We start from the raw sequence: 51,634 nt of genomic DNA, 5'->3' as shown, positions 1-51,634 counted from the left end.
GAATTGTCAGATAATATGAATATACCCCTTAAGAATATAATAAAGAAAGATAATCAGTGTTTTATCTGGACTTTTTGCTCATTGTTGAAGGTCATACAATGACCAACATGTAAATAAAAACCAGGAAATATGGAAAGATTTGCAAAGAATCAACTATTCATCAGAGACCAAGGACGAGGATGGTATCAACTATATGGCGCTTGTATCATGGTCAATATTAATGACATTTGTAATGATTCGATTTTATCCTGTTATGAACCCTGAATCCTTATGTGTGTTTCTATAAAAAAATACTTTTATATTATATATTCTGGTTATGATTAAGTGCATTTTTCTTCAGAGAAAAGACTTTTATATTATACAAACTGGTTATAATTAAATCCATTTTTCTACAGAAAAAAGACTTTTATATCATACTTACTGGTTACAATCAAACAGTTCTGTCCATTAAAATTGATAACAACTTGCCCTCTCCCAACAAGCAAATCTTCAGTCGAATCGGGTATTAAGCATGATGATATGCAAATTTCAGATCATCCCAGGATACACTCGTCTGCATCGGAAAAAGCTACAAGTAAAGTATCTACAAAACTACTTTTTAATATTCCCTAACATAACACAGAAGGTACCCAGAAGTGTCTTGTAGATACCGATTTAGTAGGCAAGGCTCCCAGTTTGTATATTACTAGGTGGAGAAATGTATTCAAAAGCCAGCACTCTAAAATGATCTGGGATTATAACAGAGTAGACAATTGAGATTCTAAAGAACAAAAAAAAGTATGATAGAGGAAATGTCGATATGAGAGGAAAATTTATTTACCACCGAAATCATACAACTGATATAGAAGTATATGAGAAAAACCTGTATTTACTACCAAATTTATACATGTGATAACCAAGTATATAAGAGGAACCAGTATTTATCACCGAAACTACTGTATATATGTGTTAAATAATTACGTAAGAGGAACCTGTATTTATCACCGAAACTACACATGTGTTAAACAATTATATGAGAGGAACCTGTATTTATCACCGAAACTATACATGTGTTAAACAATTACATAAGAGGAACCTGTATTTATCACCGAAACTATACATATGTTAAACAATTACATAAGAGGAACCTGTATTTATCACCGAAACTACTGTATATATGTGTTAAACAATTATTTGAGAGGAATCTTATTTATCACCGCAACTATACATGTGTTAAACAATTATTTGAGAGGAACCTGTATTTATCATCGAAACTATACATGTGTTAAACAATTATTTGAGAGGAACCTGTATTTATCAACGAAACTATACATGTTTTAAACAATTACATAAGAGGAACCTATATTTATCACCGAACCTATACATGTGTCAAACAATTATATGAGAGGAACCTGTATTTACCATGGACCGAAACTATACATGTGTTATATAACTTTATGAGAGGAACTTGTACTTACCACCGAAACCAAACATGTTTTAAACAATTTTATGAGAGGAACTTGTACTTACCACCGAAACCAAACATGTTTTAAACAATTTTATGAGAGGAACTTGTACTTACCACCGAAACCAAACATGTTTTAAACAATTTTATGAGAGGAACTTGTACTTGCCGCCGAAACCAAACATGTGTTTTACAAAATATGAGAGGAGTTTGTGTTTGCCATCGAATCTATACACATGTTATACAAGTATCGAAACCAAACATGTGTTATCTAAGTTTATGAAATCAATTTCTAGTTACCTCCGAAGCCATACTTGTGTTATTCGTAGTAATCAGTTCTTTTACTGTTTAAGTTAAAGTTAAGTTATTTAGATGGTATGCACGTAAATCTAAATAACGTAACCTGAAGCAAGTTGTTTCACCAACTAATCATTAACTGGAATATCCATCAATCATGATATGAATAGCTCTAGATAAAATTTAAACTGGAATCAGAAGTTGTCGGAAAAAAATATAGAGCATGTAATAGTAATCTGAGACAACAGACACAAATTTGTGTAAGATTAACATGATAACAGAAACAAATCAAAGAAACTACCTGTAGTCTACGATTAACATGATAACAGAAACAACTTGATGGAACTACATGTAGTCTTAGATTAACATGATAACAGAAACAGCCTTATGGAAATACCTGTAGTCTACGATTAACGTGATAACACAAACAAATTGATGGAAATACCTGTAGTCTAACATAAACGTGATAACACAAACAACTTGATGAATCTACATGTAGTCTACGATTAACGTAATAAAACAAACAACTAGATGGAACTACCTGTAGTCTACGATTAACATGATAACAGAAACAACTTGATGGAACTACCTGTAGTCTACGATTAACATGATAACAGAAAGAACTAGATGGAACTACCTGTAGTCTAAGATTAACATGATAACAGAAACAAATCAAAGGAACTACCTGTAGTCTAAGATTAACATGATAACAGAAACAACTTGATAGAACTACCTGTAGTCTACGATTAGCGTGATAACACAAACAACTTGATGGAACTACCAGAAGTCTACGATTAACATGTTAACACAAACAACTAGATGGAACTACCTGTAGTCTTAGATTAACGTGATAACAGAAACAACTAGATGGAACTACCTGTAGTCTACGATTAACATTATAACAGAAACAACTAGATGGAACTACCTGTAGTCTAAGATTAACATGATAACAGAAACAAATCAAAGGAACTACCTGTAGTCTACGATTAACATGATAAATGAAACAACTAGATGGAACTACCTGTAGTCTACGATTAACATGATAAATGAAACAACTTGATGGAACTACCAAAAGTCTACGATTAACATGATAACAGAAACAACTACATGGAACTACCTGTAGTCTACGATTAACGTGATAACACAAACAACTAGATGAAACTACCTGTAGTCTAAGATTAACATGATAACAGAAACAAATCGAAGAAATTACCTGTAGTCTAATATTAACATGATAACAGAAACAACTTGATGGACCTACATGTAGTCTACGATTAACATGATAACAGAACTAACTGTAGTCTTCGATTAACATGATAACAGAAACAACTTGATGGAACTACCAGTAGTCTACGATTAACATGATAACAGAAACAACTAGATCGAACTACCTGTAGTCTAAGATTAACCTGACGAAAGACACAACATTTTATAACTGCATATGTTCTAAAATAGACGTGATAAAAGACAAAACAATTTATAACTACATATGTTCTAAGATTAACCTGATAACAGTTTTCTAAAGTATAGCAAGGAAAGCATTGTAATCAATGGACAAATTAATTGGTCGTGACACTATAGAAGGAAGCGCTACTCTAAATGGATAACCATTATTTTCTGTGCTAATCTAATTTAAAGCCTTCTAAAGAACGTTTGAATGACCTATTCGCCGTTCTGTTATGACGATAAATATACATTGACTAATATGGGTTGTTAAGAAAATAGATAGTACTGAATAATTAGTCAAAGAGATATGCTGACTGAAGAACAATTTATGAAAAAAACCAAGGACATAAAATCCATTATAGATCAGTTTTATAGTATATCGCGCCAACATGCAAAATATATAAAAGCGATACTAGCTGTGGGAACAATAAAACTCAATGCTGGGAATAGTATACTGACATTGACTGTCAATATAATCATTATGTCCCAGCTCATTGTTTAAATTAAATAAGTAAATAATAGAAAACAATACTTTGATTATTAAATGAAATATACTGAAAGAAATACACAAATGTCTATAAAACATCTATTGCGTGTCTGAGTAAAATCAGATGAACGTTTGTAGAAGTGCACGCACAGTTAAATGCGACAGAATATAGAACCACTAAAGAATCTGACCAATAAATAAAACACATATGTATAAACACGATGTCACTTCATGGATCCATAGAATATAAATAAATATATCTATGAGACGTAGTTTTCCTACACGTATATCCTAGTGTCACAATTTACACAGAATTATATACAATCGCTCCTTCGAGGGAATCCATGATTGATCGTGAGCATGTTGTCGGTTTTCGATTAACATTGTGCGTACTTCAAGCTTCTGCACGTGATTCATTACACTTTCCTCGGGCCAATGGAACGCATGGTGTTTAATTTTAGTACTTAAAGGTAGTTTGGGCAATAATTAAAATCAATAGAATTTTTTAATAATTTGCTAATAGATCTATACAATTGTTTACTGCGATTTCTACTATCTAAGATGGAGGAGGACATCCGATACCTTAATCCGACTGTGCGAGACCCTCATGGGTAGTCCATGTCGTTAAACACCCCCGTTGTTAGTTAAATACCTTAGAAATATCAATTCAGCCAGACATAGATCACATTTATTGAATTCTCCAAGCTGATCCTAAGTGAAAATGTAATTGGTTTTCTGCGTTATGAACATATAGCTGCTGTTAAGAGGCAGACTTCATATAGAAGTTTTCTAGGCTCAATGAAAAAAAGATACCGTTATCCTTTATCTTCACTTATCGCTATCCACATGATGTCCTCTCACTAAATAGTTCAAAACTTTGTGACTATGTTGAAGATACAAAAAGGACATGTGTACGTATAAAGTCACTTTGTTTTTTTCATTGAACACATTTATCCATCGAACTTTAAATAAAGGGTACCACAGATACAGTTACGTCTTCCGCATATTTTGACTTGCATCTGGAAATTATCGATGAGGGTTGGTTGAGAATATATTTTAAACATATGTTATACTTGTGTTTATTTTCCCTTTTTCCCCAAAGTAATACTTAATTTTGGTTACTTCATAGTTTTTTTTATTTATAAACTTGTCTAATCTAATAAATTATAATTTCTAATTCGGTAGGTCATATTCAAGAAAAAGAAGACTATAGATTGTAGTTACGATAATTTGAACATATCCGCCGTCTTAAAGTTTGAACTCTTTGTGCTTTAAATAATGCCTAAAGAGCTGTAGTTTAATGGTGAAATCTTTCAGAGGAAGAACGTTTTTGGTTATAGACAAGTAAACCAGACGTTTATGTTGTAATGTAACACTACTGTTTCAGGTTAGGGTGAAGGTTGGAGCCTGTTATAACGTTTAAACCCGCTGCATTTCGAGCACCTGTCCTAAGTCAGGAGCCTGTTGTTCAGTGGTTGTCGTTTGTTGGTGTGGTTCATAAGTGTTTCTCCTTTCTCGTTTTTTATATAGATTATACCGTTGGTTTTCCTGTTTGAATTATTTTACACAGTCATTTTGGGGCCCTTTATAGCTTGATGTTCGATGTGAGCCAAGGCTCCGTGTTGAAAGCCGTACTTTGACCTATAATTGTTTACTCTTTACACATTGTGACTTGGATGGAGAGTTGTCTCATTGGCACTCATACCACAATTTCTTATTTATAGTTAGCCAACATCCCAAGTAAATTAATATTTTCTATTTGGATGGAAATGCTCTGATAAAACGAGACATAGTGGAGTAATTTTTCCAAGTACCGCAACCGCAGTTCAATTTGCCGTTTCAGAATCTAATGAATTCTGGGTAATATTTTCACAAGCGTACACCAAAACACTTACAACGTCCTAAATGATGGGAATTCAAGCAATGACGTGACGCAATTTTCATTTTGGTGTACGAACAATGAAAATATTGATAAACATTTAAATTAAAGGAATCACTCAAATCCCCGTTTTTTTTAAGTTTCAAGCAATGCAAAATTACTGAATCAATATGTTTTTCTGTTACCAATATATGAACACTTGTTTTTATTGATACTTAAAAATGTTGTGTTTTTTTCATCTTTTATAGCAATGTGTCGATACCACTACTGGTGGACTATTATTCCCGATGATATCATCAGCTTAGTAGTCAGTGCTTCGTAACTTACATGATTTATAACAAACATTTATTGAATTATCCGTTCATAATTTATAAATTATCAAGCTAAAGCACTAGTGGCGGATCCAGAAATTTTCATAAGGGGGGCCCACTGACTGCCGAAGAGGGGACCCGCTCCAGTCATGCCTCAGTGATTCCCTATATAATCAAATAAATTTTTCCTACAAAAGGGGGGTCTGGGCACGCTGCCCCTCCCCCTAAATCCGCCTCTTTAAAGTTCATATCAAGCAAAGTTGACCTTGGATGGATTTTGCTATTATTCTTATGTCCCTTTTGGTCATATAGAACTCCACTTCTTTCGGTACTTATATATCATTGGCTTTCAAATATTTGGCTTTGAGCGTTCCTGATGAAAGTAAATCCAGAAAAGCGTTTTGGATACATAAAATTTACATAGTGTTATTTTCTGAATCATATGGATAAATGAGAGGCAAGTGCTGCAAGATAGGATTTTTCATTGAAAGGACACCATCAATATATAAGAATATAAAACTAAAGATTTTTGCGTGGTGTTTTTTCAAGTTTTACTCGAACAAGTTTCAAAAACGTGAATAAAGAAGAAATCTAAAACATAAACATCCCCATAAAAAGCAGAGATATTCTCTGTCAGTCATACGTGCATGATTTGACGTCATACATTTAAATTTGGTTTCACTTGGGGATTGTTTATAGTAACAATATCTTTAATTATTCTATATATATTTAGTTCTGTCTCTTTACTGTTAATAGTAAGTTATATAAATTAGCAAAAGAGCGGACAAGGGGCGGATGTTCAACAGACAATAATTACACAAAAAGTAGAAAATAACACTACATCATATGACCAAGGCTTTTATTGATATGTCTCATCGCTAGTCACCAGTTTGTCATATTTGTTTTCAGTTATGGTATTTTGTACAGAATTTATAACAAATAAAAAAGCATGGCGGAAGTAAGGCTCATGAAATCTCCATTCAACATTATGGTTTTATTTCATTGAATCTAAATATGAACATTGCTTTAGAAACAGAAATTAATGTCACAAGAGACAAATGTTGTGCAGTTATATTTATATGTTTGGCGATTTTCGTGATTCAATTTTTTTTAAATTTAGTTTATGTCATCTTGTGTGACAAAGGTTAATGATGTTTCTCTTGAATACGCTTTAAATAATTTGAGTAAGTTTGAACAGTATTATATTGATTGTAAATGTTTTAAGACTATATAAGGACATACTGAATGTTTATATGTCAATACCTAATGAATTTGTCATTGGTCTAATCTTTATGTCAATAATGTAAAACCATGTAATGAATATGGACTATGGAAGGGCTTATTTGACTGCCATTCTATCTAACTTATAATGAATATATGACTTCAATCTACGATCAGTCAAATCCCTGTGTCTTTATGGTTTCTGGTTCTATTATCTTTGGTTTATAAGTGTCCTTCTAATAAATACATATTAAAAGGTTCATGGATTATTGTAAAAAGAATAAGATGAAAAAAGACTGAAATCCCCTCATGAAGGAGCGATGGAAACGTAAACAGTAAATATATAAGCTGCTTTATTTTTTCAGTATCGTATAAAGTGTCAAAAAGTAGAGCAAAAGGTTGAAGGTGGGTGAACGTTCATTTTAATTTAATGCCATACTCGGGAATATAAGTACAATAACTAGATTCTTGCCCCAAAAAATCATTCATATTTTATACAATATTAAAAATAAAAAGGGTCAACCCTGCATAGAAAGAAACACGAGGTATACGACAAAGAGATCACAACCTAATAACACAAAACACATTTATATATCTGGTGGCTGGTTAAATAAGGAAATTTTAGATCTATATGGGTTTGTACCCTACTTCTTACAAATAATCAGCTTCATATTTGCTAGGGTAGGCTGAAAGTAATTATGAGGTTTCATGTTTACTGGAAGACCTTAAACGGAGCACGATGCTTCATATCTGTTGTAGGGCTGCATATCGAACATGAGGCTTTATATTTGGCTCATGAGGCTTAACACAGGGAATGATGATTCATTCCTGCTGGGGGCTTAACACGAATCCATAGGATATCATTTCTGCTAGAATTAACATAAAGTATTATGATTCATATCTGCAGTTTGCAGGACTAAAAACAGATCATGGGTCTTCATATCTGCCTTGGGCTAAACGGAGCATGAGGCTTTATATCAGCTAATTGGATGAACAATCACACCACATCTCCTTATTTTTATACTGAACAAGTGGTTTCAAATCAGCTGAGAGGACTGAACCGAACGTGAGGCCTAGTGTCTACTCAAAGGGCTGAAAGCAGGAGCATAAAACGTCATATCTGCTGGGAGTTGTGAAAACGGACCAATCAACTATTTTTTCCTTGATAATGTCTATCTCCAAGGGTCATAGTCATGTCTGAAGTCTGGCAAATGCAATAATAATAAAGAAGGAAATTAGCCTTTTAAATACTTGTAATGCGATTCACTTACTTAGTAATCTAAATACTCCATATCAGCACAATATGCTGATAATTAAGATAATAATGTTTGCACTCAATAAATAATGGCCGTATCAAGGTCAAAAGCGCCTTGCACCTTCTAAACTCCTATATGAAAGACGTTTCATCCCAGAGGATATCACGAGCCCAGTAGTTGTCACCCGTGTTTTTACATGAAATATCATTGACATGGTCATGTTTATATATCAACTATTTACAAAACTTTTAAATGTTCAAATTGGTAAGGATTTTCTACCCCAGGAATAAAGAACTAGTACTGGTACTTGATTATTTCATCTCTCTAATTGTCAACTCTCCATTTCTCAGCAGAAACATACCATCTGCTCCTTTGTATGCCGTTTACATATCTCGGTTAATATACGCTTTTGTATTTTCAAGCTATACAGAATTCATTAACAGGGTGTGGTCCTTACACATAAACTGCTCCAACGGAGTTATGAGAAAGAACGACTGAAATCGACACTACATACGTTATATGGCCACCATCACGAATTGGTTGACCGAATCGATGTGTTAGTGTCTAAACTCACTTGCGACATGTTTTCGCGGTCTTAGATCTTTAGATACCGGTATAGCCGTTTGAGCTGCAATTTTTACTGGTTGTGTCGTATTCCCGATTGTGACATTTTGACTAAGTTTGTGATATTTTGACCGAGTTTGGATTCGCATGACGGGTAATGCATACATAGCAGGAGACGCATGCATTGTAGATACATCCGTCACGCTCCTTTGGAGTTCATGCATTGTAGATACATCCGTCACGCTCCATTGGGAGTTCATGCATTGTAGATACATCCGTCACGTTCCTTTGGAGTTCATGCATTGTAGATACATCCGTCACGCTCCTTTGGAGTTCATGCATTGTAGATACATCCGTCACGCTCCTTTGGAGTTCATGCATTGTAGATACATCCGTCACGCTCCGTTGGAGTTCATGCATTGTAGATACATCCGTCTCGCTCCTTTGTAGTTCATGAGCTTCCCTCGGTTTTTGTTTGTTATCTTAATTTGTCTCTTCCTAATCGATTTACGAGATTTGAACATCGGTAAACTTATGTCGCCTTAATTTACTAATTTGGTAAAACATACCACAAATTTGAATTCTCAATGCTCGTCATCTTCGAACTTTAATTGTTTAACTTTTTTGGTTCGAACGTCACTAATGAGTCCTTTGTAGACGAAAGCGAATCTAGCGTAATAAAATCATAAGCCTGGTATCTTTGATGAGATTGTTTACTAGTCATTGTTAAATTATCAAAACACTTAAGTTTCCTTACCCAGGATGTCTTTAGTCTTATTTTGGTACAACTTTTGGAAATGTTTGGTGTTGAACGCGCTTCAATTTCGTAAATGATTTTGCTTTTGGGATGTTTAATTCGAGCGAAACTGGCGTGTTATGTCGACAAAATGCTCGTCTCTCTTACTTTATCAGAGTCCTGTTATTGTTTATGACCTTTTACAACCACTGGGTGGATACAACTGCTGGTGTATGTTTTGTCTCCTAGTGAATCACCAGCCTGCACTCACTATTATTGATACAGTAATTTCCTGTAAATGTACTGTTTATAAATTATCATGCATTGCTTTTTAATCCTTTTCTTTAATATACTAAATCTTATTTGGTGTTTTATATTTGTTCGTCTTTATTGCATTTATTTTCCGCTTGTCTAGACTCGAAGCAATATGGTTTGGCTACTGACTTGTCCCATTGTCCAAGGTCATACCATAACCTCTATACATGTCGGCCTTCTTTTATTTGTTTTGTAAGGTTAAGACACTTCGTTTTATCATTTCAAATTTGACATCCGGTCATAGTTTTGGGTAATGGAATTAACACATGCCAATGGTTTATGAATGTTTAATGTCTAAGGGTTATGAAGCCGAACTAGTGCCGCTTATGCTTGCAGTGAGATGTGGGCAATTGTTCCGTGCTGACAGCCTCACTGTGATTTTGAAATAATGAAGCGCAATTAAAAGTGTCTTTCCTTTGCTTTTGGTTTTGCCAAATGCGTGTAGGGATTTTATGTCATAAATTAATTGCATCATACCCTTTCTTTTCCATTTATTAGATTTTAATGAGTAACATAACGGATGTCACTAGTACGACAGGATCAGTCTTTGGTATTTGAGATCGTCCAATCATCCCACGCAATGTAAACCAGCGGAGTTTCTTTTAATTTGCAAATAACGCATAAATATGTATATATGTAGGACTCAAATCTATGGTGGGTTCCAGATCTATGGCAGATCCCTAATCTATGGCAAATATGACGCCATGCCATCCCAAATCTATGGCATATTTGTTACAATCCTAATCTATGGCAATTTTTGTAATTTCCTAATCTGTGGCGGATTTTTGTTGTTTTCAAATCTATGGCAAATTTTGTGCATATGGAAAACAAGGCAGTATATATACGACCGATGCCTTTTCTTAAACAAGTGAAAATGTATGAAAACGGAAGCATGTTTATAAACATTTTTGAAACAAACATTCCATACCATAATACAGACTTCAGGATTAAAATGATGCGCCCCGGAAAAATAAGCATATCTTATCTGTGCATGGTACCTGTTTAGTCTATTTTTTAAACCAACTAATACAAATGGTAGTCCCGTGACAAAAAAGAAAGCAGTTTTTTATGAAAAGAATCAAACAGTTTAATTTTTCATATAATATTTATTTGAGCGTTAATCAATTTTTTTTTAACTAATGACGATTTAAGTCAAAGTGGTATCCTGTAATTTCATCTCTCACTTTATATACATTGCCAGGCGTAGATGCTAAAATATAAATTATAACTCCTTTCCTAAAATATCCACTACTAAAAACAGCCGTGCCTTTATTCATCGCGGGATTCGGACAGTATAGCACATCTTCCTTTAAACCATCGGCTAATTGTTTTTAGAGGGAGAGTGTTTCTCTGTGTTTTTGTTTGTAAAAATTTGAAATCTGTGAGCCCCGTGTTAAATATTTGTTTTCGGTTTACATCATACAATTAAAAGAAAAAAATTATAAATTGTGTTCAAATCTATGCCGGTTCTGCCAACGTTAGCGCCAGCGACGACGACGTAATTATGGCGTTATTTAATTGTGACGCTATATGTTACTCTTTTCCCCGGAAAATTACGCAATTTCAAGATCTGCCATAGATTTGGAGAAAACCAAAAACTGCCATAGATTTGATTTGTAACGTCATATTTGCCATAGATTAGGAATCTGCCATACATTTGGAACCCACCATAGATTTGAGTCCTACATATATAAAATTGAGAATGGAAACGGGGAATGTGTCAAAGAGACAACAACTCGACCAAAAGGCAGAAAACAGCTCAAGGCCGACAATTGGTCTTCAACACAGCGAGAAAATCCCGCACCCAGATGCGGGTTTTAGCTGGCACATAAACAAAAATGTATACTGGGTCAGAGAAAATGGATGTCACACCAAACACCGAAACATGTAAATGAACTGTACATGCATATAAATATCTCTCCCTCACACATGTTCATGATTTAATATAAAATTCTAAACATTGCTCACTCCTACCAGGTCCGTAGCTAGGGGGTTGTGGGGTCGTAAGAACCCCCCTTCGAAAACAAATAAGCACTATTAAAGTCAATGTCATGTTTACACTGTGACTATTAAAGTTTATTTTGTGATTGTCGCAAGTCGATGGAACCATCCCCCAATGAAAGTTGCTGACTACGGGCCTGCCTACGGCGATACGGTAATCTATACTATAAATATCCACTCCATTTGGACTCTGATGGTTTGTTGTCTTATTTGCAATCATACCACATCTCTTACTGTATATCAAGAAATGAATATTATCATAAATATCATAAGTACATGATGGCTTTTTTCATTATTTTGTTTCTTACGTTTTTGGATTACATTTCGAAATTTCATTACGGCAATATATTTAGTATCATTAAATTAGGATTTATGTCAATTAATTATATTTCCCCCGAAGCGTATGATTCTAACCATATGTCTACAAAGCTTCACAAACAGAGTAAGTAGAAAATGACATTTGTCATAATAAATGAAAACAAAATCCCCGTGGTGACTGAGGTTCTTTTCAGAATGCAAGATGAAGCATGCAGTGAGAATACATGAACATATAGAATATTTCTTTCCGACTTTCTAGTCTTTATTTTATCGGAATATCATACAATACAATTGTCTAGAGCATGTTTTGTAATTTCCTCTCTATATTGATCCCAATGGTTCTTATAATCATTTAGCTTAACATGTGTTTCTGATAGATCACTCACTCTCTCCACTAGTTAGAGTAAAAGAGTGCATATTAACTAATAGTTGTACTAAATTTAACCCATAGCAAAATTATCTGCTTGAAAATCTCATCTACAATAAGGAGAAATTCAATTACAGACACCCATTGTATCTCAATAAATATCTATATGAATAGATTGAGACACGGACATTTGCAATGAGATGAGAGTCCAAACCCTATATATTCAGATATCACCATATATATTTATAAAGACAATATATTCTGTCATGCAGATTAAAGTACCTAAAGCTAGCTTTTGTTGTCAACCTACTGGGGATCACAGCAAACCACTCATACTAATTTTAAATGTCTCTGTCAGTGCAATATATTTAATGTAACTATTTTCAATATTTGTATAAATAAATTACAATGTTTAAGAAATATGACGTCATCGTTTACAAGGATATAATGCTAATAAGAAATAAGACTCACCATTACAGAAGCGGAGTTTGTAATATTAGCTACATTTAGCTATATTTAGTTCCGATTTTAGGATGCCGATATACGACTCTGCATCTTGTATCATGTATTTTGTTTTATGCTACATAATGTAAAAAGTATAACAAAAATACCGACCTTCAAGGAAAATTCAAAAGGGGAGTCCATAAACACTGACAAAATCAAACGTTATCAACCAACGAGAAGAATGATAAATAACTGTCATATTCCTCGCTTAGTATAGGCATTTCCCCGAGGAAAATGCTGTGTTAAACCTGGTTTTAGTCTCTGCTCCGTCGTATGGTGTGTACATATCTCAATTGATACGTTATGCTCGTGCATGTTCACACTATACTGACTTCATATACAGGAGTGTGCTCCTTACGCAGAAACTGCTCCAACAGAGTTATGAGGAGGAAATATTAAAAATGACACTCCGTAAATTTTATGGACACCATCACGAATTGGTTGATCTATACGATGTGTCTGTGTCTAAACTAACTAATGACATTTTTACAACGTCTTAGATTGTGGTATAACATTTATGTCGTCTGTCTGCTAAGTACCGAAAGTGACCTATTCCCGAATATGACTGTTATACCGAGAGTGAATTTACATTGCTATACGACATGTCTCGGTATTTTGTACATCCAACATACTTGTATTTATTTTTGATGTTTTTGTTATGGTTTCTGTTGAATAATGTGTTATGTCGTATCGTTTGTTGTCCAAATAATTATAAAATTGCCTTTCAATACCATCATTGTCATATTCCCGAATATGACTGTTATACTGAATGTGAATTTGCATTGCTGTGCGGCGTGTCTCGGTGTTTTGTACATCCAACATTAATGGATTTATTTTTGATGTTTCTGTTATGGTTTTGGTTGGATAATCTGTTATGTCTTATCGTTATTCCAAATAATTATGAAATTGCCTTTCCATACCATCATTGGCATTTAAATTGTTTGGACGAATATTGTGAAAATAATTGTATAATGTTCGAGATTGCATGTTAGTTACGTAAGCGCGTCACTGTATTTGATGAAATATGTTCGTTGTTGTTCTGTGGTTTGCATGTTGTGTCGACTAATATATTATTTGTCTGTGTGTTTCTGTGTTATGAATGTTCGTGCGTGTGTTTGTGCTGTATTTCTGTCACGTAGTGTTTTAGCGATATTTTTTAACATTGTCATAAAGCAGGAGGTTTGGTAAGCCATGAAACCAGGTTCAATAGTCGATGTGATTCCCTCGGTTTTGGTTTGTGGCCCGGATTTGTTTTCTCTTAATCGATTTATGACTTTTGAACACCGGTATACTACTGTTGCCTTTAATTATAGCTAGCATAACCTCCCATAATATATAGGTTAATGTGAAAATAATTGAGATCCAGCAGCCAAAAACTGTGTAAACATACATCACAGAAATACAACACAACAAAACCATTGTAGATGTTAATAACAAATGAATATAAATCTACTGAATTTGTTTAGCGTGTATTACCAGTGTTTGGGGTTGAACAAAACTGCATCAATATTAGATCAATAGCAATAACATTATTATAGATAATGGAATAGAAAAAAGGTTATGTTTCCCTTCAGGGTTTATGGTAGTCATATCACCACACTACAATCAGGTTTCCCTTCAGGGGTATATTGTAGTCATATCACCACACTACAGTCATGTTTCCAATCAGGGTTTATGGTAGTCATATCAACACACTAATATCATGTTTCCCTTCAGGGTTTATTGCAGTCATATCACCACACTACCATCATGTTTCCCTTCAGGGTTTATGGTAGTCATATCACCATAATACAATCATGTTTCCCTTCACAGTATATTATAGTCATATCACCACACTACAATCATGTTTCCCTTCTGGGTTTATAGTAGTCACATCACCACATTACAATCATGTTTCCCTTCAGGGTTTATGGTAGTCATATCACCACACTACAATCATGTTTACCTTCAGGGTTTATGGTAGTCATATCACCACTACAATCATGTTTGCATTCAGGGTTTATAGTAGTCATATCACCACACTATAATCTTGTTTCCCTTCAGGGTTTATGGTAGTCATATCACCACACTACAATCAGGTTTCCCTTCAGGGGTATATTGTAGTCATATCACCACACTACAGTCATGTTTCCCTTCAGGGTTTAGGGTAGTCATATCAACACACTACAATCATGTTTCCCTTTAGGGTTTATTGTAGTCATATCACCACACTACAATCATGTTTATCTTCAGGGTTTATGGTAGTGATATCATCACACTACAATCAGGTTTCACTTCAGGGTTTATGGTAGTGATATCATCACACTACAATCATGTTTCTCTTCAGGGTTTATGGTAGTGATATCATCACACTACAATCATGTTTCTCTTCAGGGTTTATTGTAGTCAAATCACTACACTACAATCATGTTTGCCTTCAGGGTTTAAGGTAGTGATATCACCACACTACAATTATAATTCCCTTCTGGATTTATTGTAGTCATATCACCACACTACAATCATGTTTCCCTTCAGGGTTTATTATAGTCATATCACCACCACTAGAATCATGTTTCCCTTCAGGATTTTTTGTAGTCATATCACCACACTACAATCGGAGATATGTTCCCTTTCAGGGTTTATGGTAGTCTTATCAACACACTGCAATCATATTTTCCTTTAGGGTTTATTGTAGTCATATCACCACACTACAAGCATGTTTCCCTTCAGGGTTTATGGTAGTCATATCATAACACTACAATCATGTTTGCCTTCAATGTTTATTGTAGTCATATCACTACACCACAATCATGTTTCCCTTCAGGGTTTATTGTAGTCATATCACCACACTACAATCATGTTTGCCTTCAGGGTTTATTGTAGTCATATCACCACACCACAATCATGTTTCCCTTCAGGGTTTATTGAAGTCATATCACCACACTACAATCATGCTTGCCTTCAGGGGTTTATTGTAGTCATATCATCACACTACAATCATGTTTCCCTTCAAGGTTTATGGTAGTCATATCACCACACTACAATCATGTTTCTCTTCAGGGTTTATGGTAGTCATATCACCACACTACAATCATGTTTGCCTTCAAGGTTTATGGTAGTCATATCACAATACGACAATCATGTTTTCCTTCAGGGGTTTATTGTAGTCATATCATCACACTACAATCATGTTTCCTTTCACTGTTTATTGTGGTCATATCACCACACTACAATCATGTTTCCCTTCAGGGTTTATGGATGTCATATTACCACACTACATTCATGTTTCCCTTCAGGGTTTCTGGCAATCATATCAACACACTACAGTCATGTTTCCCTCCAGAGTTTACGGTAGTCATATCACCACACTACAATCATGTTTCTTTTCAGGGTTTATGGTAGTCATGTCATCACACTACAATCAAGTTCCTTGTCAGGGTCCTTCTAGATTTATTGTAGTCATATCACCACACTACAATCATGTTTCCCTTCAGCATTTATTGTAGTCATATCACCACCACTACAATCATGTTTCCCTTCAGGGTTTATTGTAGTCATATCACCATACTACAATCATGTTTCCCTTCACGGTATATTATAGTCATATCACCATACTACAATCATGTTTCTCTTCTGGGTTTATTGTAGTCATATCACCACACTACAATCATGTTTACCTTCAGGGTTTATGGTAGTCATATCACCACCACTACAATCATGTTTGCCTTCAGGGTTTACTGTAGTCATATCACCACACTTCAATCGGAGTTATGTTCCCCTTCATGGTTCATTGTAGTCATATCACCAGACTGCAATCATGTTTCCCTTCAGGGTTTATGGTAGTCATATCACCACACTACAATCATGTTTACCTTCAGGGTCTATGGTAGTCATATCACCACACTTCCACCATGTTTCCCTTCAGGGTTTATGGTAGTCATATCACCATACTATAATCATGTTTCTCTTCATGGTTTATGGTAGTCATATCACCACACTACAATCATGTTTACCTTCAGGGTTTATGGTAGTCATATCACCACCACTACAATCATGTTTGCCTTCAGGGTGTATTGTAGTCATATCACCACACTTCAATCGGAGTTATGTTCCCCTTCAGGGTTCATTGTAGTCATATCACTACACTGCAATCATGTTTCCCTTCAGAGTTTATTGTAGTCATATCACCACACTACAATCATGTTTGCCTTCAGGGTTTATAGTAGTTATATCACCACACTACAATCATGTTTCTCTTCAGGGTTTATTGTAGTCATATCACCACACTACAATCATGTTTACCTTCAGGGTTTATGGTAGTCATATCACCACATTACCATCATGTTTCCCTTCAGGGTTTATGGTAGTCATATGATCACCATACTATAATCATGTTTCTCTTCAGGGTTTATGGTAGTCATATCACCACACTACAATCATGTTTACCTTCAGGGTTTATGGTAGTCATATCACCACCACTACAATCATGTTTGCCTTCAGGGTTTATTGTAGTCATATCACTACACTTCAATCGGAGTTATGTTCCCCTTCAGGGTTCATTGTAGTCATATCACCACACTGCAATCATGTTTCCCTTCAGGGTTTATTGTAGTCATATCATCACACTACAATCATGTTTCCCTTCAGGGTTTATTGTAGTGATATCACCACACTACAATCATGTTTCCCTTCAGGGTTTATTGTAGTCAAATCACCACATTACAATCATGTTTGCCTTCAGGGTTTATGGTAGTCATATCACCATACGACAATCGGAGTATAGCAGATTTTCCAATGGTGATGCTGAGAATACCACAACACAATCGGTGTATAGCAGATTTGCCGATGATGAAGCTGAGAATACCACACTACAATCGGATTATAACAGATTTTCCGATGGTGATACTGAGAATACCATACAATCGTTGTATAGCAGATTTTCCGATGGTGATGCTGAGAATACCAACTGTTTTATCTGATAGATAACATTCATTACAAAACTCATCTACAGTATAATAAGACTAACAAGCTTCTACCTACACTTCAAGTACAAACAAATATTTTTCTTTTATTTAAAACTCACATAATTTTGTACTGATTGCAGCTAAGTTTTTCTGTTAATAGCAGGATGGGGTGGTGTTAAGCGTCATCTGAGAATTCTGTTGAAAATTAAACTTTTAGCCAGAAATTATGTCCTTTCCATTTGAAAATATTTCAGCACAATAATTCAAGAGAACCCCTTTTGCAACTCTTTGATAACAAACGGAAAGGAGTTCCCCAGACCTAAGTATGAAATGCATTTAGGATAAAAACTTGTTAAATATATTAATGCATAAAAACAATCTGAAACTACTCATTACACTATTACTAACAAAAACTAGAGTGCACACGCTGAAATGTCTCGCCTACTATACTTACCATTGATTTTATGTTGATAGTCCTACATATAAAGTTTTACTACAAGTATCACATTAACATTTATGATCCAAGAAAATGAGGTCAAGGTCAGATAAACCAAACCGGAAATACATGTACACCTTTAATACAATCATTCCATACACAGAATATAGATGACCTATTGTTTATAGTATAAAAGAAACAGACCAAACTATGGAAATTCTATATTGACCAATGAACCATGAAAATGAAGTCAAGGTCAGATGAACCCTACCAGACAGACATGTACACCTTCAAATCATTCCATGCATCAAATATAGTTGACCTATTGCTTATAGTATCTAAGAAACAAAGTTTACCAGGAAAACTGAACACTGACCAAGGAACCATGAAAATGAGGTGAAGGTCAAGATGATACCTGCCAGACAGACATATATACCTTACAATCATTACATACACCAAATATAGTTGACCTATTGCTTAAAGTTTAAGAAAACAGACCAAAACACAAAAACTTAACCTTGAGCAATGAACCGTGAAAATGAGGTCAAGGTCAAATAAAACCTCCCAGACTGATATGTACATCGTAAAATATTTCCATACACCAAATATAGTTTACCTACTGCATACAGTATTAGAAAAACAGACCAAAACACAAAAACTGAACATTGATCCATGAACCCTGAAAATGAGGTCAAGGTCAAATAAAACCTGCCAGACTGACATGTACATCGTAAAATATTTCCATACCACAAATATAGTTAACCTATTGCATATAGTATTAGAAAAACAGACCAAACCACAAAAACTAAACTATTACCACTGAACCATGAAAATGAGGCCAAGGTCAGACGACACCTGCCAGTTGGACATGTACACCTTACAAGCATTACATACATCAAATATAGTAGACCTAATGCTTATAGTATCTGAGATATGGACTTGACCACGAAAACTTAACCTTGTTGACTGATCCATGAAATGAGGTAGAGGTCAGATGAAAACTGTCTGACAGACATGAGGACCTTGCAAGGTACGCACATACTAAATATAGTTATCCTATTACTCATAATAAGAGAGAAATTAACATTACGAAAAATCTGAACTTTTTTTTCACTTAGTCACTGAACCATGAAAATGAGGTCATGGACAATGGACATATGACAGATGGAAACTTCACATCATAAGGCATCTATATACAAAGTATGAAGCATCCAGGTCTTCTACCCTCTGAAATAATAAGATTTTAAGAAGTAAGCGAACGCCGCCGCCCCCGGATCACTATCCCTATGTCGAGCTTTCTGCGACAAAAGTCGCAGGCTCGACAATAAACCAGTCTAGTATTTTCTGTGAAGACTGACAATGAAGAAAAAAACAATGTCATATCTTTGGAATCGTCCAAGTACTGGTATTTTTTCAAAGTAGTATACGGGAACAAAACTCAAAATAATGTATGTATTGGATGAATAGCTGTCATATGCCATTTGCCAAAAAAAATGTTGAAACCAAATTTAGAATGTATAGACATGGGGTTTTCCCCAAAATCTGCTTATTTGTAATATTTGTATTTTTCATAACATTCCCTTTAGTCAAATGACTGAAATAAACATAATTAAGTCTGAAGTAGGTCAACAATATGAAAACGTATGTGAATTATGTAGCTTCTTATTATATCATTTTAAATTAAATATTGATCCAATTTCTGCAGAAATAAAGGTATAAACTTAGTGTCATGATATATTTTGAAGTCCAACCCAAAAAATTGTCAACGCTAGGTCAAGCCAAAAACCATTTGCATGTAACTTATTGAATCCTTATTACAATATAAACTCATAATGTAACCTAAAAATACAAGTAAGGCTATAAATGCTACCATTTCTTTGTTTTACCTCTATGTTGTATTTTGAGTGAGAGTGTCCATAGTTGATTCATTTACAGGAAATTCTGACATTAATCTAAATTGAACATCATTAGGATGAGTGTAACCAAGATTGGGTTTCAATTGGCACAGTGGTTTTAAAAGAGACTGTTTCCAAAGTTTATAGGCAAATGAACATAGCTAACAAATGGCAATAACTCTAAATCACTCTTTAAGCCATGTGTGCTAATTGAACAGCCATACAACATCTCCTTATTTTCATATTGATAATTGTCGCATTGGTGATTACACAACATCTCCTTATTTTAATATTGATAATTGTTGCATTGGTGATTACACAACATCTCCTTATTTTAATATTGATAATTGTCGCATTGGTGATTACACAACATCTCCTTATTTTAATATTGATAATTGTTGCATTGGTGATTACACAACATCTCCTTATTTTAATATTGATAATTGTTGCATTGGCGATTACACAACATCTCCTTATTTTCATATTGATAATTGTCGCATTGGCGATTACACAACATCTCCTTATTTTAATATTGATAATTGTCTCATTGGCGATTACACCACATCTCCTTATTTTAATATTGATAATTGTCGCATTGGCGATTACACCACATCTCCTTATTTTAATATTGATAATTGTCGCATTGGCGATTACACAACATCTCCTTATTTTAATATTACTAATTTGTTAATTGTTTAGGGACTCACTGTGACCTACAGTTGTTTACATTCTCATCAATAGGTCTCTGTTGGACAGTTTAGTTTTGGAGGACGTGATTTATTTTTTAGTTGTAACTGACTTTCAACTAGCTTTCAGTAACTGTGAATACTCTTATTTTGGTGATTTAGGTCTATTGTTTTTATGTTAGTTATTTTTGTACCTCCTATGCATACTGATCTCTTGAGTTAAGCCTATTGCAACTGATTTTTACCGTTTGTTCTATTTTGTGCTGTAACACCACTGTTCAAGGTGCTCACAAACATGATTAACTCTGCAACATTCTTTTTGTGCCTGTTTCAAGTCAAGAGTACAGTGGTTGTCATTGGTTAAAGTACGTCTTGTTTGTTTTTTATAAACTATTTTGTTATGAATTAGGCCTTCAGTTTTCTCGTTTGAATTGTTTCACATTTTTCATGTCAGGGGCTTTTTATAGCAGATATGGGTTTTTCACATTGTTGAAGGCTGTAGGGTGCCCTATAATTGCTTACTAACACTTCATTTTAACTCTATTAGATAGTTATTTCATTGGCAATCACACCACTTCTTATTACACTGTACATGTTGGTTGATAATGGAGAACTTGTTAGTTAATAAACATAATGTATTTGATTTTTGTTGTACTGTAGATGTTGGTTGATAATGGGAGAACTTGTTAGTTAATAAACATAGCGGATTTGATTTTTGTTGTACTGTGGATATTGGTTGATAATGGAGAACTTGTTAGATAATAAACAAAACGGATTTGATTTTTGTTGTACTGTGATATTGGTTGATAATGGAGAACTTGTAAGTTAATAAACATAGCCGATTTGATTTTTGTTGTATTGTGGATGTTGGTTGATAATGGAGAACTTGTAAGTTAATAAACATAGCGGATTTGATTTTTGTTGTATTGTGGATGTTGGTTGATAATGGAGAACTTGTTAGTTAATAAACATAGCGGATTTGATTTTTGTTGTATTGTGGATGTTGGTTGATAATGGAGAACTTGTTAGTTAATAAACATAGCGGATTTGATTTTTGTTGTATTGTGGATGTTGGTTGATAATGGAGAACTTGTTAGCTAATAAACATAGCGGATTTGATTTTTGTTGTATTGTGATATTGGTTGATAATGGAGAACTTGTTAGTTAATAAACATAATGTATTTGATTTTTGTTGTACTGTAGATGTTGGTTGATAATGGAGAACTTGTTAGTTAATAAACAAAATGTATTTGATTTTTGTTGTATTGTGGATGTTGGTTGATAATGGAGAACTTGTTAGTTAATAAACAAAATGTATTTGATTTTTGTTGTATTGTGGATGTTGGTTGATAATGGAGAACTTGTTAGTTAATAAACAAAATGTATTTGATTTTTGTTGTATTGTGGATGTTGGTTGATAATGGAGAACTTGTTAGTTAATAAACATAGCGGATTTGATTTTTGTTGTATTGTGGATGTTGGTTGATAATGGAGAACTTATTAATAAACATAATGTATTTGATTTTTGTTGTATTGTGGATGTCAGTGTACTGTGCATTTTGATTGCTCGGTGATAAAACTGATTATTTTGATAACAATCAGCTGTTTCAAAGAGTTTTATTTTAAATATTTTGTTTTCACTTATTGTCATTAGGTTGGCATTAGTGGATCTTAGCTGATTAAGGTGGTACCCAACACCTTGACTAATATCAATTTGGCTCGTTTAATTTTCATAAAATTTTGACAAAATGTTTACTTTGACCCTTTGACAAAAATATAAAAATTTCAAAAAATTTGAACCAACCACTTTATCAGAAAAATTTCGTTGGTTATATAGCAGTTTGACAAACACTAATTTTGATCATTGAGAAGCTTAATATTTCCTTAACAATACAACGTAATTAAAACGTTTAGCTGATTTTTACAGAGTTATCTCCCTGTAGTGTTAGGTACCACCTTAAGACTGTAAGATTGTTCCTTTTAAAAACGGTAGAGCTTGTTCAAAGCAATGCAAACATCTATATTCATTGCTGTTTAGTAGATAGCCGTTTCTTTTGTAATCATTCCACATCTCCTTTTTTTATAACATGATTTTTTTTAGAAAAGAACACACAACATATAATGATACAGTATATGGCCTAAAATGTTATGGGGTTTAAATGCTCATATTAAAAATAAAACTATGAAATACTAAATTATAAAATATCATTTTATTTCTACAATATTTAAGAATATCACAGTCATTTTATGAGTTACTGTAAATCAATTTATTTTCGTGGATACTTTATTTCGAGTTTAACACTGCCTAGTCCACTTTGCGGCTATTTAATTTCATGATTTTATAATTTACTTCATGTAGTTTAATTATGAAAGATCCAAGTTTTACATATTCGCGACATTTATATTCGCGTTATTTTACTACTTGTGAAAGTCACGAAAATAAATCGCTTGAGAAAAATTAGTTGGTTTACAGTATACGTAATGTTCCACAAAACCTTCTTTTTACTTCATCAAAACTTATAAAAATAGTTAAAGACCACTGATCTTAATAATTTGTACTCATGTTTTATAAGATTGAGTTTTTCTTTTACATTATATGTAAGTCAGGTAAAAGCTATTAATTATCATCTGCTAAATTCAACTTCAAGATGTTAAATCATACTATTCATTCTACACACATGTAAACAAAGTACATTTTCATATCTATCTTTATATTTTATACTGGAAAGTTACATATGTATTGTCTACATATCATATATATCTATCAGTACTACACATATATTTCTTACAAATGTCCGTGTCATATGTTACACATAACATTTAATTCTCTATACAAACAACCTGCATTCAAACGTCTCTCAACAAAAGTTATAACATTGAACCCTCTACTTGGAACAGCCATACTTGTCTCTTCTTGGAACAGCCATACTTGTCTCTTCTTGGAACAACCATACTTGTCTCTTCTTGGAACAACCATACTTGTTTATTTGAGACTAATAATGAAATGAACATACCATTGACTTTAGGTTTTTAAAACTATGCAGCCATTTAACTTCACAACGATTTAATCATTAAAAGTTTGAATCTAGGTTGCTGTAGGTGAACAATATATGAATAGTTCCAATATTTTTCTCCATTGTGAATTGACTGCTTGACTCCTTCAATAGTAAACTCCATCTTGTATTTTTTCATCTTATTGTTTTACTTTAATTCACCGTCTCATTTCTGACTTCACCATTTTCATAGCTTCTTTAAAAGTCAATGTCTTTGGTCTGTGTTTCTTTATATACTGAAAATGGACAAAATCAAACATAACATAGAATTGACCTTAATATAATAATATCATGCAAAAAATGAGGTCGTACCAGCATCAGAAATTGGAACACATTTTACTTAAATATTATGTGTGGTGTATCATATCTTTTTTTAGGTATCAGAATATAATGGAGTCATCATTTGATCTTTTTCATTAATTTATAATAAAAATGTGTTTATGATGTTCATATTGAAACTTAGTTTAATTATTTTACTCTTGCAAAGTATCTTTATTAAAGGATATTTATCATTTTTGATTTATCTAGTATTTAATGAATGTATTGAGTAATTTTACTCATACATATTCATAGGGGTTGAAATTGAACTCTTGTTTTGATTGGATACTAGTTATTGGTGGTTAAGTTGAGTTTTCCTTTGTTCTTCTCAGGTAGAATTTACCTGGACACTGGTCTGAAAAAGAGGTCCATTTATATGTCCAGATTGAAATATATAGAAACCCATATATACTTACAGATTATATTTCCATATTTATATGACACAACTACTTTACTGACAACGACTCTGACTTAGATTACTTTTTTGTACTTAGTGCCAAATTCCTTATTGACCAGCGAACTCACTCTTCAAGTGAGTTTATTTTCAACTCTGGTAATGAAACCATCAGAACCTTAGAATGTCTCAGCTATTCTATTCATACTCCAAAGAGACCCCTTTCAAAGTAAAATGTATGACATACGTTCACAAATTGGTCTAGAAAATACACAGAACAAGTAGAAAGGGAGATAACTCTAGATTTTAAAATAATTGCATTGTAAACTAAACTCATTTTAAGAACAGAAGTGTAAACCTATGGTTCATAATATCTTTGAGAATGGATGTAATAATTTAATGCAGCCTTGTAATAAAAAATTAAATCTCTAAATATGTCAGCTAAATGAGTTTATTGATGATAATACTAAGACTAAGAATGATACTTTGCTATAACATACAACACTTAAAAATGCTGTTCTAACCTGTGTGTCAACCTACAACTAATATAGTTAAAATCTGACATTGTGAGTTAATATACCTGTCTCGTATCCTCTAGCGTTGTATATTTATGAGTTGTCTCCATAGAATCTGTGAATGACTTGTATAGATATTTCTGAGACTGTATAAACTGTTTAGTAAGGTCCAATTGTTGTTTTAACATATCATGGAGCGCTAACATAGCTGGACTGTAGGCTGTCATAGCTGAAATAGAAATCAAATATTCTAAATATCTTGATTGTTGGTGTTCTAACAATATATTTTATGACGTAATACAAAGAACACTTAAAAAGTTAGACAGGTTTATCCCCAGACATAGTAGTAATGGCAATTTAACTTGTTTCAGTACGACATATGCTAAATGTACATGCAGACATAAATGGCAGAAAGAATACCATTTACACAGTGTAGATACTATTCTGTACGCTATCTGGAAGTCGCGATTTTTGAAGCGATGATTTCCAACTGGCTAACAGGACGGTTTTGCCTACGGTGACTTTTCTCATCATTTGTTTACTCCTATATCTATAAAGTGCTTTGAACATCTTCAAGGTATGTATAGCATCATAAATATGAGTAACTGTAACAAAAACATGCATAAGAATATAAAATATACGTGTGCATCACACCAACTTGATAGAAAAAAGTGAAATCGATGGACAATTTTGCTCTCGTAGTACAAAGCAAATAATCTTTTAATGCAAATATTTGCATCAGTTTACAGTTAAATATATACTGTTTCAATATTCTTTTCGTATTTAAATAGAATATTCGTATTTCCCATAAAAAGATATGTTTTCCTTGAGGATCCCAAAATAAATTACTGTACGATCAGTCTAGAACTGACTGTATTCTAGAAGCGATTTCAGATTTTTTGACTGTATGACCAGTCGTGATTTTGAAAAAGAAACAACGGCAATTTGAAGGTATATACGTGTCTATGTGATATTATGAACTGTCCAGGGAACTATAACGTGTAATTTCTTTCATCAGACAATACAAATATACTTCTGATGATTTTTGTAGACGGCATGTGTATGGGAACATATATTTGGAATCCCTTTTCTCCTGGATTGGACCCCCTCTCCATTTAAAAATGGCTGGAACCCACAATGTATATTAAGTGGTTTATGAGGAGATGCACTTACAAAACCGACGAAACATATTGTACCGGTCCAACGGAAAGACGGACTTCATTATCACTATAAACCCCCGCTTTACAAAGTGGTGTACAATTGAGTGTCAAAGAGACAGCTCTACATCCAAAACAAAGTGAAGGAACTGTGATCAATTATAGGCTACAGTACAGCCTCGAATGTGTGTAAATACATGCATTTTTATATAACAATTAAATCTGTGTGTTTGTACAATTTTAAGTATAACGGAGGACATTTCTGAAACTTATATATACAACAAACCTTCCTCTTATTTTAGCAACATTTAAACATCCTTATACTTAATGTAGTAAGTCGAGTACACCCCATCAAGCTAAGACATGTTTCATAAGTTTTCAGGATGTGAATTTATTGAAATATATTTGTGTTATTTAGAAAAATGCCACCTTCTAATGAATCGTAAATAACTTTGAAATCACCACTAGAATACAGTGAAATAAAGACTGATCATACAGTTTCAAAATATACAAGCGAGACTGATCGTACAGTGAGAAATTCAAACAAGTGTAATTTTCTTATTTCTGGATTCAAAGATCTGGTTGAAACTTTTACCACCACTTGAAATATACTTCAATTAGTTAATTAGGTCTGGTTTTTACGTTAATTTGTACACTAAGAGGGTAAAAAGATTGTTTTTAGGTTCACCGACTGATTTTCCTTAGTGATGCACTTGAAAATCTCTTGATTAAGGCAAAGATACGAATAATGAATGTGCTGAATTTAATTCTAAACCATTTGAGAATATCGATGTCAGCTGAATTAATCATTAAGCAATGTACAGATGATCAACTTACCGTTTAATTCAGTATATCCATCAAATATAAAATGTGATCCAAAAAGTTTTCGCTTCGAAAATCGTGACTTCCGGATAGCGTACAGAATAGTATCTACATTGTGATTTAGGGACTTAACTTCTATATCACATCAAATTTAACAAGTTTTTGATGCAATATTATATTTTCATTCAGAGTTGTTATTGTTTTTTTTCCAATTTTGCTGATTTCTTTAAATGGATGATAATGATAAATAAACTATATATTATACCTTCTAAAGCATCTGGACTGACCACATGTGTTGCTATAGGTGTAGGGTCCACCATCCCTAGTCCTGTTAGAAAACCAGGTACAGCAAATCCAGAATACTTTGAGTCCCATTGGTATTGTAGTCCCGGTTCTGATGTTTGGACTTCCACTGTGTGGGTTTTCACTCTGTCACGTCTTGGTGCAGGTCTGTCACTGCATGAAAAAACAAATGTAATAATAAATATCCAACCAGTCTATACATTATCAAGTTGTACAATTCATTTCTATATCATCTTCTTTAAAAGTATTTCTTCTTCAATAATCTAACTTCTGTTGTTCATTTACAAAAATGTACAAATAATAATAATGAAAAAGACATAATTCATTGACATTTTAAATAGTAAATGAGATTTAATACAATTACTTAACACTGAGAAACTGTCTCCCCTACAACTGAACAAGTTAATCTTCCTTGAAAATAAAGTGTTTGCAAATACTGTTATTTTCAGCATACTACCAATACTCTTAAAATTAACCACTTAGACCCCAATCACACTAGGACATTTAGATGGATTTAAACTAGATCGGTTCACTTTAGATCGGTCTAAACTAAAACACCAAAAGAGGTAGTTTAGTTTGAATCGTTCTAAAGTGAACCAATCTAACTTTAAATGTGAACGCAGAGATCAGTTTAAACTAGTACGATTGAATCGAAAATAATGTATGCGCATGTATAGTGGCAAAACTACACGTGTAATAACATAACATCCCTCATATTTCTCCGTTAACAGACCTTTGTGTACATGCAAGTAAAAACAAACGTAAAAAGTTGTCTTTGCCGTAGCATAAATTTGCGAAATCTGTGTCTTCTTTTCTTCTGTTGTTTTTGTTTTTTTCTTTTCAGGAACCGCAGCATTTTTTAATTTTGTAACTTTCTTGCTATAGTTTTTAATGAAAACTGGAAGAACACCAGTATCAAAATTTGAACTTGTGATTCAAGAGAAACAATAACTTCATCCATTTTTGTACACATCAGTGTACCAACACATAAATTTGATTAATTATTTCTATTTATACACAATGTTTGCAGTTTTACGGGTAATTAGGTCAGATCGATTGCATTTTTAATTGTAGTGTGAACGCAGTGATGCAGATTAGACCGGTAGAGATCGTTATGATTAAAGATAATGTGATAACTGGTTTTATTTAGATCGATCAAAAAAAAATGCTAGTGTGAACGGGGTCTTACACATGCATGATGAGTACTTCCTCTAACACACTTTTTTCACAACTTTCACATAAAATTCAAAGGAACATAACTGGGAATAAGTTGGACTAAACAATTTCCATGGAAATGAGATGCACCAATTTTAATATAACTGCATACCATAAAGTTAATGACTTGGCATAAATCGTACTTATATGCAGGGCATATTCATAAACTTAAGTTCAATATGTAAAAGTCAGCAGACCATGAAATAGGAGACAAGGGGAAATATTAACACGAAATGAGATCTGCTATATGTACTAAAATTTGCAGCCAAATATTTGTTAGTTAAGCTATCACCTATATGTTTGAGATTAAATGTACCTGTATGTATAAGAATCTGTAATGGTTCTGTCTGAGGTCGGTGTAGCCCTTGATTCTGTCATCAAGGACTCGGAGTCACTACTTAACCGCTCACTTATATCCTCTGTTTCATCCTCATCACTGTACTGAGTCTTTATTTCAGAAACTGATTTCATTTTTGTTTTTTTAACACTTTCACCAATATGTTCTGATATACTACTATCAAAGTCTTCTGAGTATGAGCTATATTTAGGCGTACTTGACCGAGTCTTAATTTCTGATACTATCACTTCTGATCGTGAATCCTTTAATTTATGGCCTCCTAACATTTGATCTGATCTCTCTGTTTTGATTTCCTCTGATTCAGATTGAGTCTTTATCTCAGATACTTCACTTTTAGGTTCATCCAAGTCTTGAATATCACCTAATAATTCTTCTACAGTGTGTAAACCAAGCGCACTAAATATGTCTTCATTCTTTTTTTCCTTTTTCTTCTTCTTCTTTTCTTCTCTTTTGTTTTTATTGACTACTTTTTTCTTTGAAACATTTCTGGATTTCCTTTCGGAGATGTTTGGTTTTGCAATAATTACAGGTTCCAGAGTATCGGCATCCATTAAATTCACTGAAATCATATAAATTAGTACTTTATCATTAATACTTTAACAAAGAAAATAGACCTTAAAATGCATTTAAACAACAAATTTGATTAAAACCCAATATGTTATGATTCTTTGAAAGTTATTACCACTATCTGAAACATACAGCTTGCAGAAAAATCTTTTTTTAACTTGACTTATTTTAGACTGTAAATGTTATTTTGAGCTTGGATAAGGAATAGTTCATTATTTAGGCCTCCTTTTACTGAATCATATTCTTACCTCTGAAAACATCTTCTGAACTGGCACTCAGTGGGTCACTTTCATTTACTTCTTCTATTATATCACTGGCCACAGTATCTTCTGACAGTGACCTTGACCTTCTAAGGCCAGGAGATGGTGACCTTCTTCCTATTTTAGGTGAAGGTGATCTCCTTGGTGTCCTTGAGGATGGAGTTGGTGGTTTAGAATCAGGAGACATAGATCTATGTGGTGACTGGGATCTCTTTCTGAACTCTTGCCTTGTCTGCAAAATATATCACAAATTACATTAGTTTCAATTTCAAATAAACTTTACCTATGAATATGAACATGAATCAATATTGGTGCATAACGGTTTTCTTCAGGTCAATTATATCACAATTTTAAAAGCATAAAGAGTTACACCTGATCTGATATAAATGTACAACTAAGCATGAAATTGTTTGTCAAAATGAAAAATTGCTAGTTTTTTTATTTTTGGAGTAGTACCGATAATTCTCATTATGTGTACCTACAAAGTGCAAACTATAACATTCTGGAAAAATTGTACCGTAATACGGAAAATTATAATAAATATCCATAAACCTGTTATGATGCATACTCATGGTTATCTGTCCAATGTTGAAAAATAACTTACTAGTAGTCACATTGATATATATTAAAATAATATGTAAATAGCAGAAAATAGAAATGCAGAAAACTAAATGTTATATTACACAATGAAATTATAGTCTTAATTTGTAGAAATACGGGTCATCTTTTCCTTAAATTTGCTATAGTTAACACATAAATTAATGATGAATTTCCTAAGTGAACCTGCTAAAGAATTTGATAGGTTCAATAAATAAAGATAAAGGAGATCAATCATAAACAATATAAGTGGTTTTATTTCTGTACGAAGATTTCAAAGTGTGATAATTACAATAGGTTGATGTCAAAATAAAGTTAGTTCTAAAAATTTCCATTTCATCTGAAATTTTTAAATGACAGGTAAGTATTGTGAATTTTACAGAAAGTGATCGTCAAGATTTGAAATATTAACTGAAATAAAATGTGCTGTTATAAAAAGAATAGAAGAGAATAAAGGTGTCAAGTTATTTTTAGTTTTCAGAGAAACTTGAGTCAAGAGATAAGAACAGATTTTAATGACATTAAATGCTACTAATACTTGAATATGTTTTATGATTTTTTTCATCTTTTGATTTCATGAATAAGTGTTTAAATCATTAAATAAAAATGTCACATTAATCAGTATCAGATGTTTTTTTTTACCTTTTTCTATAAAATTGAGAATGGAAATGGGGAATATATCAAAGAGACAACAACCTGACCAAAGAGCAGACAACAGCCGAAGGCCACCAATGGGTCTTCAATGCAGAGAGAAAATCCCGCACCCGGAGGTGGTCCTGTATGAACATTTCATTTAACCAATAACAAAATATTATAACCAAAAACAGATAAAATTCAAAAATTTCATTTGAAATCTCATATAAAAAAATCTCAAAGGGGGCCTGGGATATTTGTATAATTATTACTGCAAAAAAAATAAAGAATGCTTTTCCGGAAACTGAGACTTGACACCTTTGAGACAGATGTATAAAGTAAAGTATATTCTTGAATAATACAGAGCAAACTATAAAGATATTAATGTTTGATAGGAATTGTTACAATGTGCTTAAATTTAACATGAATCTTTTAAAGTGAACGTAATAGAAGATATGTGTACATGTATGCTCTCACCTTACTACCTAATATATTCCTCTGTCAACAAGTTATAAAAAAGTCATCAATGGTTAATATGATAAAGAAATATTAAATTAACAAAGCATTTGTTATATTGTATACTAACAGAAATACATTATGTTACTCTCTATAAATCAGGAAATTAATAAATAAATGTTAAATGTTTTACAAATAAAGTCAACCTGGAAATATTGGACAGAGACTATATGTACTAAGGTTTTATGTGTGCAGTAAATATAACTTATAAATATTAAAGCAAGCACTGTTGAAGTTATTTTAACAGTTACTCTCTGCATCAAATATGCACATACCAAATTCAGTTCAGTTCTGCTCTTTAAATAGGACTCTGTTTCAACATATTGAATTGATTATAATTTGATGAATGTCCAGTGGCAAATATTTCATGTATGATCATGGTGATGAAATACTAGATATTATGTCATAGATGCTGAGGCAATGTTACAAATTGGTTTAACAATCCTTAAAACTAAAAGCTATGTGTGAAAGATGCAGGATTAGTCACTAAGAGATATTTTAATGATTAATGTCGCTAAATAACAAGTTGAACCAAGTTGAGATTTGAGCTATTGCTCACTAATGATACCCCACTATAAGTATTCAGTGAACAGAAAGTTGTTAAACAATTGATGTAATAATTCATCGCATAGTATAACATACTTATTTATAAATTGTGACTTGGATGGAGAGTTGTCTCATTGGCACTCATACCACATCTTCTTATATCTATTATATCAAGGTTGATTCAAAATTTCTAAAAGATTTGTAGTTCCCGAAAAACTTCATACATGACTATTACATGTATGTTAAAGAATACATAAGTATTTGGGAAACAGGAAGTTGATAAGCAGTGAATCTGAGAATGCATCACACAGTATAACATGCTCAAATCAAGCTTGATACCTAATTTAAAGATCCCTGATTTGCACTTCTGGAGAAAAATGCAACCAAAATTGTATGGGATTGAAGGACAGACATAAACCAGTATACTCCCTCTGATACTGACTTAAAGTGAATAGATATAAGAAGATGTGGTATGAGTGCCAATGAGACATATCTCCATCTAAGAAGTTCATTAATGGATTTCCTCCGAGAATATAACTTGTACTTGTCATTTCTCTTAATCATGAGTCCATACTCAAAGCTGCCTCACTACCTTAATGCATCCAAACAGAAAAAGGAAAATCCTACTAGAATTTTATAGTAAATATCTTACAATGGTTCCTCCCTTGACAACCATCCTGCCACTGTCATCACTGCCATCAGCAAAAATAAATTCTTGTAAGCTCTCCTCTCCCGATGATAGTACTACATCTGTTGAATATTTTTGTGAACTTTTTAATTTAAAAGGAGAACCTGAAATAACATTTTTCTACATTTATCAGCTGCGACACAAAATTATTATTCAAACAGTATCTCGTTTAAATGCAAACAAAACAATTAGTTAGTTAAGCTGAAAATGAAAATGGTGTATAAAAGAAGAATCAAATGAAACTAATATGTACACACTCATACTCATGTGCCTGTCCCAAATCAGGAACTGTGTCAGTGGTTCATCTGATTTTTTTTGTTACTTGGAGAATTACTGCTGATTCAGATCTCTGATAGTTTCTGCTTGATTTATTAACAACCTTTATAGACTATAAAAGATTTAGTGCTTTACATTGTAAAGACATTTGTCATCTATTGTTAAAGACTTTATAAACATTTGACTTTTACTGTAGATGTTGATTGGTTTGTTTTTGTTGCTATCTTTATAACATTTATACTTCACATCTCCTTTTATTTATAAGCTGACTTTGTATTCAGTGAAACTACAACTTCACATTTGTGTAGCCTTTTCAATAGTCATCCGGCGCGAAAAGGACGATAATTTAATTTTAGAATTTAATATTTTCGGAGACGGTCAATTTCCGGAATTGCATGCTTTATCATCACGGTTTTTTCTTTGGCCGTCGATGAAGTCACTATTGCTGCATTCTTTGACAATAAGGTATATTTAACAAGACAGTATTATCAATGTGTTATCGTGGTATCAATATATGTTAGCAATGTTAGATATCTGAATTAATTGTTATTTTGGCAAAGGCAATTCATCACTTCCCCTGAAAACATGATTTTGTACAAGTTCACTTATCGGCATCTCCGGGCGGCAAAGCAGATCAATTTCCTGATGATTTTAACTACGGCATTCTGATTTTTATTAATTGCTACATATTACCGTTTTTTTTAAATCAATTTTTGTTTATATTATCAACAAATAAGAGTAACATACTAGGTCGAGTTGTCGTTCGTAGTGTATAGTTTGTTCCAAACCTGTCCAGTGTTCTGGTACAGGTTGGCAGATGTTTATTAACAATAAAGTTGTTGCAACTAAAACACATGTTATCTTCAGTGTGTGTGGTTTTTTTTCTAATTAGTAATTGTTTATAAAAACAAATTGTTTCTAAATACATTTGGCAGATAGGATTATCATGTAATTGTTATTTCCCTTGTTTAAAAATAGAAATTGCGTATTTCTATAGTTAACGATTTACATGACACTTATTCAGTACATATTTGTTAAATTGAATAGATATTGCTATTTTGATTTCATTGTTAAAGATATTTATTAAGGTTCTAAAGTTTAGTATTTGCATCCTTGCTAATCATTTATAACCTTCGTTGAAAGACTTAATCATTTTATATAAGTTGTTTGGAATTACAATTTTGAATTAAATTCTTTATAAACACTAAAAGGCGCTATGCAGGGCTGACTTAGCAAAGGCTATAAAGCCAGTCATGGTGGTTATATATTTCCATCATCATCGACGAATTGTCTGTGGACTGACGTTCAGTCCAACCATTGGAAGCTGTGCTCTTCCAAAATCTTCCTATGTGGTTAGTGCATCTGCCATGTGCGTTCTTAAAACGGAAATTATTGCAGTCATGCAATACTCCATTTCTCTACTTTGGTCTACATGATACAAATTGTACTTATTGAATAAATTATATATTGTTTTCATTGTTTTTTTTTCTTAGTTTTTTTTTTCTTTTATTTAGATAGCGATATTACATTAGGCATCAATCGTCTTCTTATTTATCAGTTCACAAACTAGAAAAAGCTGTGGTCCGCACCCCCTGCAGAATTGCTCCTTCTACATACATGACCCCAACCCCTTTTCTTTTATGACTATCAGTAAGGGGTGGACAAGGAGCATTGATTCCCAGTTCCCTCCCCAAACTCCTACTTCACTCCGTATTCTGTTCCTCTGCACTCCTATTTTTTCGTCAACATGAATTATCCCTGTTTTAACGACCCTTTCCTTGCGGTTAACACCACCCTGACTCCAGCTTTCATCTATCCAATTCCCATTTCCGGCCCTCTCATTCCATAGTTCCCATAATTATGTCCACCCCCTTATCAGTGTCACAATGACTCGCACCCATTAACAACCCATCATTAGGCCACAAAATATATTATACTACCTGATTTGTTTCCTATATGCAAAAATAACGAGTCAGAACTTTTGCTTTAATAATAGCCCTTTTTTTTTAACACATCTCGTTTTTAACTCCCATGCGTATTTTTTACTGTCAACTATATAAATGGCCTCAACGCATACAAGAACAATACAAAATATCTTTTCACAAATGTGTTGTCAAAATAATAAAAATTTACTCTTTCAATAAATATTTTTGCAACAAATTCATAGTCACTTTTAAAATTTTCTATAGAATAAATTGAAAAAAGAATCAGACTTTCATACACTCAATTGAATTTTGAATGTTTGAATGTCTTAAATTGTCATTCTTACCTATTTATTTGATGGCGCCCTTATAACCCTATAATGAATCTTTTTTTTTTAATCCACAATGATTACATAGCAAATAAATATTAAGGGTTTTTATTAAAGTTTACTTTGCGGTTCCAAAGTGAGGAACTAATTATAAAACATGGGTAAGCAAACTAAATACCTAGAAGATGTTTTAAAAAATAGACTTTAGTTGATGAGATAACTCCTCATGTAACAAGATTTATCTCTCCTGTGATTAAACACATTGAGATCGAGATTGAATTGTCTCCCTTTGATAACAGCCAGTACCAAAGCACAATTATTTTTTTTGGTGATTTTTTATTGATTAACAATAGTTAAATAAAAGAAAAAGGATAATACTTTCAATTTCGAGGTCTAACAAAAGCTTTTTTACCTGTTATTCTAATTTTACATTAAAAACTCAAATTCAGATGAAAAGGCTAATTTGTGCTGCTTTCACATGATATATGCACTGATGAGGTTTATGACAAGAAAATATGTGATTTTTTAGTACCTTTAGCTTTCTGTGCCTGCTGTTGGGGTTTAGGACTAGAGGGTCTGTTACTTATTACAACAGGCTCTGTTGACTCTGGTTTCTTCTTCAGAAATTTCCCAGAATTCTTTCCAATCTTAAAACTATCAGATTCTGTAATTTGACGAGGAGTCTCTAATGATTCACTGTCTGTTTCTAAAGTAAATACTTTTCTATTCTCATTTGATCTCTGCGTAATTTTTTTGGCTAAAACTGATGCTTTTTCTAAAGCTGCTGACCTCTGACCCTGGACAGACATTTGACCTGATTTCTGGACAGACCTTTGACCTGGTTTCTGAACTGATTTTTGATCAATATGACCCCTAATTTGTTCTGAAACAGTTGGCACAGGACTAGCTGATGAAACCTGCGGCTTCCTCAAGAATTTTGACATTGGTTGAGATGCTGAATCTCCTGTTATTTTTTTCTTTAAGAACTTGCTCCCGGATGTAGTTAATGCTCTCCGCTTCATTGAAGATGATGTATCGTGAGTGTCCAGTTCACTTGATATAGAAATATCACCCATCTCCTCAAAATCAACAGACTTCCCCCTCTGCTGAGCAGTTTTCTGTGAAAGTGACTTAATATATGCCTACAAGGAAAAAAAAGTTTGTCATGACAAATGTAATTTAGATACTTTAATATGCTCATAATTTAATGCATATTATTACAAGAAGACCATTTAGTGTTCAATGTTGAAAGGTTAATTTCAAAGCTCAACAATTACAATGTAAAATAAATATTTGAAATAATGTACATGTAATGCAGGAAACAAAAACATTTTATGTCAACCAAGCTGTTGAATATCTATTTTCGAAACAAATAATAAATAAAAGATTTCAGATGTACTGTAGTAAATTTTACGAATTTCCTAGATATTATTTTTGTATTTTTTTTTTTATATATCAAAATTAGTATCACAGTTCACACAAATTACATGTTTGATTTTTTTCCCATCATTTTAATGCAGAATTTTTTGTAAATACATTAATTATCAAGGGCAGATCTAGGGGAGGGGTAAAGCCGCAGTGAATAAACATTTTTGTGTTTAAAGACTGGCTGAACCAATGCCTCCTTAGTTTGGTGGCATCTCTTTAATCCATACCAATGGTATGCAGGGTTGCCAAATGAAAATAATTTATGGTTTTACATTTTTCTGATTTTAACTGCTTCCCTCCCTTTATGCAAAACTTTTAAGTAGGCAAAACTGTGCCCACATTTAAAAAATTATAGATCCACAACCGATTCCATTTTTGTACATTTATCAACCATCACAATAATAAATGCATCCAGCAATTTCTGAATTAAGAGTAAACATCATTATGTTTAACTAATTACTCATTATACTTTAGACAAACAATCCATCATTTCTAAGTTTTATCTACAAATGAATAAGGACTGTTCTTCTTTATCAAAATAAATCTTATTTTCTTTTTTACTGTGATCTTACATTGAGGGCTTCATCTTCATCATCTTTTTTCTTTACACGTTCCCCTTTCAACTGTGAGGAGACCTTCTCCAACAATGCATTGGTAGAACTCCCAGATCTTTTCATCTTCAAACTACAAAATAATAAATAAATGATGTATAACCTATCCAAAATGCTGTCTAGGAAAAAAATTTAATCACGATGTCAAGATGTTACAATTTTATAGTTCAAAACTACTGAAAAATAAAACTCATTTATTCAAAAGGAAATAATTGAATCTTTACTAAACTATCAACTTCAAGTTCAGCATCAATTAAACAGCATCACAATAGGGATTTCATAATAAAAGATGATTAACTATTCACCATAAATATTCTAATTTTCAAAAGAACAGAGTTCCAATGTCTCACATATTTTATCTGTCCAAGGGCAATAGCTAAAAAAAAGCATGGGAAGATGTGTGCTTCCAGAATTTCCTGTAAAAGGCTATTAACTAGTTCATACAAACTGAGGTATAATAATGCTTTTCATTTCTTAGATTGGTTGATCATATTGTAAAGTTCAGGCAGAGTTGACATGAGACAGATTTGGTCTTATTTTATGTACTTTTTTGTCAAATAGCTCATCAACTGATTCAGTTCTTATACATCCTTTGCTATCAAATATTCAGCTTTTAGCATTCCTAATAAAGGTAAATCCAGAAATGTGCTTCGGACGCATGAAATTCCTGATAAAGGTAAATCCAGAAATGTGCTTCGGACGCATGAAATCCCTAATAAAGGTAAATCCAGAAATGTGCTTCGGACGCATGAAATTCCTAATAAAGGTAAATCCAGAAAAGTGCTATGGACACAGGAAATTTATAAAGTGTTGTTTTCAATTTGTACAAAGTTATTTTATACAATATTATGATATATAGGAGTTTAATGAAAAATATATATGTTTTACAGTCTCTCACAATTCTTAATAGAATGGCACAAGCTTCTATGCTATCTTTGTAAATAGTTGAATATTGTGTATATACTTTGTATGTACATTATATAAACAAGTGGTGGGAATGGAATAAAAGTGTTTGAAATAAAAATTTTAACAAGTTTCATTTTTGAATAAAAATTTTCACAAGTTTTGTTTTAAATAAAAATTACCACAAGTTTCGTTTTAAATAAAAATTACCACAAGTTTCGTTTTAAATAAAAATTACCACAAGTTTCGTTTTAAATAAAAATTTCCACCAGTTTCGTTTTAAATAAAAAATTTCACAAGTTTAACAGCATGTGGCATGGATTTACCTTTGTTAATTAGCAATGATTAGTCAATTGTTGTTAAAACATAATCCCATATTGTTTATACAATAAATCTGGGAACTCCAATATAAATTTCAAAATATTGTACCTATCAAATTCAAAATGCTGGAAAAGCATGAATAAGATAATTTGTCTATGTAGATGATTTTCCAAAAATGTCTATTTTGGTGTCAATCTTAATTACAATGCTAAGGGCAAACATCCAAACTAAGTTTACAGCAAGCCATTTAAACTTTTGTTCAACATGGAATTTTATCATAGATCTAATTTCTATAGAAGGGATTGTCCTTCAGTACTTCAGTACTGGTGTATATACTTTACCTTTGGGTTTATTGGTAGACTATTTAGAATTTTCAGAAAACAGGAATGTATGTTAATCAAATTTCAATTCTTTATTGTTTTTAACTTAATTAATAGTTTCTAAATCTTTGCAATCTGTTATTATGAAAAATTATATGCATAATCGCACTTCAAAAGAAACCTTTTAAATGTTTATTGTTTATTAACTGGACTTTTTAAGAATTATCATGATGATATAATTATATATCCACGTCATTTGGTCTCTGGTTGATAGTTGTCTCATTGGCAATCATCATACCACATCTCCACATTTTTATATAAGTGGTAAAATTTATTTTGACAGCAACAACAGTCAGGTAAATACAACTTCAAGTTAGCTAATTATGTTTTAATATTTTCATAGTTTACTTTACCTAACAAAAATTCTGTCAGATCTTTATGTTTTTTTATTGAAAGTAGATGAATCAAACATTGTTTTTCAATGAGTTTATTACACAGTATTAAAATATGAAGTAAAAAGCATATTTTAGTAAAAAGACTTATAATTAATAGGTTATTTTTTAAGTAATGATATAATATGTTTGAGTTAAAGAAATTAAGATATCATTTTGATTTTGAAATATTTCTAAATTGAATCTCATTATATTAGTTTTTATGTATCACAATGTACATGTATGCATTAAATAGAATTCAGTTGGTTATCAGGCGTGTCAAAACTTTCACAGAAAACACAAGTCATGGAAATAAATAGATAAGGGAAAGATGTACACATGAAAACATCCCATGCATATCTGTTTATCTGCAAGCATAATACACTCAAATGGTTTCTGGTGGGGGTTCTCTAATAGGCAATCATACAACATCATATTTTTATAGAGTTGTCTTTTAGACAAGTTGTACATTTGTACATGCATGACATGCATCTGCTTTGACATCTTATTTATTGATATATGCTTTGTAAACTTATTAGTCAATAATTTAAATTGCTTAATAAGTAGAAAACTGTACATCTCATAAGAATTAAAAATCATAAGGTTTTGAAGGCTTATCTATACATAACTTAAACCATTGCTGTGATGTCAGCCGATTCATTTACCACGGTTTCTTTTTCTAAAATCAACACTCCCAAACCTGTCACTGAAATGGACTCACCAAATTATTTTCCATTGTTTCCTTTAATTTGTGTACCTAATTTCATTAAGTTTGAATTGGCTAATTTACTGATTTCTGTTCACTAATGGAATTAATTTAAAAAACACTTACCTTTAACTTTTGTAATTTTTATATGCCTTCACTGGGAATCAAACCCCTCTTTGAAATCAGTTATGTGTGAATGACATCAACACATCGACGAAACCTCTTGGCTACCAATGTGTTGCAATTTAGATGTCTATTTCATATATATAAATGAACATATGATACACATCGGTACAACGGACACACAGGGCTTGTACTTTTATATAGACATAATAGACAATTGTATAGTATAAGTTGGTAGCCCACCGGGGTTCTCCCCAGGACCTTTTAGTATCATGGTAATGTGATGCTATATTGCTAGAATGTGATGTTACTGGTATCTGAAATGAGTTTCTTATAGATAGTGTTATGGATGTACAAGTGATGCTTTAGTTTCTGGAAACAAGATGGTATTTCATAATTCCCTGTTTGTCAGGATGATATAAAAATTTCTGAGGAGAACACTGACTGCCGTGAGGTTAAGATCAATGAGTTAAAGAGTTCGAGCTCATGGTTTCTTTTTCAAGAATCAACGCTTATCCATTTTATCTATAATACACTATCTACTTCTCATGGTAGAGGTGGTATAGAGAAATTAATTAAATTATAAATGCCTAGATCCCTTTTCCAAGGTACCATATGCATCACTACATATTTATAAATGTTTAGACCAAACCTGCCACTGAATGGTCTGAACTTTTAATCATAATTAAGGCAGATATCAACTTTAAGAAAGCATAATCTATAATTCCTTCAGACATGTCAGACATGCATGACATGAAGATCTTTAAATTAGAAGTTTTAAGATCAAGACAAAATAATTGTCAGTACATATATAAGAGGTCCTAATTATAAATATAATTGAGCTGCTGCATGTATTACTTATACTCTCAAGATCAACAAACAAAACCTTCTTATAAGTTGCATCACACAGAGTTACATTTCATATGGAAATTAGACTTTCAATTTCTTTTTACCACCTCTAACATGAGTAGTTATTTATGTATAGATAAGCCTTCAAAACCTAATGATTTTTACTCCTTATGAGATGTACAGTTTCTACTTTTTAATCAATTAAATTTATTTAAAACTTTTCTTGTTGTGTCTTTACTGGCTGAAGTTACGATTACAAAAATTCGGGACATCTGTTTAAAGTCTGTTTCATGGAACCAGATTTAGCAAGGGATTGAAATTGTTGCCCATACAACTTTCATTATTTAAAAAATCAAAATACATCGACACAGCAAGAAGTTGATCCGTACTGCCGATAGATGTAGAATTTCATAAAAAGTGACGGCTGCTTGTAAAGAGGAGTGATAGCGAAAACGAATGATGCCCACTGACCTGAAGGAAAGTGAATAATTTATGAATTAGGCTTGGGATTCCTTCTAGAATTTATCTGGGAATATAGGTGATAAGGTACAAGTGAGCTACCTTCTTTTTATATATTATCAGTGACTGCTGTGGATAGTAAACTAGGAACTGAACCTGCTAATTTGTATCTGAAAAGGAGCAAACAATTTCCCAATAAATTTTTATATCTGATTTCCTAAAAGTACGATAATAAGTTAAACAAACATATCATGATTGATCACATGATCAGGATGATCCCTGACCACAGCACCAACAACCTTCTGGAGCTCATCAGGTATTATTTGACTCATATTAATGCTGAATGTTTATTTAGGTTTAAGAATAGACCTAATCTTAAATGAGAGTACATACTGTTAGAATATTAACTTTCTTGAAAATGTTATACTAGTGTTAAAGGTAAAAAAAAAAAAACATGTCTGAGCAAATCACAAGATTGAAATCAACGAAAGCAAATAACAGCAACACATAATCTTTGAAAATATGCAATAGTAAAAAAAACCTTGTTGATAATTGTTCGAAGATCCACAATATATATCATATTTCTCTACACATTAGCATTAAATATCTGTTTGAACAGATTTCGCGTTGCCTCCATGTCCATTTGTAAACAAAACAAAATTCACAATCTTCTACGCGTTTGATGTATAGCAAACTAAAAACCATACCAAAGACGGTAAATCTAAATCTTAATCTCGGATTGCACTTCAAATCAGGAAAACCGGCGATGAAAGATAATCCAAATCAGAGACATATAATACAATGTATTATATGTCTCTGTCCAAATATATTGAATAATTTCAAGCTTTAAAAAGTCACTAGCATAAAAATATAACAAGAAGTCCAAGCGTATTCCAACATTTAATAATGAGAAAAATTGTGAATTAAACCAATGATTTGTATAGTGAGACAGTTCTTCTTTAAGTTTTCCAGTTTTCCATCTGAATAAAGATGATTTATAACAGTTACAGTAAATCATGGGACTATGTTGCTGAGATTTGAGTAACATTTTCAATACAACTCTGGCTCGTTACCTGAAAATATTGTGTGTTTTCTCCTGATAAATAATATATGACGATTGTAAGAAAGGAAAACGGAAGGATGGAACAACACATCTTACTTGTCAGTAATTTATATTATTATCTTTTGTAGTACCAGAGACACTATATGATGTACTTTATATGTCTCTGGTAGTACTATTTACTATGTTGTTAGTCTAAGATAAACAGATGATCAAATATGACGTTTGAGTACTTATCAGGGTATCGTGAAATATAAGTTCCTCATAATATATAGGTTGCATGCAAATGGAAGAATATTATGCGAAGTATAGTATTTCCACTTGAACAAATATTACAGTATTTGTTCCTAACGGAATAAAGGTTAAAGAATATTTGTTCCAGCAGGAACAGATATTATGTCATTGTTTATTACAAAGTTTCCAGGGGAACTTCTGTTAGACGGAACAAATATAGGTTGACAAATAGATACCTATAGGACAATTGGAGATGCTTACAACAAGTTATTCATTTGTTCAATGACACGTGGGATAGTCTCAACCAATCAAATATTGATTAAACTATCAATATGTTTAAACAGTGGAATAATATATTTTTATTTTATTTATGTTCAGCGTTCATAATTATCTAATTAGAAGCTAATAAATGTATCAATATTTTCTAATGCTATCAAGATAAATTACAGAAAAATGTTTTCACGGTAAGATTAAATCTATCATGATCATGAAATATAAGGTGATGTGGTATGATTACCAACGATGAATCAACTATCCGGGTTGATGGTTAGCAATCACAGGTCACCATAAATCATTTTACTAAGTAGTATCTTTATACACTGAATTGAACATAATTAATTGACCATGTTTCCAGTGTTAAAACGTTTTTATACGTTATTTAGAATGATACGTCGATTGGAATTTTACAGTTTCCAAAACATATGAACCTGAATTTGACTTATAAAACTCTTAGTTCTTGTTTGTTCTTGGCTTTGCCCCCGCATTGTCTGATCCCTGAGGAAAGCCATCACGAAATGCACATCTTAAGGGCATACGATGCAGTTTTGATCCCATAATGAAATTTTGATGAAAATTTGCATATAGGCTATTTTTTACCTGATTAAATCAAATATGCAATAAATAATATACCATCATGTGCTACATTTTGAGTAAATTGAGGTTGAAATTTTAAATATTTCCTCAAAATTCGGATTTGTGGACGTATTTTTCCTTTCGACAGAATAACATAACTTTTTTGTTTTAAAAGTTAAACACAAGCTGTTTTTTGTTAAATTATTTGTAATTTCTGTTTTATATAAATGTTCTATAAATTTGTACATTTTATTTTTACAAATAACTCATATTTATCAGATGTTCATGAATGTAGAAAAAAAACGTAATTTTTTGCTGTATATTTATCAAATTAAAAAAATTGCACTATTGACTTTTTCATGAAAATTGGTACACATTATCTTCCGACGTAATCAAACCAAATATCATTTTAAAAAAGAGGGGTCCATGAACTCGTTTTCAAGTTAAATCAGTTTGAATGATAAAAATCAGTCGAAAACTGCATCTTTTCCGCTGCAAGGTGACGTTTGTTATATTCCAATGGTTTTTATTACATTTTAAAGGAAATAATAAAAAAAAAAGATATTATCAATTGTGACAAGAAAGACGCAAAAGTTATAATTACATCAAGTTTTAAGAATTCGTTATGTAAGCTTAAGTTCATGTCACAAAAGGTCTTCTGACAGTTGGATAAAGAACAGAATATATATAACAGTTTTATGTTTTTTCCAGGGTGAAATGGATCATTCTCAAATACCACCAAATTTTTCATGGGTTGTTGATGGTAAACTTTGTGCCATGGGTTTTCCCAGATCAAAGGAGCATATTCAATACTTACTGGACAATAATGTCACTTACCTTATATCCCTAACATCCTACAGACAACCTCCGGTAACTGATTTCAAAGGTAAGTCGTTTTTTTAGGAAAAGATTGTGTATGTATGTTCCGAATGAAAAATCGAAATAAAAAAAAAAAGAACAAATTCCATTGTTCTGGCAAAGAATAATGCGACACGTATTAACAAACTCACAACTTAAAATTAATCATCACTAACTCTCAACTTTAAAGAAATACTTCATTAACTCACAACTAAAAATTAATCATCACTAACTCACAACTTTAAAGAAATACTTCATTAACTCACAACTTAACTTGAAGGGAATACATCACTAACTCACAACTTTAAAAGAATACTTAAAATTCACTAACTCACAATTCAACTTAAAGGGAATACATGACTAACTCACAACTTTAAAAGAATACTTAAAATTCACTAACTCACAATTCAACTTAAAGGGAATACATGACTAACTCACAACTTAAAGGGAATACTTCAGTAACTCACAACTTAAAGGGAATACTTCAGTAACTCACAACTAAAAATGAATCCGTCAGTACATTTTCTATGTTGAAAGCTTGTTTATCCACTTTTATCATATACTTAGCATTAATATGATAGCTTTTGCATATGTGTAATGAACGGAAGTACACAAGCCATAATTTCCCACCCGGGCTGATAACCCATATCAGGGGCGTCTCGTGCAAAAAAACCCATAACAGTGCCTCTCGTGCAAGTTACTTCCGGTATTTCCGGTATCGTATGTTTACTTTTCCATTGTGGCGTCAGATATTTTTTATAATGACGTCAAAATTTTACGGGAACTTTTGGGATGTCCAGTAATGGCGGACAAATAGCGATAAGGTTTATTGGATCCAGTGGTAAATCTGTTTGTACAGAACCAGCTGTTATTGAAAAACAGATATTAACATGGCTAAATCCGATGATATAGATTTTCAAAATGATGCTAGTTTACAATTAGTACTTGCTAACAAATGCCATTGACAATTATGAATCATCTCACATAGTACAACATGTAGTAATAATGATCATAAAACTGTAAATACTTCCTCCATGCTTCCAGCTTCCAAATTTTTAATGTTTCAAAATGCCTCTATAGGAAATGGTACCATAATATATATGGAGGTAGTGATGCTATTGTTGGACAATTATAGTGTATTTGTTGGATTCATCATGATTTAACTTCTTTAAAAAGTTTTTTACTCTTTTAGTTATTTCATTTGTTTATTTGCCTTACATAAAACAATTGTCGGAAGTATATGATGAAGAGATTAATACATGGCCTTTTCCATATCGGCCCGGGTATCATCCCTCGACCCATATCAGCATATATGGCGGTCCAGGGATGATACCCGGGCCGATATGGAAAAGGCCATGTATTAACCTCTATTTAAATACATTAAAAGAATGTAATATTTATATCGTATCCATATTATAGTGAAAACATCCTTCTCACAATATGGTTCACAGAATAACTAGTTAAAATTCACTGATGTGAATATAACAATTCATTATTATAATATTAGGGCGCTGTATCAAATTTTTAAACTATACTGTGATATACTTTTTCAACATCATAACTAAATCTGGAACCATATATCATTTAATACAAGAAAAAAAATGTGAGGTGAATGTTGGTGAAACAAAAGTCCCGTGAAACATACATGTAACTATTTAGTGATAAAAGAAACAGTGTGTTTATTACTGCTCTTACAATTGACGAACTTAAAGTCTCAGATCAGATTCAATAACTTTCTTTGCAAAATGTCGGTATTAATCTACGATCTTACATGTCTTAATCGTGTATTGTTTAAGCCTACCATTTTCCCATTAATTTGTATTTTTTTTTCTCGTGTTTCTAATTCAGATATGAACCATCTTCATTGTAAAGTTGAAGAATTTACACCCCCGTCTTTAGATCAAATCCAAGAATCTATAGATTTTATCGACAGGGCATACGAACATGGAAAGGTATAGTTACTTAACAGTTAAAGCTGGGAATTGATAAAGAAAATAACATTTCAACGTATTTATAGAAAAAGTCGATGTACAAATTTCAGACAACAGCCCATGCAAGTACGTATACGTGTAATGGAACAACTAGAGGTCAATGTAAAACTTTCTGACAATAATCCGAATGATAATTCATTTCAACAAAGTAAACAAAAATTAACATTTCATATTTAACAAACTGCAAGAAAAAACCCGTAAAATAAAACCAAATAATATAAAAGCATTGTGAAGACTACATGTCTTTTGACTCTACAGTATCTTTATTTCTACATAGAAAAATAGGATGACAGTCAACATGAAAAAGAACTAGTTTATATTTCACAACTGGTTCGCTATGCCCGTGTCTGTAGTGTCTGTGACGTTTCGGATTTCAATGAATGTAATCTATGTATTACTAAATTATTAAGTCATGGATTTCGTTACCACAAATTACATAAAAACCTTTTGGTTTGTAAGTTTGGCTGTACCTGTAGAAAACTTCTTTCAAACGGGCATATCCTAATTTTTACGGTGATGTTGTTTACCGAACTCGGAAATTTAGATTTGATTTTGATTTGATTTTTGGTGTTTTAACGCCACTTTTAAGCACCGCTTTTGGGCTATTTCGTGGCGGCCAGTTTTTATTGGTGGAGGAAGCCGGAGTGCCCGGAGAAAACCATCGACCTTCGGTGGAAAACTGACAATCCTAGTCAATTAAGATTGGAGTCGAGTGCACCTACACGAGCGGGGTTCGAACTCACAACCTCAGTGTTGACTGGCTAGTGATTACAGTAGTAACTACTTAGACCACTTGACCACCGAGGCCCCCGGAAATTTAGATACGATCCGGGTAAACTAATCGATCCTTTAAATAAACTTATTCCAAAAGGTTACCAATTCAACACTGTAATTAGATCTTTAAATGTTGTTTTTATTGGTAAAAATATTGATTTTGTTATCAGTAAATTAAAACCAAACTAATATTATTGTTATATACATATATACATATGCACATTCACGGTTCTACAATCTGTCAATACCTGTATTTTGGCATTGCACAAGGTCATGTTTTTCTCTGACTGTCTTCACACTTAATCCATTGGATGTTGGATGTTGATTGATACTTTCGTCTTAGATCTGTACTTAATGTCTTTTTTGTTGTTGTAGGGATGTATAAATACCCTGCCACGTCCGGTCTATGTTTTTGTTACTTCTTTTTCTGCTTTGTATCGATCTGATGAGTTAAGCCCTTTTCAACGATTTTTACAGTTTGCTCATATGTTGTACTGTTACACCACTGTCCTAGGTTAGGGGAGGGTTGGGCGCCCGCTAACATGTTTATCCCCGCCACATTCTGTATGTGCCTGTCCCAAGTCAGGAGCCTGTAATTTAGTGGTTGTTGTTTGTTGCTGTATATCATATTTGTATTTGGTTCATTATTTTTACATAAATCAGGCTGTTAGTTTTTTCGTTTGAATTGCTTGACATTTGTCATTTCATGGCCTTTTATAGCTAACTATGCAGTATGGGTTTTGCTCATTGTTGAAGGCCTTACAACGACATACAGTTGTTTTGAACTTCTATGCCATTTGATCTCTGGTGGAGAGTTGTCTCATTTGCAATCATACCACATTTCCTTATTTTATATTAGAGAAATGCTTAACAGATCCGGACATTTTCAATACAGTGACGAGTGTCCCATAATATGAAGACAAAAGGGTAGATGAATATCTGCATAAAATACATAAATTGTTGTAGAAAAAAAAAGATTTTGCTTTTTTTATCAGACGTAGTTGCATGTGCATGCGTGATCCTAGGTAATGAGTTCAGGTTTTGTGTATATTTGACCCATATCGAGAAATTATCACTCAAAGGGAGGAGGGAGGGGGGATTGAGTCTGTTTGTCTCCCATTCTTTTTCAAAACCTTTTTCGCAAGTCGACCACCGTAATACTACCAGATTAAATGAAACGTTTCACACAAAAGATAAATACAATGGGCATTTATATACACAATTTTTTTTACATATATGATTCACTATTCACATGACAAATATTTCGAAGTCTCGATGGTGCTGAGAATAATTTTGAATGATCAATTGTATATTTATTTTCATGCATTTATATTGATATTTTTCAGGCAGTGGGTATACATTGTCAACATGGAATAGGTCGAACAGGGACAGTGGTAGCATGCTATTTTGTTGAGAAGCATAGCATGACAGCAGTAGAAGCCATATCACACATCCGATCATTACGTCGATGGTCTATAGAAACAACAGAACAAGAACAGACAGTGTATCAATATGACAAAAGAAATAGATTTTTATTCCCCAAATTAGAGCCCCAGGAGGGAATTTAACACATAAACAATATCATTTTAAAGATGCAGAACAATAATATAATAGGGAGTATTGTTTGAAAAATAAAATCTTACAGATATTAAAAAACACAAATATGTTACTAATCATTTATGATTTTGAGAGAGCCATATTTTTCTGATTGCTATCTTACAGGTTAGATTTCTCTCATAAACGTGTCAGTTGTCGTGCAGCGCATTGAACACAATTATTCTTATCATGTCTTTCGTCAAAATATAGTGAAAATATTTATTTGTAATCCACAGTGTTGATATTAGAAAAAATTGACAAAGTTTCGTGTGTCATCACACACTCTTAACCTTGAAAATGGGGGAAATATCAGGGTATTCATCGACACGATAGAGCTTGCCCCAAATGCTCAAGCTCTATTAAAAGTTGAAGATGAATAGCATTTTCTTTTTAATTGCATCTCACTAAATAATGAGAGAAGGAAAACATTACTGATGCCCATGATGACTATTGTACTTGCATACCTATATATATATGTTGCAATCTTGTCGATGTGGATCATCCACAAGGAGTTAGTACTATATATTATTACGTTATGGTTTATATGGTCATATTATTAACGCATGTTATATTCCATATTAAAGCTGGTTTCGTTTGTATGATCTACAAATTCCATCAATGTATGTATTAAGAAGAAGTCCAGACCTAAATTTCGACATTTAATAATTTTCAAAGAGAAGTAGCATATATTAAGCTGATATTTGCTACTTGATTGTGTATTGCATGGTAACAGATATCATGATATTATATGATCATGAGGTGTTTTAGTTGATTTGCTTTTAACTCTTTAGACAATTTGTTTCTGATTTGTTTCATTTAAGTATATTGTATTTGCTATTACGAATAACAACAAGGATCAGACAAAGGTTATCACAACTTTAATAAAGTTAAAATGTATTTATATAATGAGATGCAACAACAACTTTAAACAATTATAAATTTGTACAATAGTAACAGAAAAAGTACACAATTTTCCAAACAGATAACAGTCCTACTCACCAACATACTAAACTAAAGAAAAAATTAAAGCCGTCTTCAGTCTGACTGCCGCACCGACTGCTTTCGGAATTTATCATATTGAATCTAAGTAAAATAGGTCATAATTAATTTAGAGTTGAACATGAATGTCAAAATCTTGTTAAAATAGCATTTGCCTTACATTCTCCAACATATAAGTGTTTAGGGACTTTGGATTTATCATCGGGGATTTCTTTCTTGTGGAATATCTAAATTTGGAGATGGAATCTATATTTTAATTGCATTGTCGATTTCATTCCACTTCCTTATAGTACAATGTATTTGGAAAATATGATATCTTTGTAAGATCTGATCTACATATTGGTAGTATGAGGTCAATGATGTTTCAAATAATGTTTCCAGAAATAGTTCATTAAGTATTAGTATTCGTAAATAGTGTTGGTCTCTGGTGGAGTGTTGTCTCATCGGCAATTATACCACATCTTCTTTTTTTTATATTGTAAAATAGCTCAGGTTTTCTTCGGTTTCTTCTATCAGACAAAGTTTCCCATCCCGTTTCAGAATACAACATATCACTATTGCAATAATAAGGAAGCCCTGTGACAATGCTTGCAGCTTCACGTTTTCCCATCAGTTCAGTATTGGTTATCTAGTCGAAATAAAAGGTTTTCTGTAGATGCGTTGCCTGTTGTAACTATATGATTTCTGTCTTTTTGGATTAAAAGACATTATCCAGGTTTTTGACCAGGTATTTAATTAGTTAAATCATTTGAAATACATGTTCCTGTATTAAGTGTGAATTTCTACAACAATATCCAAAGGAGGTATCGTTTGCAAACAATCTACAGAGCTTTTTCAACCTTTCTACAGTGTATTTTTTTGTGTAAAATTATATGTAAATAATTACATATCTAATAGAAATTTCAATTTATATGATTACCCAATGGCCTAATGACAGGTTAGACTGCATGGGTAAAGAAATCCCTCGCCTATTGCTAATTGTTTTGAAAAGTGTTTTAATGCAATCAAATTGTTCATACAATTTTCATGCAGCGTTAGTGTCGGAAGAACATTATTTTTATTTAGAATGTCACATGGCTGCGTAGGATTCATTTGTAGATTAATCATTTTAGAAGGTAAATTGAATGAATGGCCTTTGCGAAACGCCTGCTCATTTTTCTGAACTTGGAGGTTTTTACTGTATTTCGGAGTCTCGGTGATTTGTAACTGACATTTCATGTGCACCTTGCATAGCATTTACCGTTACTTCAAGAGATCTTAAAATCTCTAAAGCATATTTATAGACCAGATGGGAGATTTTGGCCATGTGGGACTTCTACTTACTTGTTAGTACAATGCGACGATTAGTTACGACTCATGCAACAAGCCAAGCTTCTTAATTCCCGCGTGTAGTGTTTGTTCCGTACCATTTCACACTGATTCAAGCAGTAAAAGCCTGAGAATATTTTTTTCCCTGATAACATTATCATGCATGATTTTATTGAGTCAGACATGTTTGTCTATTTTACGACATGAAGAAGATGCAGTATAGGTGGATGATACAT

The 51,634-nt window shown here is 32.6% G+C and overlaps 2 protein-coding genes across 4 annotated transcripts; one reads left to right on the top strand and one right to left on the bottom strand.

Annotated features, from left to right (window-relative positions):
* Window positions 1–23,301: 23,301 nt before the first annotated feature.
* Window positions 23,302–42,425, bottom strand: LOC127736864 (uncharacterized protein C19orf44-like). 3 transcript variants are annotated; one of them, XM_052247442.1, is made up of 10 exons: window positions 42,268–42,425; window positions 37,576–37,687; window positions 36,108–36,717; window positions 33,013–33,152; window positions 31,776–31,796; window positions 30,057–30,300; window positions 29,200–29,800; window positions 27,631–27,821; window positions 25,452–25,615; window positions 23,302–24,395 (listed from the first exon to the last, which is right to left on the bottom strand). In XM_052247442.1, exons 2-10 carry the CDS (start codon window positions 37,678–37,680, stop codon window positions 24,318–24,320), a joined length of 2,154 nt encoding a protein of 717 aa, XP_052103402.1. In that variant the 5' UTR covers window positions 37,681–37,687; window positions 42,268–42,425; the 3' UTR covers window positions 23,302–24,317. The 3 variants fall into 3 exon arrangements, with proteins under 3 accessions (XP_052103402.1, XP_052103409.1, XP_052103414.1); XM_052247449.1 differs by lacking the exon at window positions 42,268–42,425 and adding an exon at window positions 38,844–38,966; XM_052247454.1 differs by lacking the exon at window positions 31,776–31,796.
* Window positions 42,426–42,664: 239 nt separating this feature from the next.
* LOC127736962 (dual specificity protein phosphatase 23-like) lies at window positions 42,665–49,686 on the top strand. The gene is made up of 4 exons (XM_052247525.1): window positions 42,665–42,887; window positions 44,584–44,758; window positions 46,579–46,682; window positions 48,842–49,686. The coding sequence occupies exons 1-4, from the start codon at window positions 42,837–42,839 to the stop codon at window positions 49,061–49,063; spliced, it is 552 nt and encodes a 183-aa protein (XP_052103485.1). The 5' UTR covers window positions 42,665–42,836; the 3' UTR covers window positions 49,064–49,686.
* Window positions 49,687–51,634: the final 1,948 nt, after the last annotated feature.

The sequence above is a fragment of the Mytilus californianus genome, unplaced genomic scaffold (assembly GCF_021869535.1).
Source record: "Mytilus californianus isolate M0D057914Y unplaced genomic scaffold, xbMytCali1.0.p SCAF_1, whole genome shotgun sequence".
NCBI classification, from domain to species: domain Eukaryota; kingdom Metazoa; phylum Mollusca; class Bivalvia; order Mytilida; family Mytilidae; genus Mytilus; species Mytilus californianus.
This window is presented reverse-complemented; position numbering and strand designations above follow the sequence as displayed.

What these genes read in the sequence shown, in the direction of transcription:
- LOC127736864 (XM_052247442.1), bottom strand. Translation starts at nt 37,680, where the DNA reads ATGAAAAGATCTGGGAGTTCTACCAATGCATTGTTGGAGAAGGTCTCC. An exon ending in ATGAAGATGAAGCCCTCAAT is followed by an intron (nt 36,718 to 37,575) that starts GTAAGATCACAG and finishes TTTTCCTTGTAG; the next exon opens with GCATATATTAAGTCACTTTC. An exon ending in GGAATATATTAGGTAGTAAG is followed by an intron (nt 30,301 to 31,775) that starts GTGAGAGCATAC and finishes TATATTTTGCAG; the next exon opens with ACAAGGCAAGAGTTCAGAAA.
- LOC127736962 (XM_052247525.1), top strand. Translation starts at nt 42,837, where the DNA reads ATGACGATTGTAAGAAAGGAAAACGGAAGGATGGAACAACACATCTTA. An exon ending in TGGAACAACACATCTTACTT is followed by an intron (nt 42,888 to 44,583) that starts GTCAGTAATTTA and finishes TGTTTTTTCCAG; the next exon opens with GGTGAAATGGATCATTCTCA. An exon ending in TCCGGTAACTGATTTCAAAG is followed by an intron (nt 44,759 to 46,578) that starts GTAAGTCGTTTT and finishes TTTCTAATTCAG; the next exon opens with ATATGAACCATCTTCATTGT.